The sequence below is a fragment of the Benincasa hispida genome, chromosome 3 (genome assembly GCF_027475165.1).
Source record: "Benincasa hispida cultivar pf3 chromosome 3, pf3_genome.v1.1, whole genome shotgun sequence".
Lineage (NCBI taxonomy): Eukaryota > Viridiplantae > Streptophyta > Magnoliopsida > Cucurbitales > Cucurbitaceae > Benincasa > Benincasa hispida.
In genome coordinates this window covers 2,691,569-2,763,657 of record NC_143480.1, presented here as the reverse complement: position 1 = coordinate 2,763,657, position 72,089 = coordinate 2,691,569, and the positions used below count along the sequence as shown (strand labels likewise).

General features: G+C 33.9%; 3 protein-coding genes, 3 non-coding genes and 1 pseudogene across 6 annotated transcripts; 2 read left to right on the top strand and 5 right to left on the bottom strand.

The window, feature by feature from the left end:
• Positions 1 to 8,020: 8,020 nt before the first annotated feature.
• Positions 8,021 to 9,010, bottom strand: LOC120070054 (putative germin-like protein 2-1). Its single transcript, XM_039021909.2, has 2 exons — positions 8,850 to 9,010; positions 8,021 to 8,734 (listed from the first exon to the last, which is right to left on the bottom strand). Exons 1-2 carry the CDS (start codon positions 8,959 to 8,961, stop codon positions 8,199 to 8,201), a joined length of 648 nt encoding a protein of 215 aa, XP_038877837.2. The 5' UTR covers positions 8,962 to 9,010; the 3' UTR covers positions 8,021 to 8,198.
• A 1,787-nt stretch (positions 9,011 to 10,797) lies between these two features.
• On the bottom strand, positions 10,798 to 10,870 carry TRNAV-UAC (transfer RNA valine (anticodon UAC)). Its single transcript has one exon. It is a non-coding gene; the product is annotated as a tRNA-Val (tRNA).
• Positions 10,871 to 11,060: 190 nt separating this feature from the next.
• Positions 11,061 to 17,761, bottom strand: LOC150036957 (putative germin-like protein 2-1; annotated as a pseudogene).
• A 7,477-nt stretch (positions 17,762 to 25,238) lies between these two features.
• On the top strand, positions 25,239 to 25,311 carry TRNAK-CUU (transfer RNA lysine (anticodon CUU)). The gene has a single exon. It is a non-coding gene; the product is annotated as a tRNA-Lys (tRNA).
• A 15,348-nt stretch (positions 25,312 to 40,659) lies between these two features.
• LOC120073071 (putative germin-like protein 2-1) lies at positions 40,660 to 41,664 on the bottom strand. Its single transcript, XM_090312121.1, has 2 exons — positions 41,504 to 41,664; positions 40,660 to 41,388 (listed from the first exon to the last, which is right to left on the bottom strand). Exons 1-2 carry the CDS (start codon positions 41,613 to 41,615, stop codon positions 40,853 to 40,855), a joined length of 648 nt encoding a protein of 215 aa, XP_090168247.1. The 5' UTR covers positions 41,616 to 41,664; the 3' UTR covers positions 40,660 to 40,852.
• A 3,340-nt stretch (positions 41,665 to 45,004) lies between these two features.
• Positions 45,005 to 45,077, top strand: TRNAK-CUU (transfer RNA lysine (anticodon CUU)). The gene has a single exon. It is a non-coding gene; the product is annotated as a tRNA-Lys (tRNA).
• Positions 45,078 to 45,426: 349 nt separating this feature from the next.
• Positions 45,427 to 46,679, bottom strand: LOC120074197 (putative germin-like protein 2-1). The gene is made up of 2 exons (XM_039027248.2): positions 46,523 to 46,679; positions 45,427 to 46,219 (listed from the first exon to the last, which is right to left on the bottom strand). Exons 1-2 carry the CDS (start codon positions 46,635 to 46,637, stop codon positions 45,684 to 45,686), a joined length of 651 nt encoding a protein of 216 aa, XP_038883176.2. The 5' UTR covers positions 46,638 to 46,679; the 3' UTR covers positions 45,427 to 45,683.
• Positions 46,680 to 72,089: the final 25,410 nt, after the last annotated feature.

Below are 72,089 nucleotides of genomic sequence, written 5' to 3'. Positions count from 1 at the left end.
TCTACCTTCTTGCGTTGAGCTGGCGTTGAACTTAAGCTTATTGGGAGTGTTGCAACGCTTGGTAGGGCAGCAATCTTCACTCCTTCATCATTTAATCAATTTAGCTCGTAACTTCGTCATTTTAGCGCCCTTTTGTCCTGAACGGTTGATCTGAATTCTTGTACACTCAATTCCTACAAAATGAACAATTTAACCATTTCTAGTGCTATCAATCTCACTAACTAGAGTTTTAGTTCAAGTAGGAGTTTGTTAGGTTTTATGCCTTAGAACTCGTAGATAGAAAATGTAAATAATTGACTATCATCAATATAGAGTTGTGGATGTTATTTCAATAAGTATTGATTATATTGTATTTGTGTTATCTTAATAACCCTAAATCCAATAAACTAACATCCTAGATTGCCTTATGAGTCTTGAAATGTATGTGGAGACATACAGGGATCAATGTCTAAGATACAGCCTAAAGGGTCTATAGTATAGGGCTGTACCTTATCTTGGTGACACCATGGATACGACCCATTTTTTATTTGATACAAATGCAATGATCAACCATATTCGTGTAGGTGAAATGTGAGTGGAGATATCCTATCCAAAGAGTTTACATAAAAGGACTGTGAAATAGTAACCATTAGATGTAACTCCGTTGACTAGTTAGGTTTCTAATCCAATAGGATGATCTAGACAACTTAGTCTTAATCCTGATTGTATTATGAGCTTCTGTTCACGAGGGATTGTTCTTTAATTTGTATGGATGAGGGTAGCCAATTTTTCGACATAATATGCCTACCATTTTGGAGACAAGATCGAGTGAGGAGCTAGGAACATAATAATACAAGATGAATTTGACTCATTCCTGACTTTAGGGTAAGTAGATGAATGTTCCCTCAAATGGTGCCTCCAAGACTTGAACAAAGGGCTATACCCTCTCACTGACCCTAAAGGGGTTTCTGTTTAATGGTTGAACCATAAATAAAGGTAACTTAAAGGTAAAACGGTAATTTGACCCAACTAGTATTACGAACACTCGTAAAGGACTAACTTACTGTTATTGGTCGATATTCGTGGACATAGAAATATATCTACAGTGAAAAGAGTGCAACTATGGATATTTAGTGAAGTATACTCACAGTTAACGAATATTGATTAATATGGTTAATCAGTTTAGCCAATTAATCTCATATCCTTGAAGCTTCTGATCAGTAGGTCCATGAGGTCCTCTTCCTAGATCGTAAGGGAATTGAGGTAATTATGTCTTGAATAAAGTTTGAAATATTCAAATTCACTTAGGGAAATAGTGTAATGTATAATGATATATTATTATATAAAGTTTATATTTGAATTAAACTTTATAGTATAAATTTAATTTTGGATATGATTCAAAATTAATTTATGGAAAAATTAAATATTTGAAGAAGTTCAAATATTTATTTAATATGAATTGGATTCATATTAAACTATAGGTTAAAACTAATGCATAGGTTATGAGAGAAATACAATCGAATATGATTCATATCTAGGTAAAATTAAATATATTGTAATTAATTAATTGGAAGATTAATTAATTTTTTATTTTATTTTATTTTAATAAATTGAATTAAAGCTATATGTTATATGAGAGATGTTCATTTAAATATGATTTAAATGGAATTATTAATTAAATTTGATTTAATTATTAATTTAATTAATTTTTAATTGTTTAATTAATTGATTAAATTAATTATTTAATTTAATTAGTTAAATTAAATGAACTTATTGGATAACTCACATGAGAAAACGTGTGATACTTCCCACGTTTAACTACCAGTCTCTCACACCTAAATAGATCTGGAGAATGAAGATTTTTTAGGTTACAAAAACGTTCTACTGAAAAAAAAAAAAAAAAAAAACTCTCTTTTTCTTTCCCCACTTTTGAGATCGATTCCCACAAACCAATAACCCCAAATTCTCAGAGAATAGAAAGGTTCCCAATTGGTAGTGTTTGAGCATTTAATCCCAAGGAGAATTGTAGTTTTTCCATTCGAGTCATCAATGAAAGTAAGTGATTCTCTTTTCTCTGTAGGATTAAATTCCTAATTTTTAAAGTATGTTTAACCTAATTTTATTGTATGTTGAAATTCTAGATCTCCCTTTTCTATTATGTAATTTTTGCCATTGTATTGGTATTTCGATTTCTCAACTGTTTCAAGTTAGGTCTTTATTATTCCGCTGCATTACGACTTTTATCCCTACAATCGGTATCAGAGCTAACTTGTATAATTAATTTAGAAATTTTAAAATTTGCACTAGTTTGATGGGTTGAATTGCATTCTGGAATGTAGTTTGCGAATGACTGTTTACGGTATTATTTGGCCTTAGATTTACATGTTTTGATTTGATCAATTTCTAAAGGCCCCTACGTTTTTGGGTATTTTTTCATGTAATCGAGTCTTCTGTAAGTCCGTGTCAAGAATTAAAGTTGTTTTCGATGAAGATCGAGACCAATTTTGGTCAAATCGGAAGAACAATTGAAAATCTACCCATATCCGTTTCTAAATGTCGCAGCGTAGCAACACTGCTCCTAAGCATCACAATGCTACGCAATTTGGTGAGTGTTAACGCAATGTGTCCAGTTTGGCTACAGTCCAAGATGGTCTGGTTCGGTTCGAGTGGTTCAAACTGGCTTGTCCGATTTTTTGCTAGGTTGGCTTGGTCCACAGTTTTGGGGTCTGGCTCGAAACGGTTCAGGTCTATTCAGATTGGTATGGTTCAGTTCTAGAGCGGCAGAAATTATTTGGATAAATTTTGCAAAATTAATGCAATTTATTGCTTTCTTTTATCCTAGGGGCCAAATTACTGGTTCATTTGCTGTTTAAATATTTTATGGATATCATTTAGATTAATCCCACCATAGGTTAAACATGTTCATGCATTCTAATATATTATAAGAGTTATAATGTATGGTATTAATGCATGATATATGATTTCATATGTTATGTTAACTATATGAAATTGAAAAAGCATGATGCATGACATTACTTAGGTAAATTTAAAGAGTTATATTTATTAATGTCTTATGAATGCTTGTTTGATTTTCTTGATTGATTGATATAAGTGTTATATTAATAAAGTTGAAAATCAATTTGCATTGAGCATGACACATCCATAGTATAATATAATTATTTTATTAAAGTCATGAAATGCATGTAATATGGTTTTCTAATTAACTAGAATTGATTGTTAATTAATTAAACCACAGAAAACATGATTATAGGGCTAATAATTAGTTTTATAATAGTATAAATTTAATTTTTTATTAACAGTCAACCTATAATAAAGAGTTGTATGCAAAATTAGGAACTTAGAAAATTGGAACTAATTTTAAAATGTTTATAATTAATTTAGATCTTAGATCACATTAATTCTAATAAGATTAGAATTAAGTCCTATTTTTTAAATTGATTTAAAATATGACTAAGTAGGACATACAGGACTTTAGGTTATAAAAGAACTCTATCGGTGAAGTTCTGTCTAGGCTGTGAGTATTTAAGGTAATGGTTTACGAACACCTCTTACTTGTGAACTAACCCAAAACTTAAGTTGAAAGTAACCTTAGTCTTATAAGCATGCATATCACTAGGTTAATTAAATGGTTTAACTCACTTAGAACTTCAAAGTAAAGACCTTTTTTTTTATAAGAGATAATAGGCATAGACTTAGATAGATTCATTAGCTGGAATTTATCTAAATGAAATAAAACCCTAAACCCGTAAAACATTTTAGTGGGAGGTAAAAAAAAATGGTATATATGATATATAAATTTATAGCTCTCATGTCCCTATGAGTTCAATGAGATCCATACTCGGCTTCATGTCGCCTGGGCACGGCTTCCCTTTGAAAAGTGTTTGCATGGGTCAATACCAAGGTGAATAGGAAAAGTGTTCATAGTAAGTGGGAGAAGAATGCTTGTCAATGTATCCTACGATTTTCTCCATTAGGTTGCACCGTGAGATTCCTATGATATGTCTGCGTGTCATCCCAGAGAGACCACCCTTTCGAAGGGCCTGATCATAGAATTCATGTAAACTCCAGTAATTGATAGGGTTTCTTAGGTTAATCTTCAACAATTGTCTTTCCTTACAGTAGCTTGTTGAAGCATATCTCCGGGATCTTAAACTGGTAGGGTCATACTTACGGGATGAATTAAGCTAGTTAATGAATCATTGGCCGAAAAATGGTAGCTAAGAAATATAGGAATAAGAGTTATTTTAGTATTGGTAATAGCTGAGATTGTTTTAATTCAGGGGAAAATAGTTGATACCCTTGGGTGGCTGTTGCTCTAAACCTCTGAAGTATCGTCATGAGAATAAAATTAATAGTATAATTAGGGTTCTTTGATTGTTTGTTTTTGCTGAATTAATTTGGTACTTGTATTTTGTGTAATGGGTTGAGGAAAATATAACTAATACAGTCAATTTTATGTTATTCTTTTCAACATGTCTTCCACAATTATATCCTTGCTAAAGAATGAAAAATTAATCGATGAAAACTATGCGACGTGCAGATTTAACTTGAATATGATTCTAGTTATAGATGATCTTCAATTCGTCTTAACGGAGGAGTGTCCTCCAATCCTTACTCAAATGCATTCCAAGCAATTAGGGATGCTCATGACTGTGGGACAAAGACCAATGACAAGGTTCGAGTCTATATCTTGGCAAGTCTATCTAACATTCTTACCAAGAAGAACGTGGCCAGATCACTACACGTCAGATAATGGAGTCCCTTCAGAAGATGTTTGGGCAACTGTCTATTCAGATCTGGTACAAGTCCCTCAAGTACGTTTATAATGTATGAATGAGGGAAGATCAATCAGTGAGAGAACATGTTCTTGACCTGATGGTTCATTTCAATGTCACTGAGATGAACGATGCAATTATTGACGAGCAAAGTCAGGTGTCCTTTATTATGGAATCTCTTCTGAAGAGTTTCCTCCAATTCCACAGCAATGCAGTTATGAATAAAAAAGAGTACACCATAACTATCCTCCTAAATGAGTTACAGACTTATCAGTCTATTATGAAAAGTAAGGGATCGGTAGAAGAAGAGGCAAATGTTACCCATTCCAAAAGTTTCAGAAGGGTTCATCCTCTAGAACTAAGTTTGTTCCCTCATCATCTGGTTAAGATCTAGAAGAAGAAAAGAGGAAAGGAGAAGGCTCCCACTGCTACGAAAGGTAAAGGCAAGGCTAAGGTGGCCGACAAGGGTAGGTGCTTCCACTATAATGTGGATGGTCACTGAAAACACAATTGCCTCAAGTACCTCGCTGAGAAGAAGAAAGAAAAATAAAGTAAATATGATTTACTAGTTCAAGAAATTTGTTTAGTCTACAATGATCATAATGTCTGCATACTTGATTCGAGAGTCGTTAATCATGTTTGTTCTTCTTTATAGGGAATTAGTTCCTTCCAACAACTCAAGGAGGGTGGAAGTGATATCTGGCGTTAGTTTGGACGTGAGTTTAGCTCAATGATATTAGTATGTACTCCCTCCTCATAATTCAAAAATATAATTCCCATCTCCGTAATTATTGTATTAAATATATATATATATATATATATATATATATATATATATATATATTTGAGTGATTTTGAAAATATCAAAGTCATTTTAACAATTACAAACATCACTTCAAGTCTAAGACATGCATATATACTATCAACTTTACCGCAAGTATTGGTAGTTAATATTTTGGAACTTCTAGAACTAACTTGGTAGTTTTATAATTCTTATTTAAAAATATATTATTTATTTGAAAAAAAAATCAGACCCAAGTAAATTTTATTTTAGAACATATTATGCAAAATATAAAAATTAAAAGATAAAAAGATTGATCGTAGGTTTTTATTTAAATATAACGCAGAGTGGAAAGGGTCGGGCCATAAATTGTATATTTTATTTTAGAACATATTATGTAAAATATAAAAATTAAAAGATAAAAAGATTGATCGTAGGTTTTTATTTAAATATAACGTAGAGTGGAAAGGGTCGGGCCATAAATTGTATAGAGGACCCCTCTACCGGAGCCCAAATGAGAAGTAACTCCAAAATCAAAAATGAATAGAATTTAGTCTTTTGTTGATGTCATCACCATCTAAAATTATTAGTTTAACCATTCTCCTTCTTCCTTCTTCTTTTTGCAGATTTTTTTTCTTTTTTCTTTTTTCTTTTTTCATTTTTTATGCATTTCTTTTTCTTCCTTTTTTCTTCTTTTTGCATTTCTTCTTCTTCTTCTTCCTTTTTTTTTTTACTGTGTTTTTGCTTCATCCTTTGTCTTCCAATTTTTGGCTGGTTCATCTTCATCATCGTCTTTTTCTGCATTCGTCTTCATCTTCGCTTTTTCGTGTGTTCGTCTTTGTCTTCATCTGCCTTTGTATTCTTCTTCCATTGCGATAAGGAGCAAGAGCACGATAGGGAGCGATAACGAGAATCAGCGAACGAGATCGAGAATTTGGGAGCATGATGGGAAGTGAGAGCGAAAATTAACAAGCGAGAGCAAGAATCAGGGAGCACGATGGAGAGCGAGAGTGAGAATGACTTCGAGTGGCAAGCCATTGTGCGCATCTGGGATCAAGTTGGTAATTTCACACACTGATGACGTAAACAGAAGGTCGTTTCTCATTTGTTGTTTAATCTTGGGTCATTTTTCATTGGACCCCTCAAATAATGTCATCTATCTGTTGGACTCGTAAATATAACGCAGGGTCGGGCTTGAATTTTTTTTTTATGAATTCTTTACACTAGTAGTTGAAATTATGAGATAATTAAAGGTTGGTTGCACAAATAAAAATCAAGCACAAAATTATAAAAGATGTAGCACAAGAATAAACATATTAGGGATATCACACAAAATTAACGTCATATATCACTGATAGCAGATATCAATGATAGCCATATTGGTATCTACCTAAGTCATATCACCAATATCATTAATATCATTCACTTAACTGATATATACCTAAGTTATATAATTGATATACGCATATCACTGATATAGCTTCTATCAGTGGCTATAACTAATAGCTTTTAGTAGTGGCTATCAATGATAGTTTTCGTCAAATCGAATCGGCTTTTATATCATTGAAATCATCAATATATGGATATCATGTAAGTTCTACCAAGGTATCACTAATTCACTTATATCGTGGTTATCGATGATAGTTTCTATTAGTGATAGATAACATGTTCTCAGAGATAACTTTTGTCATTCCTTTCTATCATCAGATAACATGCTATCTTTGATAGCTTCTATCACTGATAATTAACATGCTATTAGTGATAACTTTTAGGCATCTCACTTACACTTTAGTTCGAGATTCAATTTTATCAATTAAATTCACTAAGTTGACTATCAATGATAGACTTCTATAAATGACTATTAACTATAAAAGAAAATCATTAAAGATTAAGCTATAATGATAGATTTCCATAAGTGACTACTAATTCAATTGAAAAGTTCTCTTTTTAATCGTTGAAGTTTGAATTAATTTCAATTATCTTTAAGTGTCAATATTATTCACTTTTACTCCTTAAATTTATTAATATCTATTTTCAGTCCTTCACAAAACAGAAAACTGTTATAAACTTGACTCTAACAGGAATAGTTGAATAAGGGAGCTGAAGTGACAAAATTTATTTATTATTATGATAAATAAGAGTTTTATACATGAGGCTTGAAATTTATGTCCAAATTGTCTCTAGGTTTGGAAATTCAACTATCAAACATGAAACACGTGATTTTCTTATCACATGGTGTCCAAATAGTAATATTTTTCTTATTTAGTTTAAAAATTTTAATATTTTTTAAAGAAATATTAAAATCATACAATAGTTTATTTATATTTCATATTTTAGTTGCTCTTGAGATTTAGCTTAAGAATTTATATATTTCTTTTAAAAAGATTAAAGATGATAACTAAGAGATTGTAGGAAACTACCATAAACTTTAAAAATGAATTTATTGTTAACAAGAGTGGTCTAATTTATTGAATAGAGTGATCTAATTTATTGAATAGAGACACAATGAATACAACGATGAATTAAACTTTAAAAGTAACTTCAATGAAAATAAAATTACATGAGCAATATGAAAGAAAAATAGCATGTATGAAGAATAAAAACAAAACCCCAATATCTAACGTGTCCTAATAGGTATTTTTCTAAAACTTTGACTGAATGGTGGCTATTATAGCAGGATCAGTTTGAAAAGCCTTTGCAAGGATATTTGTTGGAATGTCGGGCTTTGAACCAAAAACAGCATTAGCAATAGTAATAACACCTGGATTTTGACTACTTAAAGCTGCAATGGCAACTGCAGGGCCATAGCCGATGTTTTGTTGAAAGTGAACTAGTCCAATGGGAAAGACGAAGACATCGCCCTTGTTCAATGTCTTGGTAATGAGACGGTTTTCTGGGTTGGAGGTGACAAAGCCCACCAAGAGTGTGCCTTCAAGGACAGTCAGGATTTCAGTGGCACGAGGGTGGGTGTGGGGAGCGTTGATTCCCCATGGGGCATAGTCAATGCGAACCATAGAGATGCCAAGTGTGTTGAGCCCTGGGATTTGGACAACGTTGGCAGGAGTTACTGCAGAGCCAACAGGGTTATTAGTGTCACCTGCCACATTCAACCCACTCATGAAGAAGTCTTTAGCTTCCACAACATTGGGATCCTTGCAAACCGCACCATTCACTTTCACTGGAGGTCATTACAAAATCATATGGCAAAATATTAGTAAAGTAATTAGAAACTAGTAGATTCAATGTTATTAGGACGACATAAAGCTAGGAATAATTTAAGAATATATACTAACCTGGATTGTTTGGATCTGCCACACAAAAATCTTGAAGTGGGCTAGGATCTGATGCCAATGCAATGGAACAAGTAATTGCAAGGAAGGTGAGAAAGAAAACTCGAGCGGCCATTGCTAATGATATTGTTAAGAAAGTTAAGGGTATAGATGCTTTGGTTTGGATTTATGAATGGATTAACGATTGGAAGCTCTATTTATAGATCAATTACCGAGATTTAATAATTAATGGCGGGCTTAAGTATTTTGGTAATAACTTAAAACAAACACACATTTTCCTTTTGAAATAGTAAAATAATAATAATAATAATAATAATGTTGGAGTTGATCAAACTTGTAAGGTAAGGGCAGGAAATTAATCAAATTAGAGAGATTTCACATTTGTAAGACTATGAATATATATATTGTTTTCTTTATAATTTAATTGTTTATTAATTTTGGTTTGGATGAAGACTGAGTTCAAGAGGGATCAGACTTAGTATTGTAGTGAGTAGAGAGGATATATCCACATCCACAGGGTTAAAAGTATATATGAATTATGGTCAAACACTTAAACCAAATAATTAAAATAAATGCCTAATTTATTTGACTTACTTTTATTGAATTATTTGAATGCTTCCATGATTTGGTGGTTGAAATTTTTTTGTTTCGATAAACTGATTTTAGATGAACATTTCAACTTTTTCATGTTGTTGGTTTGATAAGTTTATTATTATTTTTTATAAATATCGAAAGTGAAGTATGAAGATTTAAACTTCTAAATCGTAAGAATAAAAATATGTACTACACTATTATCATAAATTAATAACAATACCTTGAAATATATAATGTTAGTTTTTATGTAAGTTTTGGATCAAAATCTAGGCTTCAACAATATATTTTAATACGCGTGTGTGCTTCTTTTATATATATAAAAGATTTTGTACATGATTGTGAAAAAGAAACATAATTAAGGATAAAAGAGATCGTTCAACTTAAGCATAGCTCAATTAGTTAAAAAAAAAATATTATATCTTTTATCAAAAAGGTAAAATGTTTAAATTATAACTCCCAACTAAACGAAACTAAATAAATATATAAAAGAAATAATTTTTTAGGTCAATCAAGGCTAAATAGATTAGATATCACTAACATATAAAATATCTCAATCGTTTGATTTCACTTGACGTTAAACTCAAAAAAGGAAAAAAAATATTTATATATGGATAAATTCTAGGTATTTGAAATTCGATAAATTATTTGTATTAATTACTTAGGATTATTGAACTATGAGAGATAAATAGATAAAAGAGACCTATAGGTGAGTCAGTCCAAACATAGGTGAATAAATAAGATATATATTAACATATCAAATATCAATGGTTTGATCGACTCCTATAAATTTTGTTTAACTCAAAAATGAAAAACGATTGATGACAAATTCTAGGCATTGAAATTTGATAAATTCTTTGTACTATATATTTGTTTCCTTTTTAGTTCAACAACATTTGAAAATTTTGTACTTTTTATCCTTTCATTTTGGTAAGATTTTTATTTTATTTTTATAAAATACAACTATGATATGAATAGTACTCTCATTAATTAGTTATCACTTAAGTATCCTTTTTAAAATGACGTAGTGTCTATTGCCATTAAATTAATATTTATGAATGCAAAACTATAGTATGAACAAAGTGGGAACCATACTTGCATTGTAGTAGAATGTTTTCCTTAGTTCTAATTAATTAGAAATCATTTATTGACCCAAAAATTTAAATTGATGCATGATGGTTAATTTAATATTATATCATCTAATAATAACAAAATTCTTGGTTTAAAAGTTAATACAAACCTGGACTAATTAAACTCTATTTTTAACTTCTTTATTCATTAATATTAAAATGGAAAAAAATATCATTTAAAAGTTGCCTTTTTATAGAAGGAAAAAAGTATAAAAGAATTATAAATGAAATGTTGCTGCCCAGGATCGAACTGGGGACCTTTAGTGTGTAAGACTAACGTGATAACCACTACACCACAGCAACATTGATGTTTAATTTAGGCTTAATAACAATATACTCACTTAAAGTGACCACAAATATTTAAATCAATAATGTATTGATACTTTAGATCCATCATTGATTATGTGAACCAAAAGTTATTACATAGCATATAAATAATATAATTTTTAAAAATAAATAAATAAAATATGAGAAAAATTATACTGCACTAAAATTATACTGTAGTGGGATCAGTTTGGAAAGCCTTTGCAAGGATATCAATGGGGATGTCAGGCTTCGATCCAAAAACTGAATTAGTAATGGTAATAACATCTCGGTTTTGGCTACTCAATGCTACAATGGCAACAGCGTGACGATGACCACTATTTTGTTAGAATGGAATCAAACCCACGGGGAAAACAAAGACGTCACCCTTGTGCAATGTCTTGGTGATCAAACGGTTCTCAGGATTGGAAGTGACAAATCCAACCAAGAGCTTGCCTTCAAGGACCATCAAGATCTTGGTAGTACGTGGGTGGGTATGGGGAGCATTGATGCCCCATGGGGCAAAGTCATGCGAGACATAGAGATACCAAGGGTGTTGAGTCCTAGGATTTGGACCACGTTCACTGGAGTTACTTGAGAGTCAGTAGGGGTGTTGGTGTCCTTGGCCACATGCAACCCATTAAAGAAAAAGTCCTTAGCTTCCACCAAGTTGGGGTTCTTGCAAATTAGACCATTCACTTTCACTGTGAAAAGATAAAATCTTTAGTCCATATTAATATATCTGAGCATTGAAATTGTTAGTTATAATGATATATAATTATATTTTTTAGGTGATCCTATTTGATGATGATGCAAATAGTTATAACTGTTGGGGTTGATACCCTATATCTCGTAGGTTCTGTAGTTTGTACTTGTAATGTACAAAGGATTTTATTTATTTAATAAAATATGAAATATTTTATTTGACATTTAGTAGCATTAACCCACAAAACCAATAAAATAACATCCAAAGTTATCTTCTGTAGCTTAAATATGTATGTAGCAACATACAGATGGATCATGTTTAAGTAATAACCTAAATAGTCCTTAGCAGATGGATAAGGCTGGACCTTATCCTAGTAACACTACGAATACAACCCAGTTTGTAGATGTTACAATTTTTATAAAGTGCTACAAATGATTGGACCCTGATCATTCATGCAGAGACATGTGAGCGGGGGTATTCTACATAAAGAAGTTTGTATAAGACCGGACCACGAAATGACTAGTCTCGTTATATAGCGTCGTTCATAATAGAGACTTACGTTTCACTAGGATAACCTTAGGTGGCGTGACCTGAATCCTGAGTGAATTGTGAACTCTTGTCTATGAAAGAGATCCTTTGATTTGTATGGATGAGAGTGGCCAAATCGCTGATTCAATAAGCATATCATTTGGGGGATTCGTCTAACTAGAGAGCTGGAAACACAACTACACTAGATGAAATTCATCATTCCCTAACGTCGAAGTAAGTAGATAAATTTCTCCCTTAAGGACTGATTCCAGAGCTTGAACAATATGGTGTCACACCCTCTTTTGGCACGAGAGGGGTCTAGTCATGGTTCTTAAGGGGTGTTGGTGTCTTTGGCGATATGCAACCCACTAAAGAAAAAGTCCTTAGCTTCCACTAAGTTGGGGTTCTTGAAACTAGACCATTCACTTTCACTATGAAAAGATAAAATATTGAGTCCATATTAATATATTTGAGCATTGAAATTGTCAGTTATAACAATATATAATTAGATTTTTCAGGTGATCCTATTTGATAATGTTGCAAATATATAACTGTTGGGGCTAATGCCCTAAATCTCGGGTCCTGTAGTTTGTAATTGTAATATATAAACAATTTTATTTATTTAATAAAGTATAAAATATTTTATTCGACATTTAGTAGCATTAACCCATAAAACCAATAAAATAACATCCAAAGTTATCTTCTATAGCTTAAACATGTATGTAGAAACATACGAGTGGATCATGTCTAAGTGATAACCTAAATAGTTTGTAGTAGATGGATAAGGTTGGATACCTTATCCTGGTGACACTACAAATACCATCTGCTTTGTAGCTGTTACAATTGTGGTAAAGTGCTACAAATGATCTGACCTTGATCATTCATGTAGAGACATGTGAGTGAGGGTATTCTATACAAAGGAATTTGTATAAGATTGGACCACGAAATGACTAGTCTCGTTATATAGCGTCATTCATAATATAGACTTATGTTTCACCAGGATAACCTTAGGTGACGTGACTTGAATCATGAGTGAGTTGTGAACTTTTGCCTATGAAGGCAGTCCTTTGATTTGTATGGGTGAAAGTGGCCAGACTGCCAACTCAATAGGACTACCATTTTGAGGATTCGTCTGACTAGGGAGTTGGGAACACATCTATACAAGATGGAATTCACTCATTTTCTAACGTCGGGGTAAATAGATAAATTGCTCCCTTAAGGGCTAATTCTAAGGATTGAACAATATGATGCCACACCCTCTCTTGGCTCGAGAGGGGTTTAGTCATATTCGGACTATAACTTATTGTTCATTAGAGGGATTAATAGTACTTAAGGAATTACATGAAACTATAGAGGCAAAATGGAAATTTGGCCCAACAGTAACTACAGTGGTATTTGTACATGTTGGGGGTTGGCTTTCTTATTCACGTCTTCTTCTTCTTCCCAAGAGAAAATAGAACATTCTGTTAGTTTTACAAAAGATCATCCCAGAGAAGACATTTCCCTCTCAAATTCCACCTCCCTCTTCCAAAAGAAGCAGAGCCCACACCTCCTACCAATTATCTACCTAAAAGAGAATACAAAAGACTCCGCTTGGTGATGTCCATATTAAAGTGTTCGTGATCAGATCGAAGAGGATTTATATGAAGAAGTTGATCTTCAAGGGCAAGCAAATTTCTTCCTTAATCTCTTTTATTTTAGCATGTTGTAAATTTCCTACTTGATGCATAATTTTTGTACTGTAATTTATATTATGTAAAATGAAATTGGGATGATCCTGTATATGCATTCGAACTTCACTGATCCTTCAATAATGACATATATAGTAAGGTTTTTCTTCAGTCTTAAAAATAAAGGTTTACATTTTGAAAAGTTAAGAAATAGAATTAAGATCAAACTATATAGGTGGAAGTAATTGAAAGAACTCTAATGGGAGAGAACCTTGAGCGGAAGAAGATCGACCAAATTCCATTATTCATTGAATATAAAGTTTTACAGTAAACAAGCAACAAGATATGCATTTAATTCTAAATTACAGCATGCTTTAGTAAGGGTTTCAAGAAACCTCACCTTTGAAGACCTTTTCTTCAAGTTTTCTTTTGAATAAACCACGAACTCCGTGGAGACCTTCTTAAAGATAAACTTCGATCAAAACCGGACACTGCCACAAAAGTTACCTTGGTATTCTCAAAGTGAGAATCCATGAGTGATGAGCTCTGACTATTTTGGTTAGGAGGGAAAACTTAATGTGTAGGAGGAAAGATTAGGAACTCCCAAAACTCAAGACAAAACACACAGAACACTTCTGTATTTTTCTCTACTATCTCAATCGTCCAACCAACAGCAACTAAGAAGAAGAAAATATTTTTCTTTTTATTCTCCTTGCAATAAAATAACCACCATCCACTAATGTGGGTGGAGAGAAAAGATGGGGAAGGGAGTTGTAATTCCCTTCCTTATTATCAAAATAATAATATATATATTAAATTATATGTTATATCAAATATAACATATAACCTATAGTTTTAATATTGTATCACATACAATATAAACAATAGTTTCTTTTCTCTATTATATGACATTTAATATAAATCTTATTTATATTAAATTTAACAACTATGAATCCAATTCATAGAAACTATATTTGAATCTCATTCAAATATTTATTTCCTCCCATTAAGCTATAATATATCAAATACATTATGACAATTATATCTCATATAATTGAAACAATTTAATTATATCATATATAATTAAATCTCTCTCTTAATTTGAACAATTCAAATTAATCCAAAAACTGATTCTCAACTAAATCCTATTGAGCTACCAAGGAGACCTCATGGACCTCTAGCTTGAAGCTCTAACAGTACATGAATAATTAATTAAACTCTTTAATTACATTATTCACCATCCGTTAACTGTCGAACACTCTACTAAAGACCGACAGTTGTACTCTTCGCACTACAGATATATTTCTGTGTCCATTAGATATAACCAATCAACAGTACGATGACCCTTCACAAATTGCTCGTAAGTACAGCTAGGCCATATAACCTATTTGCCCCTGTAGTTACATCTAACTTTTTAAGTACCACTGATTCTTCTAATGAACAATAGATCATAGTCCAACTATGACTAAACCCCTATCGGGCCAGGAGAGGGTGTTGCACCACATTGTTCAAGACCCGGAATTAACCTTAATGGAGCAATTTATCTACTCACTCATGTCTCGGGGAAGGAGTGAATTCCATCTTGTGTAACTGTGTTCCCAACTCTCCGATCACATGAATCTCCAAAATGATAGACTTGTTGAGTTGGCTGACCACTCTCACCCATACAAATCAAAAGACCACCCTCATAGGTAGGAGTTCACAACTCACTCAAGATTCAAGTCATGTTACCTATGGTCATCCTGGTGAAATGTAAGTCTCTATTATGAATGGTGTTATATAATGAGACTAAACATTTCGTGGTCCGATCTTATACAAACTCCTTTATATAGAATATCCCCGCTCGCATGTCTATACATGAATGATCAGGATCAGATCATTTGTAGCACTTTACAACAATTGTAACGCATACAAAACGAGCCATACTCGTAGTGTCACCAGGATAAGGTACTCAGTCTTATCCATCTACTACAGACCATTTAGGTTATCACTGAAACATGATCCACCCGTATGTCTCTACATACATGTTTAAGTTACAAAGATAACCTTGGATGTTAGTTTATTGGTTTGTGGTTAATGCAACTAAAATATCATATATTTTATAAGCAATGAATAAAATATTATATATTTTATTAAATACATAATGAGTTTGTTCAACAACGTTTACAAACTATAGGGCCCTACGAGATTTAGGACATCCACCCTAACAATAGTGTTTATAAGTTTTTTTTATTATTAAGACTATCTGGATCAGTGACATAGCTTGGAGTAGACTAGGATCAGAGGCAAAAAGCCATAGAAAAGCAACAAAGGAGAAAGAGAACTGAAAAGAGAAGTTGAGAAGCCATATGAATGGAGGGTTTTGAAGTTGGGAGAGAGCAAAAGAGAAAATGAAGGGTTGAGATTGGGTTGTGTAAGAAAGAGTTACTTGAGGTGATATGAAATAATTTGAAGGTTGTGGGTTTTATAACGGGAATAATAATGGAGTATGAGGATTGTTTTTAAAGGAAAAAATACAGGGTTGTGTGTGAACTTAATTAATTGGAAGAATTAAGAGTTTACTTGAGGAGATGGAGGAGATGGGCTACCAATGACATACTAATACGTTATGGTTGGTCATTAATTAATTTAATCATGAAAGAGACTTGGTAAACTTCTATTATATTAGTTTACTTTCTCAAATCCTTGCCTATGTGAAAAAGGTTAAATATTATCTTAACTGGAAAATAAAAGGTAAGTTTATATTTCTATCTAAGTTGTTCTTTTTAGTTTGGACTGTTTTCAAATAAAAGAAAATGAAACTTATATATAAATATAGTAAAATGTTACTATCTATCAGTGATAGATCGCGGTAGATATTTATCAGTGTCAATGATAGAAGTCTATCACAGTTTATCACTAATAGATATTGACATTTTGCTATACTTGAAAATATTTTTAGCAGTTTTACCATTTTTGCTCAATTTTTTTAAAACCGAAGGGAAAAAAGTTAGTCAACTAGTTAAGAGATGGTCAAACACTTATATTTTAAAAAAAAAATATATAAAAAAAGCAACATATTATTGTGTGTATATATCTTAGAAAAACTAGATTTTTTTCCCAAGATAATGAATATTGGACTATTTTTCTTTTTTATTTTTTGAAAGTAAGAAGGATATATAATGGACACACTCTCTTATGCTTACTAAACCGAGCTTGGTCTCATTTAGCAACATTAAAATCGTCAAAATCACTTTTGTCATTTTTAATATTACTCAAAAACACACTCTTAATCATTAAAAATTATTTTAATTTTCAATCTTATACTTCTAAATATAATTTTTATATCATCAAAATTAGTTTTGAAAAGTTAAAAACATGTTTCACGATGATTTTGAAAATGAAAAAAGTGATCTTAGTAATTTTAAAACCACTCCCAAACATACCAGTCATAATTATAGGGAATCAGATGAGTGTTAGATTGCACGAGGAGTGGGGGTGGAATGGAAATGAATTTGGTATCACAAATTAGGTTCAAAATGCTCAATCCAAACCTGAGTTTTGGATTTCATTATATTACAAATCCATTCAATTACGGTTCCACGACCAACGAATTAATATTTAGTATTTAATGGCTAGTTTGGTAAAGATTTATATATATATATATATATATATATGTATATAGAACAAAAGTTTCAATAAAAAGAAAACTGTATTTCATTTTTTGAAATATGTGTTTAATAGTGATCTGACAAAAACACTCAATCAAAAGAGAAAAACAGGTTCTCTTCAAGATCCCTCCAAGATCCTCCTTCGTGAGGAACTTCTGAACAGGTTCTTGTCGTTGTTTCCTATCAGAAGATCTGATTTATCTATTCTCCTGCCTCCATCCGAAGACTCCAAGAGAAGAAAACCAATGGTAAATTCTGCAGATTTATCATCTGGCTTAGAACACCTTAGTCTATCTGGGGATGAAGACAAAACCTCGATCATTCTTGACTCCGGCATCGCGAATGAAGTAAATGGCCGTCTCAACCTTTATCTGATTGAAAAACCTCTATCCCCAAGATTAATACCTGGAAACGCAATAAGAAGCGCCCTCAATAATGCCTGGACTTGAACCAATCTCAGGAAATCAATTTTCAAGAGGAAACAATGCATCATATGCTTAATCAAACAAAAAATAAAGATTGGAATGAATTAGGTTCATCTATCCTACCTGAAAAACAAGCTCTTCCTTCAACAATTTAAGCATGAAATTCAAGGTATCTTCACTGAAGGAGTATGGTTCTGAAATCAAAATACTATTATGGAAACTTTTCTCTAATATTATCGTAAACTATTCTCCTCTTCCAACCCAAATGATGATCAATTAGACACTATCGTTAGGCATATCCAGCCTAAAGTTTCTAATGAAATGAACTCAAAACTCACTACTAAATTCACGGAAGAGGAAGTTGAAAATGCCATTAAGGATATGTTTCCTACAAAGTCTCCTGGACCTGATGGCTTCTCTGCTATTTTCTTTCATTCTTATTGGAACATTGTTGGCCCAAAAACCATGGATGGTTGTCTTGATATTCTCAATAATAATAAGATCATATAATCATGGAATTTAACAAACTTGGTCTTAATCTCTAAAATTCAGAATCTCCGTACTATTAATGATTTTAGGCCTATTAGCCTTTATAATGTCACTTATAAAATTGTCATAAAAACCATTGCTAATAGGCTTAAAGCTATCTTAAATTATGGGATTTCTATTTTCCAATCTGCATTTATACCTGGACGTTTAATAACTGACAATATTTTGATAGGTTATGAACGCATCCATTTCATTAAGAATAAAAATCCTGGCAAACAGGGAGTTGCTGCCCTAAAACTTGATTTTAACCAAGCATATGATAGAGTTTAATGGAATTTCTTAAAAGCTTTAATGATTCAACTAGACTTTTATTCTAACTTTGTCTCTCTAATATATAATTGTGTCTCTTCAGCCAAGTTCTCAATACTTTTTTAATGATGAAGCATCACGCTTTTTCACACCAAGTTTAATGGTGAAGCATTCACAAACATACAAACAAGTTATACATTTCAGAACAAATTATGGTATGCTTTCATAAATTAAATACAAAGGAACAAGAGACTTACCTTTGAAGAATTCTTCTTCTGTTTTTCTCTCGCTCTCGTGAAGAATTGGGACCAGCAACCTTTCGCTGTTGCTGCAATCGTCTACCCAAATCTCTCACTGACGCTTAGCACACGAACAGTCTTCTCCACGAACAAGCAGCCTCTCAGACACCACCACTTAGTGACCTTGGTGTTCTCGGGGTGAGAATCCAAGAGGTGTGGGCTCTGTTGGATTTGATAGAGGGAAGGAGGAGACAATGATCGTATTCAATGACCAAGCAAGTGGGAGAGGGAAAGTGTCTATCGTATAGACTTGTTCTTGATCGTTTAGTAAAGGTATACGATCGTTTAGGAAGTCAGGTGAGATCGTTTACACGATCGTTTAGTGAAGCTCGCTTAGGCACACGATCGTTTAGTAAAACCTTACATGATCATTTAGTCAACAGCACGTGTACACGATCGTTTAGACAAACATTTGAAGTTGTCGTGTAGTCTCTCGTGAGCTAAACGATAGGTTGTGTACTCAAATGAAGCGATGCAACGATTCTTTTCCAAAATGAAAACAATTTTCATTTTATCCTTCAGTTATGAAAACTAAATACAACCTCTCACTATCACGCACGATTAAGGAGAAACCACAACAATATTGTTTTCATTATAAATAAATATAATAACTAACTTATCATATTATATTTATAACCTATTAAAGACCGTTAACTGTCGAGCATTCCATTAAAGACCGACAGCAGCACTCTTCTCACACAGATATATATCTGTGTCCATCAGATATAATCAATCAACAGTACGATAATCCTTCACAGATGCTCGTAAGTACAGCTGGACCAATTTACCGTTTTGCCCCTATAGTTACATCTAACTCCTTAAGTACCACTGATTCCTCTAATGAACAATATCTCATAGTCCTACAATGAGTGGACACCTCTCATGCCATGAGAAAATATGTGGCGCCACATCATTCAAGCCCCAGAATCAACCCTTAAGGGAGCAATCTATCTACTTATCCCTACTTTGGGGATGGAGTGAATTCCATCTTGTGTAGCTGAGTTCCCAGCTCCCCAATCAGACGAATCCCCAAAGTCGTAGGTATGAGTCGGCGATCTGACCACTCGCACCCATGCAAATCAAAAGATTGCCCTCAAAGGCAGGAGTTCCCAACTCACTCATGATTAAGGTTATGTTACCTATGGTCATCCTAGTGAAGTGAAGTCTCTGTCATGAACAACGTTATATAACGAGACTATACACTTCGTGGTCTGGTGTTATACAAACTCTTTTGTATAGGATACCCCGCTTGCATGTCTCCACATGAATTATCAAGATCAGACTATTTGTAGCACGTCACAACAATTGTAACTATCTACAAAGCAGGCCGCATCCGTAGTGTTACCAGGATAAGGTTTCTTTCCTATATCCATATGCTACAAACCATTTTGGTTATCACTTAAGGCATGATCCACTTGTATGTCTCCATATACATGCTTAAGTTACAACGACAACCAGGGATTTTAGTTTATTGGTTTGTGGTAAAACAAATAAAACATCTCATGTTTCATAGACAACAGTGAAGAAAGTATCTCATATCATTACATCACAAGTGTTTGTTTAATATAGGTGTTTACAAACTACAAGACCCAACAAAAGTTTCTGGCATCAACCCCAACACCTTTCTCGATAATATTTTAGGTGTTCAAAATGTGGACAACCTAAGGCACTATCTTGGTCTTCCTTCCTCTCTATCCAAAAGTAAAAGTAAAGAAATCAAATTCATCATTGACAGAGCTTGGAAAATAATGCAAGGATGGAAAGCTTCATTTTTCTCAATAGCAGGGAAGGAAATCCTTATCAAGAGCATCGGTCAAGCAATCCCTACTTATTGTATGAGCCTTTTAAACTTCCCAAAAGGTTTTGTTCAGAAATAACCAGGAATTTCTCTCGTTTTTAGTGGGGTTCTACTTTTAACCAAAGGAAAATTCATTGGATTAAATGGATTAATTTGTGTTTACCTAAAGCTATTAGAAGGCCTCAATTTTCGACATCTAGAAGGCTTCAAACGAGCTTTAATTTCAAAGAAAGTACGGAGGCTCATAGATTAACCAAACTCTCTAGTCTTTAGATTCTTTAAAAGCATTTATTACAAAGACTGTTATATAACTAAAGCTATAGCTAGAAGGAAAGCATTTTATTTATGGTCCAACCTAATGTAGGGTTGTTTCTTCCTAAAATAAGGCTTACGATATAAAGTTGTAAAGGGTAACTCAATAAAAATGTTTTCAGAGCCCTAGCTACCTAAAGAGATCCTCTTCAAACCTACTTGTTCTAATATCAGATTTCAAGATTGGATGGTGACAAATTTTATTTCTGAAAATGGTGAATGGAACTATGATCTTCTTTTTAGCTACCTAACAACTATTGAAGATGCAAACATTATTAGAAATCTCCCAATAAACATAAAGCTTAATGATAGACGGATTTAGCACCAGGATAGACATGGATTCTACTTTGTGAAGTCTGGATAAAAGTGGAATCAAAGATCTCGACTATGTGAATGTTCTTTGACCAACAATAATATGTAAAATATCTGGAAAACTGTATGGAAGCTTAAGATTCCTATGAAAATAAAACATTTAATTTGGAGCATTCTTAAAAATATTATCTCATCTAGGCAAGCTCTATTAAATAAGGGTCTCAATATTATACTTGAATGCTCAATCTGCTCCCCTTCACTAGAGTCTAATGATCATATTCTTTCCAGCTATACTAGAGCAAAAGAAGTTTGACGTCATATCTTGAATATCAAATTAATCTTCGTAGATTTTAACAATAGCTTCATTGACGGATGGTGTGCCCTTAATGATGCCTGTTTGAAAGAAAATATTGAATTGATTGCCATTGGATGTTGGTCCCTTTGGAACGATCGAAATTCCATTATTAATGGTAAATCGGTTGCCCCTCCTAACATCAAAAGCAAATGGATCTTAGACTACTATGAAGAACAACAATTTTGCAAATAGAAGAAATAATTATAAAGAAATCCATAAAAAAAACCCACAACAAGTAGGTTGAGCTGGTCACCTCCCCCCAAGGTTTTTTTTCCTTGAACATAGATGATGGTTGGATTTTTTATTCCCCAGCTACAGGTCTCGCTTCAGATTTCGAGATTCGAATGGATCGATTATTGTTTTTTCAGCATTTCACCTAGACTCTAATCTTGAATCTTCAATCTCAAAAATCATTGTCATTCTCGAAGATGTGAAGTTAATCATTACACTGAATTTCTCCCATGGTATCGCCCATTTTTATCATCAACAAACAATCTCATTATTAAATGGAAACAACAACGCCTTAAAGCCTCTTGTAGTTTGCTTTGAATTTATTATTGCCCTAAAACTCATAGATAGTAAATGTTATCAATTGATCGTCATCAATAAAAAATAATCGATGTTAATTCGATAAATGTTATTGATTGTATTATATTCTATTTTGTCTTAATAACCCTATATCCAATAAACTAACATCCAAGGTTGTCTTATGAGTCTTGAACTGTATGTGGAGACATATAGGGATCAATGTTCAAGAAACATCCTAAAGAGGCTATAGTCTAGGGATAATGTTGGGTACCTTATTTTGGTGACACTATGGATACGACCCACTTTGTATTTGATACAAAGCGATAATCCAATGCGTTCGTATAGGTGACACACAAGTAGGGGTATCCTATGCAATGTGTTTGAATAAGATTGAACCGTGAAATAGTAAATAACCACTAGATGTAACGTCGTTAACTAGTTCGGTTCCTATTCAATTGTATGACCTAGGCAACTTAGTCTTAATCCTAAGTGTATTATGAACTCCTATTGAGATTGTCCTTTGATTTGTATGGGTGAGAGTGGACAGTTTGCCCACTCAATTTTGGGGATAAGACTGAGTGAGGAGTTGGGAACATAATAATAAAAGATGAAATTCACTCTTTCCCGACTTTATGGTAAGTACATGAGTGTTCCCTTAAGTAGTGCCTCTGAGACTTGAACAAAGGGCCCTACCCTCTCATAACTTGCTGTTATTGGTCTATATCCATGGATACAAAAATATATCTACAACGAGAAGAGTGCAGTTGTGGGTCTTTAGTGGAGTGTACCACAGTTAACGAATATTGATTAATTTGGTTAATGAGTTTAGCCAATTAATCTCATATCGTTGGAGCTTCTGATTTATAGGTCCACCAGGTCCCCTTGTTAGCTGACTAAAGGATATTAAAAATGAATTATTCGAATTGTTCAAATCAATTTGAGAAAATTGTATATTAATATGATTAATATATAATTGATTATAGATGTAATCTATAATTTAAATTAAGTTGGAGAGAAATATTTGAATGAGATTCAAATATTTAATTCAAGTGAATTAAATTCATAAAGAATTAATTAATTAAATTAATAGAGAGATGATGCGCATAAACATACGATGTTTATTTATATTAATTAAATATATATGTTATGTTGGATTTAATGTATAGATGGTTATTTAATTAATGTGCTAATTAATTAAATAAACATTACTCAATTAATTGAGCACAAGAGTAAATTGGGAAAGACTTGGAGAAGGGGTTAACCTTTCTCCATATAAATTCTTCCTTATAGCTCTTTTAGGGCAATAGTTTATTTTGGTGAACTTTACCTTAGCTACCAAAACACAAATCCTCTCTCTACTCTCTAAGAGAAATCTCTCTACCTTTTGCTCTTCCGATTAGTTGGATACCACCTATCCTTCTATTGGAATCCTTGAGAATAAAAAGGTTATTCTCGTGGTCGGGTTCAAGTTCGATTTAGAAGAAGTTCATGCCAAGATCAAGAGGATTTTTCGTGGAGCTCGAAATTTTTCAAAGGTAAGAATGGTTCTTTCTTATTTTCCCTTCTCCAAACCATGTTATTTCATATATTTTGTTTTTTTACACTGTTTTTGTTTATTCAAAAATTGATTTTCGAGATGCAAGACATTCACACGTTTTCGCTCGAGACTCGATCCCTACATGTATTACTTTCATTCATGTTCCTAGTAAATGTTATCTTATTGTTGATTCCATTGCTAAGTGTCCTAAAGAAAAGTCTGATGAGGAGTTTGGGTGGATTTCTTTCCCCCTCATCTCATTCATCTAGCTGAAGAATATGTACCTTCTTATTTTAGCCCATTGAGGCCTTAATAAAAGTCCTTTTTATTCGGAAAAAAAATTCTAATTTAAATAATTATTTTAAATGTGCTTGATACTATATTTATAAACCATAAAACTAGTGGTATGGTAATTATCCACTAAATATTAGATTAATTCTAAAATATTATTAATTTATTTCTGAATATTTTCTATGTTAATATATTTTGTAATAATGTATAGTTTATATAATATAAATACAGCATACATACTTTGATTCTAAAAAAATGAATCGAGTTCATTAATCACCCTAGCACCATCACTTTTTTATTTATTTATTTATTTAAATAATATTTGAAACAAAAAATAATATTTAAATAACATATTTCCCAACAAAATGTTTTATTAACAAAATCACAAAATAATAGATTCAATGCACAAAACTTATGCACATCAATTATTGTGAAATAAAATCAAACTTTTATCTTTTCTAAACACTAAATATATATTTTAAAAATTCGTTGCAAAGGAACGTAAAATTATATAACTTTCCTGTGTCAAAATTAAAGTTCTAATTTTCTCTAATATATTACTCATTATTTCTTAAGTATATAATTATATTCTATTTTATTTCTGAGATTGTGATACTAATGTGCTAAAAGTATGGAAAGCCAAATGTTAATAACCATATGCAAAAGATAAGAAACAACGTAAACATCAATAATATCAATACGTATATAATGAAATTAGATATCGATTTTTTATAAAGAAAATAGAGAAATTTTCACATATAAAAAATATGTCAAACTATTTACAGAAATTGCAAAAAAAAAATGAAGATTGATAGACATTGATAGACTTCTATCTCTATCGGTGATAGACTTCTATCAGCTTTTATCACTTATAGACATTGATATATTTCCATCAGCCTCTAAAAAAAAGATTAAAATTTTGTTATTTTGTGTAAATAGTTTCTTTTATTTATTTTATTTTTAAAAATCTACAATAAAACATGAATAAATTTATAGCACACATACATAGTAATAAACTAGTTATTTTAAGGGCTATACCAAACCTCAAATTAGGCCTAAATACTTATTTTGACATTTCAAAGTTAGTTTCTGAAACTATCCATGCAGAAGAGTCTATTACATTTTGTCAAATTAAATAATTTGATTTTTATGATAAGTTGCCCGTCTAGCTCAGTCGGTAGAGCGCAAGGCTCTTAACCTTGTGGTCGTGGGTTCGAACCCCACGGTGGGCGATTTATTATTCTTTAAATTCTAATTTTATTTTCGAATTAAAAAGCTGATGATGGAAGTGATAATTAATTATTCAATCAGTCACCTTCTATTTAGCTAGCGGATATTTTTAGAGTATTTTTGTATCAATATTCATTGCTTCAAAAAGTATTTTGATTTTCTCCACCACATATTGTTGAGAAAAGAAAAGTTAAGTTACCAATAAGAAATTCTCTCAGGAAGATAACAAATTTAGAATTGAAACTTTATTTTGTAACATTTTTATGGTTAAAAAAAAACTGGTTAAAATTTAATGAGATTTCTTATATGTGTAGATAGATAGACTTATTACGAATCAAATTTATTTATAACTAAAAAAACGAAATAAACATTAACATTTAATTTTGATGGAATTTTTATGATGGATTAAAGGTGTGCTTGGTTTAATTTTTGAAGTATATAATTTTGAAAAATAAGTCATTTTGGGAAAAAAAATAAAGTGTTTCACAACCATGCAAAATAGTTTGTATTTGGTCTAATTTTTTAAGTATTTAATTTTGAAAAATAAGTCATTTTGGAAAAAAAATAAAGTATTTCACAACGACGTAAAATAGCTTTTGAAACACTTTCAAAGTTTATTTTAAACAGTTTTTTATCAAAAGAGTTTAAATAAAAAAATAACTTTTTTAAAAAACATTTTTCACTAGTCAATCCAAATAAACCCTAAATTACCCCTATACAATTTAGAGTATATGAGCTAAAATCTTTAGCTATGGACTAAAATGTGTTTTATATATATAAACATTTTGTGAGTTCAACTTCAACCAAATTAAAATAGTATTTAAGGGGGTGTTTGGGGCAGGGAGTTAATTATTATAGTCCTAGGTTATTATAATTGGGTTATAATAGTTTGTATAATAGTATGTGTTTGAGATGAGAACTATTTGAGTTTGAAAAGGAAATAGTAAACAATGTTGCAAAGAATAAAATAAATAATGAATGTGAAATAGTAACTGTAGCAAATAGTAAATGTTGTAGCAAATAGAAATTTTGAAATAATGTTTATTGTAGCTAATTGAGGACTACAAAATAGTATTTACGGTAGCAAAAGGTGGTTATTACAGTCTTCAGATAGTGCTTGCCCCAAATGCCCCCTAAATATTTGTCAAAGTCATATTGACATTCGACATGACATTCTTCAAGATTTGGTCTCTAATTGTTGTACTAAAATCAAGTAAGATTTAAATATAAACTAAATATTTTGAATTATTTCGTAAGTGGTATAGCCTTACTAATATTGTTTTTTAGGCGGTTAGAATTATTAATCACTCTCATTGATCAGCTGAAAAAAAAAATAATAAAGCATAAAATAATCAATCGATTTTTACTAAATGTACAAAATATTCCTACCAAGTAAAACAACAATTTCAAACGAAATAATAATAGTACAATAAAAAAAATAAAAAATAAAAAAAACCTAACGACAATTGGCGAATCTGACATACAAGAGTCTGAGACAAGAAATGAAAAGTAGCCTCTACACTACTCTTCTCATGTCACGTACACTTATATTTTATTGCAAAGAAAACCTTAATAGACCATAATACATTCAACCCCTATTAAAGATAGCGCAGAAAGAAATAATAGAAAAAGAGCTCCAGTATAAAATCCCCATTAGTACGTAAACCGATTGTATACCACCACTGATAAACACCAGAATAAGCGATATTCACTGGGCCAAGAGCACACCTCGAGTAAAAGCTTCGACGGCTGGTTAACCAAAATGAGGATCTCAAATTGCATGACCAATCGGTCTTACATGTAAAAGGTCCTGTACCCATGCTTCAAAATTGGCTTGCCAAGCTACATGAAACAGATTTCCGGAAGTCCACAGAAAAATTATTGCTAATTGCCCAAAATGAGAAGCAAAAATATTCTGATAAAGACGTTCTTCAGTAATATCATCATGACTTTCGAAGTCATGCGCGGTAGCAATACCAAACCAAATACGACGAGTAGTGGGGTCCTGTATGAATATCTTAGAATTTAGACTGAATCTTGGTGATGGTGGCCTCATCAACTTGGAATGCTTTAGCCAAAATATTGGCCGGAATATCAGGGTTAGACCCAAACACCGCATTAGCAATGGTGCTGACGTCGAGGTTCTGGCTACTAAGTATAGCTAAAGCCACTGCGGGTCCGTACCCGATGTTCTATTGAAAGTGAATGGGTCAATCAGTGAGAGAACATGTTCTTGACCTGATGATTCACTTCAATGTCACTAAGATGAACGGTACGGTCATTGACAAGCAAAGTCAGGTGTCCTTTATTCTGGAATCTCTTTTAAAGAGCTTCCTCTAATTCCACAACAATGTAATTGTGAATAAAATAGAGTACACTATAACTTCCCTCATAAATGAGTTACAAACTTATTAGTCTTTTATAAAGGGTAAGGGATCGATAGAAGGAGAGACAAATGTTGCCCATTCCAAAAAGTTCCATAAGGATTCATCTTCTGGAACTTAGTATGTTCCCTCATTGTCTGGTTCTAAGAATATCCAGAAGAAGAAAAGAGGGAAAGGGAAGGCTCCCACTGCTACGAAAGGCAAGGGCAAGGGTTAGGTGGCCGACAAGTGCAAGTGATTCTATTGCAATGTGAATGGTCACTGGAAATGTAATGGCCCCAAGTACCTCGCTGAGAAGAAGAAAGAAAAAGAAGGTAAATATGATTTAATGGTTTTTTAAACTTGTTTAGTGGAAAATGATCATAATACCTGGATACATGATTTGAGAGCCACTAATCATGTTTATTCTTCTTTACAGGGAACTAATTCCTTCCAGCAGCTTGAGAAGGGTGAAATGAGTCTGACACCACCAACAAGGCGACCTTGGTATTTTCGGTATGAGAATCCAAAGGGTGGGCTCTGTTCGGACTTGGTGTGAGGCAGACGAACGGAGGAAACAACAATCCCGTACACGACTGGGCAAGTGGGAGAAATCGGAGACCTATCGTATAGGTCGATGCCCAATCGTTTAGATACAACTATGTGATCGTCTAGCAAAAGCTATGCGATCGTTTAACTCTATCGTCTAGCTTGGTTGATTCTACACGATCGTTTACCTTAGGCCAGCAATCGTCTAGTAAAGCTATGCAATCGTTTAGTAAACACTACACGATCGTTTAGCTTGCCCAACCGTCGTTTAGTAATCTGTATTTACTTGACGACTTCCGAGAGTTTTTTTCCGCCGGGGAGAAAACTCAAAATATTTTCAAACTTTTGTAAAACTTCTTCTTCAAAATAGGAAACCGATTTCCTTTTAAACTCATGGTTACCATGATCAATAACCACCCACTACTTTGGTTATTTAAAAGAAAAAGTATTAATTATCTAATAATTAATATTAGTATAAACATAAATGATAATCAACTTATCATACTATATTTATAACCTATAATTTTAATGTTTCATCACATGAAACATATAAACCATAGTTCTTTTCCTATTCCATGGTACTTAATGTAAATCTCACTTACATCAATTCTCCACTAAATGTATCTCATACATCATATCGATTATATCACATATAATCAAAATACCTCTTGTCAATTTGAATATTTCAAATCAACAACAAGAACTGATCCTTCAACATGAATCCAAGCTACCAAGGGGACCTCATGGATCTATAGATCTGAAGCTCCAATGGTACGTGAATAACTGACCAAACTCTTTAGTCATGGGATCCACCATCCGTTAACTGCTAGGCACTCCACTAAAGACCAACAGTTGAACTCTCCTCACTACAGATATATTTTGTGTCCATCTTAACCAATCAGTAGTGCGACAACCCTTCACAGATAACTCGTAAGTATAGTTGGGCCAATAACCGTTATGCCCCTGTAGTTACATCTATCTCTTTAAGTACCACTGATCCCTCTAATGAACATAAATGGACTGAGTCTTCTCTTCCAAAGAGAAGCTGTGGCAACTATGTTCAAGCCTTGGAATCAGCCCTTAAGGGAGCAATCTCTCTACTTATCCCTGCTTCAGGAAAGGAGTGAATTTCATATTGTGAATTGAGTTCCCAGCTCCCAGATCAGACAAGTCCCCAAAAAGGTAGGCATGTTGAGTTGGCAATCTGGCCACTCTTACCCATACTAATCAAAGGACCTCCCTCAAAGGTAAGAGTTCACAAAACACTCAGGATTGAGATCGTGTCACATATGGTCGTTTAGGTGAGATGAAAGTCTCTAGTATCAACGGCGTTATATACAGAGTCTAATCATCTCGTGGTCCAGGTATTATACAAACTCTTTGTATAAGACACCCCCGCTCCACGTCTCCACACCAATGGTCAGGAACAACCATTTGTAGTAGTTTACAATACTTGCAAACTTCTACAAAGCGGGTCGTATCTGTAGTGTCACTAGGATCAGGTATCCCACCTTAATCCTTATACTACAGACCGATTTAGGTTATCACTTAAGACATGATCCATTTGTATATCACATATACTTGCTTAAGTTCACATAAGATAACCAAGGAGCTTTATTTATTGGATATGAGTAAATGTCATAATTAAATAACACTTATTTTATTCATTGAACAATGTGTATCTTTACAAAACAACGAGACTCCGGGAGAATTAGGACACCAATCCCAACAAGCTTAATGTATGTTATGTTGTGCATTAGGCCAGACATTTGTTATGCAGTGAGAATAGTCAGTAGTTACTAGTCCAATCTTAGATTAGACCACTGGATTGCGATTAAGAACGTCCTCAAGCATCATAGGAGAACGAGGGACTATATGCTGGTGTACGAAGCTAAGGATTTGATCCTTATGGGATACACCGACTCTGATTTCCAAAGTGATTAGGATTCTAGGAAATCTACATCAGGATTAGTGTTCACCCTAAACGGAGGTGTTGTATGGCATAGTTGTTGGGAATGCCCTAAAACTTGCAATTCGCAAATATTGTTAACATATTCTATTTATCAATAAAAGTATTATTGAGTATTTTATTCAATAAATTGTTACTGATATTGCAATCTGTTATAAAAATCCAATAAATGAATCCATGGGTATAATATGAACACTTTAACTTTATGTGGCGATATAAAAGAGGATCAAGTTTTAGTATACAACCAAAATGGTCTATAAGTATATGGATGAGATTGGGTACCTCATCTTGGTGACACTATTGGATGCGGTCCATTTTCTATATTGATACAAATCATATGATCCCAAAAATTATTCATGTGGAGATATGTGAGTGAGGGCATCCTATGCAATGAGTTTGCATAAGACTAGACCTCAAAATAATCAATTTTCTTTATAACGATCGTTTACTGTTAAAAACTGACTATTTCAAATTCAATGACCTAGGGTAACTCTATTTTAATCCTGAGCGAATTATGAACTTCTGTTTATTCGGGATTATCCTTTCATCTGCATAGATGAGAGTAGTCCAACAACACTGCTCAATAAGCCTTCCATTTTAGGGATAAGACTAGATAGATAGTTGGGGACATAGTTCTACAAGATGGAATTCACACCGATCCGACTTAGGGTTAGCATATCGGTTGTTCTTTTAAGCGTTGAATCCTAGTCTTGAACAATGGATTAGTGAATTTGAAATGTTGAGATTCAAAATTAAGATTTTGAATTTGAATTGTTCAAATTTAATTAGGGTTTTGATTAATTTTATTTGATACAATTAAAATATTTGATTTTGTTGAAATTAAATGAAATTGAAGAGTTCAAAAATATTTAAATAATCATTTAAATATTTGATTAGGTGAAATATAATATTTAATATTTGATAAATTAAATTAATTAAATTAGTTTAATTAATTATTCAATTTTGAAAATGATTCAAAATTGGTAATTTGATTAATTAGAATTTTGGATTTTTTGAAAATTCAAAATTATAAAAATTAAATTAAAATTTGATTTTTGAAAAGATAGTTTTTAATTAGAATTAATTAATCAAACTATATTTATTAAAATTGAATTAAATAATTCAAAGTGGGAAAATCCAAAACTTGGATTTTCCCACTCAGAGTACACCTCATGCCACTTCAATTTCAATAGAAATTAAAGTGGCATCAGCCGTATTAATCCATTCTGCATGGTCTCCTGTATAAATTGAAGATTTAAACTTCAATTAATGATCCATGCAATCAAATCTCATGCTGAAACTGAAACCCTTCAGACCCTCTTCACTGTTATACAAATTCAACTCAAATTCAGAGATTCCACCTCTCAATCTAAGTTAAAGAATAGTAGAGAAGATCTTTGTGTGGTGGTCCTTAGTTGATTTGAAGTTCCAATTCGTGGAGAGAAGTTAGTATTGTTGAGATTCATCAAAGGTTGTACTTCTTGAAACTCTTTTCTCTGAAATTTTGTTTCAATACTTGTTTTAAACTCAAATTAAGTGTAATTAGAGTACTTATTAATTCTGATTTCTTCTGTTGTATGTTAGTTTACTCTATTAGTAGCATCAAGCAAAGATGCATTGCAGACTCCACTATGAATGTTGATTATGTAGTTGCTTATGAAGCAGCAAACGAAACAATTTCGCAAAGGAAGTTCCTAAGTGATTTGGAAGTCCCATAGACCAAACATGGACTTACCTATCACCTTATACTGTGACAACAGTGAGGTAGTAGCCAACTCTAAAGAGCCTCATAACCACAAACTAGGAAAAACATATTGAGATAAAGTATCATCTGATACGGGAGATTGTGTAACAAGGAGATGTGATCATCACAAAGATCTCTTCGGAGCACAACATCGTTATCCATTTACAAATGCTTACTCGGCGAAAGTGTTCGAGAGTCATCTAAAGAGTCTAAGTATACAAGACATGTACATTGTATAATCTAGGGCAAGTGAGATATGTGTAATGGATATATAGATGCCTTAGTTTATTGTATTTATTTATCATTCACATTGTTTTGGGTTATTGATATTATGTGCATCCCACTAACTAGAGTTTTAGTTCAAGTAGGAGTTTGTTGGATTTTATGTCCTAAACTCGTAGATAGAAAATGTAAATAATTGACTACATCAATATAGAGTTGTGGATGTTGTTTCAATAAGTGTCGATTGTATTACATAAGATCGGATCGCGAAATAGTAACCACTGATGTAACTCCGTTGACTAGTTATGTTTCTAATCCAATAGGATGACCTAGACAACAGTGTTTTAATTCGAAGTGTATTATGAATTTCTATTCACGAGGGATTGTCCTTTGATTTGTGTGGATGAGGATGGCCAATTCGTCCACTCGATATGCCTACCATTTTGGGGACAAGATCGAGTAAGGAGCTAGGAACATAATAATACAAGATTGATTTGACTCCTTCCCGACTTTGGAGTAAGTAGTGAGTGTTCTTTTAAATGGTACCTCTAGAACTTAAACAAAGGGCTATACCTTCTCACTGACCCTAGAGGGGTTTCTGTTTAATGGTTTGACCATAGATAGGTTGTTCATTAGAGGAGCACTAGTACTTAAGGATACAGAGGTAACTCAAGGGTAAAACGGTAATTTGACCCAACTGGTGTTATGAACACTAGTGAAGGACTAACTTGCTATTATTGGTTGATATCTGTGGACATAGAAATATATCTACAATGAAAAGGATGCAATTGTGGGTCTTTAGTAGAGTACATCAACAGTTAACGAATATTGATTAATATGATTAATGAGTTTAGCTAATTAATCTCATATCATTGGAACTTCTGATCTGTAAGTCCATGAGGTCCTTTTCCTAGCTCGTAAAGGGAATTGAGGTAATTATGTTTTGAATAAAGTTTGAAATGTTCAAATTCACTTAGGGAAACAATGTAATATATAATGATACATTATTATATAAAATTTATATTTCAATTAAAATTTATAGTATAAATTTAATTTTGGATATGATTTAAAATTAATTTATGAGAGAATTAAATATTTGAAGTAGTTCAAATATTAATTTAATATGAATTGGATTCATATTAAAACTATAGGTTAAAATTAATGCATATTAGATGTATATTAAAACTAGGTTATGAGAGAAATACAATTGAATATGATTCATATGTAGGTCAAATTAAATATATGATATTTAATTTTGTAATTAATTAATCGAGATTAATTATTTAATTTAATTTAATAAATTGAATTAAAACTACAGATTATCTGAGAGATGTTGATTTAAATATGGTTTAAACGGAACTACTAATTAAATTAGATTTAATTTTTAATTTAATTTAATTTATAATTATTTAATTAATTGAATAAATTAATTAATTAATTTAATTAGTTAAATTAAATGAATTTATTGGATAACTCCCATGAGAAAACATGGGATACTTCTCACGTTTAACTCTCAGTCTGTCCGGCCTAAATAGATCTAGAGAAGAAGATTTTAGGCTACAAAGCAAATATCCTAAAATTCTCAGAGAATAAGAAGGTTCCTAATTAGTAATGTTCATGCATTCAATCCCAAAGAAAATTGCATTTTCCATTCAAGTCATCAACGAAAGTAAGTGACTTTCTTTTCTCTATATGATTAAATTCCTAATTTTTTTAAAGTATGTTCAACCTAATTTTATAGTATGTTGAGATTCTAGATCTCCCATTTTCTATTCTATAAATTTTGCCATTGTATTGATATTTCAATTTTTCAATTGATTTCGAGTTAGGTATTGATTATTCCGCTGTATTACGGCTTTTATTCCTACAATTGGTATTAAGCCAACTTGTATAATTAATTTAGATATTTCGAAATTTGCACTGGTTTGGTGGTTTGAATTGCATTCTGGAATGTGGTTTGGAATAACTGTCTACGGTATTATTTTGCCTTAGAGTTACATATTTTGATTTGATCAATTTGTAAGGGCCCCTGTGTTTTGGGGCATTTTATCATGTAAATACAATCTTCTATAAGTCCGTGTCAAGAATTAAGATTGTTTACGATGAAGATCGAGACCAATTTTGGCCAATTGGAAGAACACTCACAAATCTACCTATATCTATTTCTAGATGTTGTAGCGTAGCAAGGCTGCTCCTCAGCATCACAACATTGACGCGATTTCATAAGCGTTAATGAAACGTGTCCGATTTAGCTATAGTCCAGGATGGTCTGGTTCAGTTCAAGTGGTTCAAGATGGTTTGGTTTGATTTTTTGCTAGATTGGCCTGGTTCATGGTTTTGGTGTCTGGCTCGAAACGGTTCAGGTCGATTCAAGTTGGCCTGGTCCAGTTCTAGAGCGGCAGAAGCCGTTTTTGGATAAATTTTCTAAAATTAATGCAATTTATTGCTTTATTTTATCTTAGGGGCCAAATTACTGGTTCATTTGTTGTTTAAGTACTTTATAGATATCATTTAGATAAATTCCACCATAACTTAAACATGTTCATGCATTTTAATATATTATACGAGTTCTAATGTATGGTATTAATGCATGATATATGATTTCATATGTTATGTTAAATATATGAAACTGGAAAAACATGATGCATGACATTACTTAGGTAAATATAAAGAGATATATTTATTAATGTCTTATAAATGCTTGTTTGATTTTCTTGATTGGTTCATATAAGTGTTACAATAATAAAGTTGAAAATAAATTTGCATTGAGCATGACACATCCATAGTATAATATAATTATTATATTAAAGTCATGAAATAGATGTAATATGATTTTCTAATTAATTAGAATTAGATTGTTAATTAATTAAACCATAGAAAGTATGACTGTAGGGTTAATAATTAATTTTATAATAGTTATAAATTAATTTTTTAGTAACCGTCAACCTATAATAAAGAGTTGTATGCAAACTTAGGTTCTTAGGAAACTGGAATTAATTTTAAAATGTTTAAAATTAATTTAGACCTTACATCACATTAATTCTAATAAGATTAGAATTGAGTCCTGTTTTTTTAATAGATTTAAAATATGACTAAGTAGGGCAAACATGACTTAAGGTCATAAAGGAACTCTATCGGTGAAGTTCTGTCTAGGTTGGGGGTATACAAGATGACGATTTACGGAACACCTCCTACTTGGGAACTAACCCAAAACTTGAGTTGAAATTAACCTTAGTATAAGCATGCAATATCACTAGGTTAATTAAATGGTTTAACTCACCTAGAACTTCAGAGTAAAGACTTTTTTTATAAGAGATAATAGGCATAGACTTAGATAGATTCATTAGCTGGAATTTATCTAAGTGAAATAAAACCCTAAACCGGCAAAACGTTTTAATAGGAGGTAAAAAAAAATGGTATATATGATATATAAACCGGCAAAACGTCTTAATTATGTTTCATACTCGACTTCGTGTCGCCTTGAATGCAGCTTCCCTTCGGAAAGTATTTGCATTGGTCAATACCAAGGTGAATAGGGAAAGTGTTCATAGTAAGTGGGAGAAGGACGCTTGTCAATGTATCCTACGATCTTCTCCATTAGATTGCACCGTCAGATTCCTATGATCCGCCTGCATGGTCCCAGAGAGACAACCCCTTCGGAGGGCCTGATCATATAATTCAAAAAAGTGCAAACTCCAGTCATGGATAGGGTTTCTTAGGTTAATCTTCAACAGTTGTCTTTCCTTACGGTAGCTTGTTAAAGCATGCCTTTAGGATTCAAAATTGGTAAGGTCATACTTATTAGATGAATTAAGCTAGTTATTGAATCCTTGACCGAAAAATAATAGCTAAAAATATAGAAATAAGAGTTATTATGGTATTAGTAATTATCTAAGATTGTTTCAATTTAGGGGAGGGTAGTTGATCACCCTTGGGTGGTTGTTGCTCTAAACCTCTGAAGTATCATTATGAAAACAAAAACAAAAGTTTAATTAGGGTTCTTTGATTGTTTGTTTTACTGAATTGATTGGGTGCTTGTATTTTGTATAATGAGTTAAGGCAAATATAACTAATATGGCCAATTGTATGTTATTCTTTTCAGCATGTCTTCCACAATTATATCCTTGCTAAAGAATGAAAAATTAATCGGTGAAAACTATGTAATATGGAGATCTAACTTGAATATGATTCTAGTTATAAATGATCTTTGATTCGTATTAATGGGGCAGTGTCCTCCAATCCCTACTCGAATGCATCCCAAGCAATCAGGGATACTCATGACCACTGGACAAAGACCAATGACAAGGTCTGAGTCTACATCTTGGTAAGTCTGTCTGATGTTTTTATCAAGAAGCACGAGACCATGATCACTGCACGTCAGATCATGGAGTCCCTTCATGAGATGTTTGGACAACCGTCTACTCAGATCTGATACAAGGTCCTAAAGTACGTTTATAACATGCAAATGAAGGATGGCCAATCAGTGAGAGAACATGTTCTTGATTTGATGGTTCACTTCAATTTCATCGAGATGAACAGTGCAGTCATTGACGAGCAAAGTCAGGTGTCCTTTATTCTGAAATCTCTTCTGAAAAGTTTCCTCCAATTCTAGAGTAATGTGATTATAAATAAAATAGAGCACACCATAACTACCATTCTAAATGAGTTACAGACTTATCAATCTATTATGAAAAGTAAGGGATCGGTAGAAGGAGAGGAAATGTTGTTCATTCCAAAAGGTTCCAAAAGGGTTCATCCTCTAGAACTAAGTTTGTTCACTCATCGTCTGGTTCTAAGAAGATCCAAAAGAAGAAAATGGGGAAGGAGAAGGCTCCCACGACTATGAAAGGAAAGAGCAAGGGTAAGGTGGCCAACAAGGGCATGTGCTTCCACTATAATGTAGATGGTGACTGGAAATGCAATTGTCTCAAGTACCTCATTGAAAAGAAGAAAAAAAAAAAGGTAAATATGATTCACTGGTTCTAGAAACTTGTTTAGTAGAAAATGATAATAATTTCTGGATACTTGATATGAGAGCCGCTGATCATGTTTATTCTTCTTACAGGGAATTAATTCCTTCTAGCAGCTCGAGGAGGATGGAAGTGATATCTGTTAATTCGGAAGTGAGTTTAGCTCAATGATATTAGTATGTACTCCCTTCTCATAATTGGAAAATTTAATTCTCATCTCCGTAATTATTGTATAAGAAAAAACATATTTTTGAGTGATTTTGAAAATGTCATAGTCATTTTAACAATTACAAACATCACTTCAAGTCTCAAACATACATATATACTATCAATTTTACCGTAAGTAATGGTAGTTAATATTTTAAAACTTCTAGAACTAACTTGAAACTTTTATAGTTCTTATTTAAAAATATATTATTTATTTGAAAAAGAAAATCAAACCTAAGTAAATTTTACTTTAGAACATATTATGCAAAATATAAAAATTAAAAGACAAAAAGATTGATCGTAGGTTTTTATTTAAATATAACACAGAACAGAAAGGGTCGGGCTATAAATTATATAGAGGACCCCTTTACAGGAGCCCAAATGAGAAGTAACTCCAAAATTAGAAGTGAATAGAATATGGCCTTTTGTTGATGTCATCACCCTCTGAAATTACAAGTTTAACCATTTTCCTTCTTCCTTCTTCCTTTTGTTGATTTTTTTTTCTTTTTTTTCTTTTTTCATTTTTTTATGCATTTCTTCTTCTTTCTTTCTTCTTTTTGCATTTCTTCTTCTTCTTCCTTTTCTTTCTATGTTTTTTTCTTCATCCTTCGACTTCCGATTTTTGGCTGGTTTGTTTTCATCATCGTCTTTTTCTGCGTTCGTCTTCATCTTCGCTTCTGCATGCACTCGTCTTCGTCTTCGTCTATATTTGCCTTCTTCTTCCATTGCGATGAGGAGCGAGAGCACAATAGGGAGCGAGAGCAAGAATCAACAAACGAGATTAAGAATTGGGGAGCGCGATGGGAAGTAGGAGTGAGAATTAGAGAGCGAGAGCGAGAGCGAGAATAGAGCAGCGTGATGGATAGTGAAAGTGAGAATTGAGAAACGCGATGGAGAGCGAGAGTGAGAATCGAGGAATGCGATAGGGAGCGAGAGCGAGAATGACTTCGAGTGGCAAGCCTTCGCACGCATCTAGGATGTCTAATACATGAATGATCAGGATCGGATCATTTGTACCACTTTATAACATTTGTAACACCTACAAAGCGGGTCATACTCATAATGTCACCAGGATAAGGTACCCAGCCTTATCCATATACTACAGACCATTTAGGTTATCACTTAAACATAATCCACCTGTATATCTCTATGTTGATATAATTCAGGGACTCGTTTTGTTTTATTTTATTATTAAGGACGGATGGGTTTGAACATGGAATCATGCGTTAGACATAACTGATGTGTTTGCTCCCATGCGTCTGAGATCATGCGTCGGAATGATGATGCGTTAATCTTAGCATGCAATGACCACGCATTCCTATCACAAGTTTTCTTACACTTACGCCAAGTATAACACAAATGCAAGTTTCTTGGGTAATCCGAGGTCGAACAGGGGGACTTGTCACTCAATAATATCTGTGAAGCGATGTGTTTGAGGCAATGAATAAGAATAAAAATAAAGCGAAGAAGGTTTAAATGTTTTACACACTACACCTACTCCTAACTAAACAGATTAAGCAATAGAAGACTTGCAATGAGAATAAGTACAGACATAACAATCAATAACGCATAGTAATATTTACTATCTTAAATCACCCGAGTAATCCCAACTCGTTGCACTAACGCATCACACCTCTAGGTGGTCAGCCGCATGACTATATCTCTATAGTGTATAGTTGCGTCGAGCATAAGATTGTGCCTATCTCTAGGAACAATACGAACCATGCTTAGTACGTTCCATCCCTTACCTTCTCAGGCAGTTAGACGCGGCTACTTAACTCATAGACAAGTAATCCAACATCTCATAGACAGGCGTTGCCACAGCCTTTCACCAAGCAAAGAGGATTAACTCACTATACTCGCACAACACACACCTCTCGGTGGGTTACTACATGTGTCCTATCTCTAGGCTACACAATTGATCATACGATTGACTTTGATAAATAAACGCTGAAGATAAATTATGATAGAGATGAAGATGATGAAGAAGACGGTGATGGAGGAAGTAAGATTTGCATTGATCACAAAATATCTTACTATCTCAAGCTAAAATGTAATACAACAAAGATCAGAAGGGAGATGAAGGACTCTGCGTCAAGGCTGCCAGTGGTGTCATGGATGAATGGTAGAGATGTCTCTCTCGAGCTCTATATTTGACGAATGCTCCGATTGTCACTCGGTCTGGGTTATGAAGATGAAGAATTCTCACTGGAAATCTCTCTCTAGCTCTCATCTGTGATCATAAACTTCTGCCTTGAGGCAGAAGCTCGGATGTCTTAGAATGAAGGTCTCAACGGCTATTTATAGAGTTTAGACATCAACAGCTGTAATGATGAAGGTATGGCTCACTGCTGCTTTTGTCGCGGTATAGGCATTGTCACCTTGCCTTATCTTGTTGATACTCCCAAGGTATACGTCTGAGCTTAATTTAGCTGAAGTTATCAATGCGTTCTACCCATCTGGCGATCTTCTATTATGGTTGTCACTCCGTGGCCGCAATCTCTATTTATTCACCGTGTTCTCCATGCGTTGGACGCATGCGTTTACCGCAACTTCCGTATGTTGGACGCATGGGGTTGCCGTTTGCGTTCGTCTTTTACGGTCTTCTGGCTTCAGCGCATGCGTTTGATTCCTGTGGTAGCTACAAAAATAAACACTTTGGCATAGAATAACACATAATATTGGGTCAGTGAGGTTTTAGGTGCTTATCGATGCAAAACTCGATTTTTCACAAATTCTAAGTATAATCACTGCGTTTTCTACCTGTTAGCCCTCATAATTCTAAATAAAAGGCCTATAATAACTGGCATTTCTGCAAATTATCACTCTAAAAACATGTTTAAGTTACAACGATAACCATGGATGTTAGTTTATTGGTTTGAGGTTAATGCAATTAAAATATCATATATTTCATAGACAAAGTGAATAAAATATTAAATATCATTGATCACATAAATATTTTTTCATACAAGGTTTACAAATAATATGACCCTGCAAAATTTATGGCATCAACCTCAACACAATTATGATAAATAATAGTTTTATACACAAGGCTTGAAATTTATGTCCAAATTGTCTCTAGGTTTGGAAATTCAACTATCAAATATGAAACACGTGATTTTCTTATCACATGGTGTCCAAATAGTAACATTTTTCTTATTTAGTTTAAGAATTTAAATATTTTTTGAAGAAATATTAAAATCATACAATAGTTTATTTATATTTCATATTTTAGTTGCTTTTGAGATTTAGCTTAAGAATATATATATTTCTTTTAAAAAGATTAAAGATGATAACTAAGAGATCCGAAGGAAACTGCCATAAACTTTAAAGAAGAAATTATTGTTAAGAAGAAGGGTCTAATTTAATAGATGGACACAGAATGAATACAACGATGAATTAAACTTCAAAAGAAATTCCAGTGAAAATAAAATTACACGAGGAATACGAAAGAAAAGTAGCATGTATAAAGAATTAAAACAAGACCTCAGTATCTAATGTGTCATAATAGGTATTTTTCTAAAACTTTGACTGAATGGTGGCTATTGTAGCAGGATCAGTTTGAAAAGCCTTTGCAAGGATATTGGTTGGAATGTCGGGCTTTGAACCAAAAACAGCATTAGCAATAGTAATAACACCTGGATTTTGACTACTTAAAGCTGCAATGGCAACTGCAGGGCCATAGCCGATGTTTTGTTGAAAGTGAACTAGTCCAATGGGAAAGACGAAGACATCGCCCTTGTTCAATGTCTTGGTAATGAGACGGTTTTCTGGGTTGGAGGTGACAAAGCCCACCAAGAGTGTGCCTTCAAGGACAGTCAGAATTTCAGTGGCACGAGGGTGGGTGTGGGGAGCGTTGATTCCCCATGGGGCATAGTCAATGCGAACCATAGAGATGCCAAGTGTGTTGAGCCCTGGGATTTGGACAACGTTGGCAGGAGTTACTGCAGAGCCAACAGGGTTATTAGTGTCACCTGCCACATTCAACCCACTCATGAAGAAGTCTTTAGCTTCCACAACATTGGGATCCTTGCAAACCGCACCATTCACTTTCACTGGAGGTCATTACAAAATCATATGGCAAAATATTAGTAAAGTAATTAGAAACTAGTAGATTCAATGTTATTAGGACGACATAAAGCTAGGAATAATTTAAGAATATATACTAACCTGGATTGTTTGGATCTGCCACACAAAAATCTTGAAGTGGGCTAGGATCTGATGCCAATGCAATGGAACAAGTAATTGCAAGGAAGGTGAGAAAGAAAACTCGAGCGGCCATTGCTAATGATATTGTTAAGAAAGTTAAGGGTATAGATGCTTTGGTTTGGATTTATGAATGGATTAACGATTGGAAGCTCTATTTATAGATCAATTACCGAGATTTAATAATTAATGGCGGGCTTAAGTATTTTGGTAGTAACTTAAAACAAACACACATTTTCCTTTTGAAATAGTAAAATAATAATAATAATAATAATGTTGGAGTTGATCAAACTTGTAAGGTAAGGGCAGGAAATTAATCAAATTAGAGAGATTTCACATTTGTAAGACTATGAATATATATATTGTTTTCTTTATAATTTAATTGTTTATTAATTTTGGTTTGGATGAAGACTGAGTTCAAGAGGGATCAGACTTAGTATTGTAGTGAGTAGAGAGGATATATCCACATCCACAGGGTTAAAAGTATATATGAATTATGGTCAAACACTTAAACCAAATAATTAAAATAAATGCCTAATTTATTTGACTTACTTTTATTGAATTATTTGAATGCTTCCATGATTTGGTGGTTGAAATTTTTTTGTTTCGATAAACTGATTTTAGATGAACATTTCAACTTTTTCATGTCGTTGGTTTGATAAGTTTATTATTATTTTTTATAAATATCGAAAGTGAAGTATGAAGATTTAAACTTCTAAATCGTAAGAATAAAAATATGTACTACACTATTATCATAAATTAATAACAATACCTTGAAATATATAATGTTAGTTTTTATGTAAGTTTTGGATCAAAATTTAGGCTTCAACAATATATTTTAATACGTGTGTGTGCTTCTTTTATATATATAAAAGATTTTGTACAGGATTGTGAAAAAGAAACATAATTAAGGATAAAAGAGATCGTTCAACTTAAGCATAGCTCAATTAGTTAAAAAAAATATTATATCTTTTATAAAAAAGGTAAAATGTTGAACGAATAATAATAGAAGACAATTTTGATCACTTTTCTACACAAATTCTTACCCTGCGAATGAACGAATGAATAGATTATTCTTTTACTTCATTCCAAGATATTGCAACATTGGTCAGTTTGATAAGTTTATTTTTTTTTTTTTTTAGAAAAAATATCTTTCAGATCTCTAAAACTAGTTTAGTTTCTATTTAGTCTTTAGATTTCAAAAAATTACAAATTTAGTTAAAAAATTTTGTTTCATTTTAATATTTAAGTTCAAAATATTACAATTTTACTTTTGACATTAAAGTTTTATTTTAATTTGGTCCCTATGTTTTGAAATTTATATTTTTAACCTCGATTATTCACTAAATACTCCTTTTCTATTTTTAACATTGATTTATGTTGATAAATTACAAATCATTAATTAAAAGCATTATAATTAATTAAGTTTGACTATATTTATCACTTTTAAAATTAAATTAAAATTTTCACTTCATATTATTTTAAATTAATCAATAGAAATTAACGTCAATGATTGAAAGTGAGTATTTAATGAAAACTTGAGGTTAAAAATGTAAAATCTTGAAACCTAGGGATCAAATTGAAACAAAACTCAAATCTCAATGGTAAAATTATAACATTTTGAAATGTAGGGACTAAACTGAAACAAAATTCAAAACTTAAAGACTAAATGTATAGCTTTTGAAAATTTAGGGACTAAATAGAAACTACATCTAAGACCTAGGGACCAAAATTGTATTTTTTTTTTCTTATCTTTTTATAAGTATCATAAGTAGATTATGAAGGTTTAAACTTTCGATCTTAAGGATAAAGGTATATGCTTATTACTATTGTCGTTGTTGAGTTGTGCACTTACTTTGACATTTGTTCGATAAGTTAATAATAATACCTAGAAATATGTATTAATATATAATGTTAGTCTTTATGTAAGTTTTGGATACAAAATTTAGGCTTCAACAATATTTTCAATAATCAGGTCTGCTTTTTTTTTGTATATATAATTGTGAAAACAAAACATAATTAAGGATAAAAGAGTTTGGTCAGAAACATAGCTCAACTAGTTAAAATTATATATATTTTTAACCAAAAGGTTAAAAGTCTCGTTTGGGAACAATTTGGTTTTTGTAAATTAAGTCTATTTCCTCTCAATTTCTTAACATGATTTGCATCTTTCCGAAGTACAATAGTTGAATTCTTAGCTAAATTCCAAAAACAACTTTTCTAAAATCTACTTTTTTTAGTTATTTTCAAAATTTGTTATGTTTTTTAAACACTTGGTAAAAAGTATATAACAAAAGAAAGAAAATTTAGAAGTAAAAGTAGTATTTATAGACTTAATCTTTAAAAAGAAAAAAATCAAATGATTACTAAATAAGACCTAAATATTAAAATTCTAACTTTCTCAATTCAACGAAATAAATAAATAAAAAGATCATTTGAAAAAAAGTCTAGATATTTGAAATTCAATAAATTCTTTGTATTAATAACTTAGGATTATTGAATCATAAAAGACAAATATATAAAAGAGGCCTATAGGTGAGTCAATCCAAATATAATTGAATAATATAAGATATATATTAGTATATCAAATATTGATGGTTGGATTACTTCTACAAATTTTGTTAAACTCAACAAAGGAAAAATGACCGCAAATTCTAGGCATTTGAAATTTGATAAAATCTTTGTATTGTATATTTGTTTCTTTTTTATATTTGGAAAAATTTTAAAACTTTTGTGCATCTTATCCTTTCACTTTGGTAAGAATTTTTTTTTTATATGGATACTATTTTCATTATTTAGTTGTCTCTTGAAATTTTTTTTAAAAATTATGAGAGTTTATTATCATTAAATTAATATTTATGAATGCAAAATTATAATGTGAACAAATTGAGAACGATACTCTCATTGTATTGCAGTACACAATTCTTCTTAATTAGTTTTCACTTACTTTGCTAAATTTAGTATTATATCATCTAACAACAATGAATGTGTCACAATTTTTTGTTTAAAAGTTAATATAAGTCTTGAATAATTAAACTTTGTTTATGTTGACTCCTTTAATTTGTTTTATTCTATTTAGAGATAAATTTTTTTGTTAAATTTTTCTAGGGCAAATTTTCTTAAACTAATTTCAAATTTCTTGTAATTAAACTCTATTTCTGACTTTATTCATTAATATTATAAAGAAAATGTTGTTTAAAAGTTGGCTTTTAAAAAAAAAAATAAATAGAAGAAAGAAAAAAAATACACATGTAATGTTGATTGCCCAGGACCGAACTGGGGAATTTTAGTGTGAGACTGTATATATTCTATATACTACTAGGTATTATTTTTAAAGGCTACACCAACCTCAAATAATTATTTTGATATTTCAAAGTTAGTTTAAGCCATGCAGAAGATTGTATTAGCTGATAGATTGTGAGCGTAATTTTACAAATAATTACTATTTGACTTTTCAGGTCAACAGCCCGTCTAGCTCAGTCGGTAGAGCGCAAGGCTCTTAACCTTGTGGTCGTGGGTTCGAACCCCACGGTGGGCGTTTTTTTTTCTTTTTATTTTCTCCATCACATATTGTTGAGAAAATAAAAGTTTACCAATAAGAAATTCTTTTCAGGAAGATAACAAATTTAGAATTATTGTGAATTCAAGTTCAACCAAATTAAAGTAATATTTAAATATTTGTCAAAGCCATATTGGTAATTTTTGGCATGGTCTTTCTTTTCAAGATTCGATATTTAATTGTTGTATTAAAAACAAGTAAGCTTTAAATATAAATTAAATATTTTGAATTATTTCATAAGTGATATGGCTTTACTTATTTTGTATTTTTAGGCGGTTAGAATTATTAATCACCCTCATTGATCAGCTGAAATAATAACAATAAAGTATAAAATAATCAATCAATTTTTATTCAACGTACAAAATATTCAGACCAAGCAAAACAACAATTCCAATCAAAATAATAATATTAATAATAAAGAACAACTTAAGACAATAGACAAATTTGACCGACAAGAATCGAAACAAGAAAAGAAATGAAAAACAACCTCTACACCACTCTTCACACGCCACGTACACTCATATTTTATTGCAAAGAAAACCCTAATTGGTCGTAACACATTAAACAAGACTATATATGAAAACCTTAGAACTTAGCCTGAATCTTCGTGATTGTGGCCTCATCAACTTGGAAAGCTTTGGCCAAAATGTTGGCCGGAATATCAGGGTTAGACCCAAACACTGCATTTGCAATGGTGATGACACCGGGGTTCTGGCTACTGAGTGCGGCTAGAGCCACTGCAGGTCCGTATCCGATGTTCTGTTGAAAATGAATGAGTCCAACGGGAAACACAAACACATCTCCCTTGTATAGCACCTTGGTAAAGAGACGATTCTCGGTGTTGGAGGTGACAAAGCCGACTAGAAGAGTGCCTTCAAGGACTGTCAAGATCTCGGTGGCACGCGGGTGCGTATGGGGAGGGTTGATGCCCCATGGAGCATAGTCCACACGAGCTAAAGAGATGCCTAGAGTGTTGAGCCCAGGGATTTGCATCACATTCACTGCAGTTACTTTAGATCCATTTGGGTTCGATGTGTTGCCTGCTTTGTCGAGCCCACTAAAGAAGAAATCATCCATACTCACAACCTTGGGGTCTTTGCACACCACACCGTTCACTTTCACTGCAAAATCATAACAAATAAACAACTTATACATCAAACCCCATTATTAACCTACACATTTTACGATAGATTAAGAATATGTAAATATATATTATTCATTGTAAGGTGATTTGCTAGAAACTCCATCCAATAACAATTTCGTTTCATGTTTTTTGTTTTCTAAAATTTATGTATATTTTTTCAATTTTTCTTCTAATGAAACATTTGTATTGTTAATCAAATTCCAAAACCAACAAATATATATATGTTTTTGAAAATATAGTAGGGAAAGCATAACAAAACAAATAAACTAAATATTTATACCTGCACTATTGAGATCAGCAACACAAAAATCTTGAAGAGGGCTTGGATCAGATGCAATAACAAGAGAAGAAGTGGCAACAAAAAGTGCTAAAATGAGAAGTTGAGAAGAAGCCATATTCTTAGAGATGATTAATTAGCTAATACAATTTTTGGAGGTGAAGAGCTTGAGGAAGCCATGAAGCTGATTTTATAGGGATAATGAGATCAGGCTTAAATTAATTAATTAATTAATTAAATGTTTAATTAATTAACGTGGGAGAGAGGTTAATATGATACTGAAATAGTTTTGTTGAGTTGGTACAAAGAATATTATTGTATAATTATTTCTAATGTTTTGATTTTATATATTAGTGTTATGGTTTAAGGATAAGGCACCGGCTAAACAAAATGCATGGAAAGCTCCAAACTTAGCTCAACTTTTAATTTAAATGGTCAGTTGGTTGCTTGGTCAATTCACTTCTCTGGTTTGTAGTAAACAACTTATTATAATAATCTAATATAACATTAGTTAGACTAATTCAATACTTTGAACAAAAATGAAGAGACGCTTTCGTTTAATACGCATATTTCCTTTTTTTACTGATCAAATTATATAACAATTGCGGGTATAAGTTCAAAAACAAAAATATATTTCAATTAAAAGGAAGATTAATAATTTAAGTTCAATTAACATAAAATATGTGTTTGAAAAATAATATGTCAAAAAAGGGATTAAATAGAAAATTTTGTATTAGAAATTCATTTTTATTCTTCGACCAAACACAGACGAATACAATATGCTACGAAACAAATTCAGCCAAGTTTTGTATATGTGAAATGACATCATGGTAGACACGCAAAATGTAACATTTGGCACATCCATTATGCTTATTATTCGATCTTAAAGAAACAGCCAACATCATTTTATTATATCATTGTAATGATGGCAACAGAAATAATAGCTGAAATTTTAAATCTTTTATGATTTGTGTTTGGTACGTAATTCACATTCTGTTTTATGTTTTCATATTTATTAAATCCAGTGAATATATATTAGTTACTCGTCTGAATTTTATTTTCGAATCATAATCTAGATAATATAATTCTAAAAACAACTTTCTTTTTTTATGTTTTTAGTATATCCAAATTTTAAAGTATAAAATTATATTAAAAATGATAAAAAAAAAATAATAATAGATATATATTTCATGTTATAAACTCAATTATTTTTGTTAACTTTAAAATATGTAATATATTACCTGATATTATAAAATAATAATTACACAAAAAATTTAACAGAAAAAAAGTTAGAAATTAATTAGTAATGGTTTGTATTTAGTGAGTAGCTAAATATATTTTCAAACATATTTTTAAAAGTTGTTTAAATTGAAATTTAATTTCTTAATCTGGTATAAAACACACATCTGAAAATGAAATACAGCTTTGTTTTCTTTGAATCTCTTATTTTCAAAATTTTGTTTCCAAATTGCCTACCAAGCAGGTCTTTAAAAACTCTCTTTCTATCAAAATTACATGCAACTAACTATCGTATTAATTGATTGAGAAAGAATGGAAACGAATTTTTTTTTTTAACCCACGAAAATGTTCTTTTTTTTTTTTAATAATATGTGGATTAAAAAAATTTAACCTCAAATCTCAAAGTTAATAATACATATTCATGCGAGTTGAACTATATGTTGACACCAAAATTTTATTTTAATATCAATTAATTAGATTAGCTAGTAATGAAACTCAAACAGGGTAGCCTATATTTAATCTTCAAATAATATACTATTAAATAACACATTTATCTATATATTTGTGGACGACCAAATTAATTAAAAATTAATCTTTAATTCTTTATTTGGTTGGATGTTTTTGTGTCCTTACTGTCGTTTTGAGAGTGATTACATTGCTTGATTTTCAGCTGTAATTTGAACTGATTTGGCTGTTTGTTTTAAAAAACAAAAATCGAAACTATTTTTGGTTTTCTGTTTTTTGAAAATTAAAAATAAAAAACATGTTTGCTAAAATTAAAATAAAATTAAGTTATTTTTACCATAATTTTCTATCTAATATGCATAGTTATAAAATTAATTTTTTTTTATTTTTTTTAAAAATCCACATTGATAAACCATTATCAATATAAACGCAGGGATTAATAACAAATGAAATGAAGAAAGATAAACAAAAATAAATATATTGTCAAAATATAAGAAAACAATAATAATAGTTGTAATTTATTAATATCCTTTGTGAAAAAAGCATATCTTTCCATTAATATTGAGTCATTTAAAAAAAAAAAAAATCTTATAAAAAGTTCGAATTTTGAATTTTTTAAAAATCAAGGTATACTTATTAAAATGAAAAATGAGAACTAAATAAATATATCAATGATTGGGAATTATTCCCACAACCTTGGGATGCGAGTAACCATCCTTGCTACCAGACTACAAACGAAAAACGATTTTCAAAAACGGTTTGTTTCTGTTTTTCATTTTCCTTTTAACAATTCAAAAGAAGAGTGACGACGAGAAGATTAATGGTAACCACCGAGGAGAAAATAATGGAGAGATAAAGAAAAGAAGAGTGAGAACTGAAAAGCTGAATACTGAACAGCAAAATAATAATAATAATAATAATAATGTCATGTCAATAAAAAATTATAAAATTTGTCTAGTTATTTAAAATTGGTCATCTTATTTTTGTTAAACTAAGTATTTACTTTAACTCAATAATCATTTAGAACTATTTTTCAAAACTTCGAGATTAAAAGGCATATTTTGAAAGTTCATAAATTAACTAGACATTTAGCTCAATCCTTATGAATTAAGAGGTATTTTGTCATATATTATTCTTTTCTTCAAAAAAATGATACTAGGTGAGAGTGAGAGAATAGTGGCTTATAGTAATTATTATCATCTTTCTTGATTTGTGATATGATATACAATGAGCATTCTTGATGGTGCAATTGTTCATTTCCATTCAAAATATCCATATAATTTCTATGGAGAAGTTGAACGTTTTGATTGAACTCTATGAATTGAGGTTTGTTGCACATAAGATTTGAGAATCAATTCTAGTGGAATATAATTGTAAACATTTATAAAGAAGATACTTATGCTAGAATAGACATTTATTATGTAAATATAGGATGTGTGTAACTGTGGTTTGTTTATTAGTTCCTTATTTTACGTAATATTTTTAAATCCTTTTGTATAAATATGAGATTAATACTAATGGAAAAGACATGAATTGTCTTACATCGTATCATACTAGGTTACCTTATTTTCTAGTTATTTTTCACTTTTTTTTCAGCCACGCCTCCCTGGTCTTCATGCTGACAGCTTGCCGGCGTCGATTTCTCCTGGTCTTGCATCCGAGCAACTGTCACGCCACCAGTTTCGCACATTCACTGTTGTTGCCCTGTCTTCTCTTGCGTTTGAGTCGAACGGTTGCATCCGAGCCGCTTGCCTCTAGATTCTTGGATCCAAAAAATCGGACCTGCTTGGTTCTGATCTTGCGTCCGAGCCGCCGCCAACTTCGATCCAGTCTTCCTCTACCGATCCTCCACCACGGGCCACAAATTCGATCCAACTCCATCTGATTTCCTCTGATATGGTCCAGCAACCCACTCGAGCTGCCACCAACAATCCATCACCAATCGTCTTTGTTCTGGTTCGATGCTTCACTTCGTCAACGATCTCGTGGTCGTGTGTGTAGTTCCTGATTACTCTGGCATTAGGATTTGTGGTCTGCCAAGTTGTGGGTTTTCTGTTGTTTATTGTGTTTATTTCTACTCGACATCTTATGTCTACTCTGCAGTGTTTTGTCCTAGTCTATAAACAGCCGCAATGACCGACTCCAAGCATCTGTTTCATCCTACTCTTGCAGTATCCAATATCAAAAACCATATTTCCATTATTCTGGAAATGGAGAATGTTCAGTATGCGACTTAGGCAAAGTTGTTTAAGATTCATGCGCACTTTCATTGGGTCCTTCATCACATTATTTCTCTAGCCAGAGACAAAGAGAATGTGCCCCAAATTGACAAGGAGAAGGGGCTTTGGTTGACTTTGGATGCTATCGTCCTTCAATGGATTTATGCAATGATCTCCTATGACTTGTTGCACACTGTTCTGGAACCTGATGCTACGGCAATGGAGGCTTAGAATAGGTTGCATGATATATTCTAAGATACCAAAAACTCTTGGGTGGTCACTCTTGAACAAGAGTTTTCTCATACCAACATGGAGGATTTTTCGAACGCCTCATTTATTGCCAGCGCCTCAAGAGTTTATCCGATCAGCTTAAGAATGTTGGCGCTCCAATAACGAATGATCGGCTTGTGTTGTAAATCATTGCCAATCTACTGAGGCCTACGATAGAGTTGCTATTCTTATTCGCCAAAGTGCTTCTCTCCCTTAGTTTTATCAAGCTCGGTCCATGCTCATTCTTGAGGAAGCAGGTTTTGCAAAGAAAGCAGTCGTTGGCACTGTTTCTCATGCTACCATGGTTATTCGAGAGTCCGAGGAGATTCCATCTCTTTCTGCCTCATGTCCTTCCAATCATGGGCAGAATACTGGGAAGAAAGGTGGACATAATCGCAATTGGGGGGAGAGAGGGACGATCTCGTGGTAATGGTCGGAACAATGGCAAAGGCAGTACTAGTGGCAATTGTAATAATCAAGTTGGAACAGACAGCCTTTAGGGACTCGTCCCCATTCTCAATGGATACCACCCTTAGAAACATGGTCGTGGCAACAGTGGGCCATCCCTCCATGTCCATACTCGTCCTCACAATGGGCTCAGTCTGTTCTGCCGCATTCACAGCCTCTACGGGTGTGTTGAGGTCTCGTCCACAATAGGCCTATACTGCTACTACTCCTCCTACATCCACTGATATTGAGCAAGTGATGCGCACTCTTGGCCTTAAACCTCCAGATGCGAACTGGTACATGGACACAGAAGACACCTCTCATATGACTTCCGCACTAGGTACTCTCACATCTTATTTTAATTTGAGCAATAATCGTAATATAATTGTTGGTAGTTGCTATTCCATTCTGGTTTATGGTTATGGGCAAACACATCTTCCCTCCCCTCTCCCTTCTTTGGCCTTGAAAAATGTTCTCCATGCCCCTTAACTTATTAAGAACTTAGTGTTAGTTCGTAAGTTTACTACTGATAACTAGGTCACGATTGAATTTGATCCTTTTGGGTTCTCCGTGAAGGATTTCGGACGGGAATTTGTCTAGTGAGGTGTAAGAGTCGCTGGACACTTTATCCGGTCACCACCACCGTCCATCCACCCCTTACATCATCTAGCTTTACAGCATTGGTATCCTCATTGTGTCATGAATGCTTGGGTCACTCTAGTGCTCCTGTTTTTTATTATCTTAGGAAAAATAAATTTATTGAGTGTTCTCATTCATCGTCTGTTTGTTCTTCTTGTCCTCTTAAAAAACATATTAAATTGCCATTTGAGTTTTCTACATCATGTATTGTTATGCTTTTTAACATTATTCATAGTGATTTATGGTCATCTCCTATGTTGAGTTCCTCTGGGCATCGTTATTATATGATTTTGCTGGATGATTACACTAAGTTTCTATGGACGTTTTCATTCTCTAAAAAATCTCAAGCTTTCTCCATTTTTTTGGAATTTCGGGCTCTTATCTGTACTAAATTTGAAAGGGAAATTAAAACATTTCAGTATGATAATGGATGGGAGTTTGATAATCACATGTTTTGGGATTTTTGCAAGGTTAATGGGTTGTATTTCCATCTCTCATGTCCTCACACCTCTCCTCAAAATGGCAAGGTTGAGCGTAAAATTCGTACTGTTAACAATATTGTCCGTACTTTATCAACTCATGTTTCTTTACCTCCTATATTTTGGCATTATGCCATGCAGATAGCCACGTATCTTTACAATATCCTTCCTAGAAAAATCTTAACCGACCAATCCCCTCTTCAAATTCTTTTTCGAAAAGACCCTTTTTATTTTCCCCTTGGGTTTTTGGGTATTTGTGCTTTCTTCTTTATTCGGCTCCTACCATAAACAGACTTCAGGCTCGTTTTACGCCTTGTGTGTTTTTGGAGTATTGATTGTTGGGATTGATGCCCAAAAGTCTCGTGTCCTGTAGTTTGTAAACAGTATATACGAACACATGTGATTGTTAATATATGATATTTACTTCACCTCTTGTTGTTTTGCTCATTTACTTGTTTTATTTGATTTACTACAAATCAATAAACATAAAATCTCTGGTTATCTGTATGTGACTCAAGCATGTATGTGGTGACATACAAGTGGATCATGTCTTGAGTTATAACCAAAATGGTTTGTTCTATATGGATATAAGAGGAAAACCTTATCCTGGTAATGCTACGGATGCGGCCCGCTTTATAGAATGGTCACAAATATTGTGACTTGCCACAGATGGTCTAATTCTGATCATTCGTGTTGGGGACATGCGAGTAGGGGCGTCCTATACAAAAAGTTTGTATAAGACTTGATCACGAAGTGTTAATGTCTCGTTATATAACACCATTCATGACAGAGACTTCACTTCACTAGGATGACCATAGGTAATATGACCTCAATCCTGAATGAGTTGGGAACTCCTGTCATTGAGGGCGGTTCTTTGATTTGTATGGGCGCGAGTGGCAAAGTCGCCGATTCAAACCTACCATTTTCGGGATACGTCTGATTTGGGAGCTGGAAACTAAACTACACAAGATGGAATTCACTCCTTCCCCGAGGCAGGGGTAAGTAGATAGATGGCTCCCTTAAGGGTTGATTTTTGGGCTTGAACGATGTGGCGCCACACACCTTCTCTTAGCCAGAGAGGTGTTCACACATAGTTGGATTATGTTGTATTGTTCATTAAAGGAATCAGTGGTACTTAAAGAGTGAGATGTAACTATATGGGCAAAATGGTAAATTGACCCAACTGTATTTACGAGCATCTGTGAAGGGTCATCGTACTCATGATTGGTTATATCCAATGGACACAAAAATATATCTGTGGTAATAAGAGTTCAGCTATTGGACTTTAGTGGAATCACTAACAGTTAACGGATAGTGAATCTCGTGGCTAAAGAGTTTAGTCAGCCTATTCACGTACCGTTGGAGTTTCGAGCCACAAGTTCATTAGGTCACCTGGGTAGCTGGGATAAAGTCGAGAATCAGTGTTTGTGTTAATTTGAAATGTTCAAATTGATAAAAGGAAGTTCAATTATATATGATATAATTGGCTAAATGTATGAGATACATTATTTTGGAGAAAATTAGATATAAATATGATTTATATCAAATAGAGGAAAAATGTTATAGTAGATATATGATATCAAATTATAGAATATAAATATAATATGATTATATTTATTAATTAAATTAATTGATTAATTATTTAATAATTAACCAATTAATTCACGTTTGAACATGGGAACATGGGGCCGCGAAGGTTAAGGTAACCGGCGGGTTAAAGTTTGAAAATCGTTTTCATTTTGAAGAATGAATTCAGTCGGGCTTTTGATATCCCACGCCCAAAAGAAATCGTGAAAAAGCGATCGCGAGAGCCTATATGATAGAATCTCATTCGTCTAAACGATCGTCTAGTTCACACGTTCTCTAAACGATTGTATACCACTTTCCTAAACGATCGTCCAGTTTTTCCTAAACGTGTAGTTCTACTATACGATAAGCATCTCCGCTATACGATAACAAAGTTCTTCTCACGCGTGCTTATCGTCTACACGAAGTCTTTTCCTCCGTCCTCTACCAAACTCACCAGAGCCCACTCTTTGAGTTTTTGACTCGAGGATACCCGAGTTTCCCTTGTGGTGGTGTTGTCCCCACGGCCTTGTTCGTGTACATTCAGATCGTGCAGTAACAGTCGACAGACTCGCTGGGTGCTAGTAGATCGGTGGGAGTTTTCCGCTGCTTTGGGTTCACATATACGAAGACCATCTTCCTCTAGTATGAACCCCTTTTCTCTATATTTTATTGTATTCTGAGCATGTCATTAATGAGTTACATATGCATAACTGTTAGTATGGAATGTATATCGTTTATGTTCCGGTTATTGTGAAAGAGCGATCTAAGCCTGCTCATGGAACTCTCGGTATGAGATCCTTCAATTGGTATCAGAGCCAGGTTTCTGATACTCCGATTTGATTTGTTGCAACGAAATAACGTTTACATTCATGGTGAGTGTATTTCTACATTGTTTTTAAGTGTTAATACTGTTATGGATGTGCCGGATTAATGAATGTTTTCAGGATGAATTGTCTCGCTTTGTTTAAATTCCTTTTACATTTGCGGTTGTATGTAAAAGCCCCTGTGTTTTTGGGCATATATAATCGTAATCGAGTCTATATTCAAAGTTTTTGAAGTCTTGAGTCATTCGTCGAAGTTCTGGGCAAAGGTTTTGAAGAAGAAGATGATCTAGGGTTGATCGCATCGTGCAAAAAGGTTCGCTGTCCATCGCATCATGAAAATAAAGAACTAAGCGATTGTGGTTGAACGCATAGGTTAAACGATGGGGTATGCAATCAAGCGTTGGTCATATCGGGAAAACGATCGGGCACGCGATCGCTAAGTATCATTTAATGCACGTGCTAGCTTCATCGCTTAGTAACTGACTAAACAATCGCTTAGCATCACAAGGTAAATCGTTTACCAAGTTGCACGCATCGGTTAAACGATCATACTCTTGGGTATCGTTTAAAGCGCGCTAGATGATCATTTAGGTCAACAAGCTTCATCGCTTAGTAACTGACTAAACGATCACTTAGTAATTCAAGGTAAATTGTTTACCTATCGTCGTGCTACAAGATCATATAGACGATCAGGCTTCGCAGCCTCGTCATCGTCTATACGATCATTTGCTAATGTTCTTATCATCTACTGAACGATCGTCTACCTGCTAAAGATTGCTACATGATGTAGACCTCCTAGTGGTTCAAGACCCAGTTCACCTGTGAACCGGTTTGCTTGATGAAAAATGTAATAGATAGGTTTTTTTCATTCCGGTTCTTATTGGGTTTAAAGGCTCATCCCGGTCTGTTAATCTATTTGTTTAATACATGTGATGTATGTCTTATATGTCATATGATATACACATATAGTAAATCCCATCTTAGGTTATGCATTGATCATGCATCATCTCTTTATTGTAATTGTTATAATTTAGAGAAACATGATTTTATTATGTAAGAGCATGCTCATACATCATTAATATAAGAGTTATATTTATGCATGCATATAAAGTATTGACATGCATCATCTTTATATTATAATTGTTATAGTATAAGGGTGACTGATAGCATGTTTGCTTGGTTATTACGTGTTATATAAAAGTTATATAGTAATGACCGGACATTGCATGAAGCAAGACACATAGGTTACTTTATAATTGTTATAAATGCCTCGTTATGCGCAATGTTTTTTTTTTAGTTGTTTCTATTTAAGAGTTAAAGAGAAATTAGAACTAAAAGAAATAAGAAAGACATGCATGTTCACTTAGGTTTAATTCATTTTTTAAAATGTTTAAAACTTGGATCATATAGACCTAAGATCACGGTTCTAATTTGATTAGCAACCCTAAGACTTTAATCTTTCAATCAATTTAATAGGATTAAATTGGCTAATGAAAGGTTAAATTGTAGCAAATCTATCTATAAGGGACCTTTTGTCTAAGGCGGGTTCTGTCTAGGCTGGGGTATTTAAGTTGACGGAAACGTAACACCCCTACCTGGAAACTTACCTAGAAAGGTGAATTAGATAGATTTGATGCATGGCTACAAGTTAAGGGTGGTCCATTAAAGTGTTTAAATGTGACTACTTTAACTTGTTTATATTTCATAAACAAACGTTGTTTATGAGCAGACTTTAAAAAGACCATTTAGACTAAAATCAATAGCCGGATTGTCTAGGTTAACGAATCCCTAGGTAGAACAATCAGTGGGAGGTACTTGAGGCATAAGATACTTTACTTAAATCTTTCACTTTTCTCTTTAAGTCCACACCGCGAGATCTATCCTCGGCCTCGCGGCACTTTTGGTGTGTCCCCCCAACGAATGGTATTTGGGTAGGTCAATATCAAGGTGGATGGAGAGAATGTTCATAATATGTGGGAGCGGGAAGTGCGACAACATATCCCTCGGTCTCCCTCATTAGGTTGAATAAAGTTACTGTGCATCGCCTCGAGGCACCCTGGGAGTGTCCCCCTAAAGGATGGCAGTTTTGTGTGTTTCTTTATTTGATCTTCTGTAAGAGGATAATGTAACTTAGTCTCTTGTCCTAATCTATCTTTTTCCTACAGTAAGCGCATTAGGGCGGGACTCTGGCATCGAAAACGAGGGGTTACACTTACATGGAATAGTTAAATGTTAACGATTCTGGACCGAAAAATGGTGGCTATTAGGTTTAGTTCCAAGAGTTGGTTCTGCCTAATGGTTGAGAATGTCTCATCCCAGTAAAGGGGTAACTGATCACCCCACCAGTGGCATTTGTCCTGACTCACTGGGGCATCATTGCAAAATAGAAGTCTATAACTTAGGGTACTTGAAACTGTTTTACAAAACTAATTGGTTTTAAAAGTGGTTTAGCAAAAAACTAATCAAGATTTGTTCATATTTTCAGCAACTTTTTCAAATGGCTACAGCCACCTTATCTTTGTTAAGTGCTGAAAAATTAACTGGCAACAATTTTTCAACATGGAAACACATGATCACGACGATCCTAATCATCGAGGATCTCATGTTTGCTCTCACGGAGGCTTGTCCTCCTATTCCAACTCCAAATGCCGCTCGAAATGTTCGGGAGGCATACGAGCGATGGATAAGGGCGAATGAGAAGGCCCGAGCCTATATCTTGGCAAGTCTTTCTGAAGTCTTTGCCAAGAAGCATGAGCCTATGGTCTCAGCCCATGAGATCATGGAGTCCCTACGGGAGATGTTTGGACAACCGTCTGAACAGCTTATGCATGAGGCTCTTAAATACATATTCAACTCCAAAATGTAAGAAGGCACCTCTGTTCGTGAACATGTGCTAAACATGATGGTCCACTTCAATATGGCGAAGTTGAATGGGTCTACCATTGATGAGGGCGGCCAGGTAAGCATAATCCTACATTCTTTGTCGGAGAGCTTCCTGCACTTTGTTAGTAATGTGATTCTTAACAAAGTGAAGTATAACCTTACAACTCTCCTCAACGAGTTGCAGATATACCAATCTTTACTGAAAAGTAAGGAGAGACAAAAGGGTGAGGCAAATGTTGCTTCATCCTCAAGGACGTTCCATAGAGGTTCGAACTCAGGAACGAAGTCTGCACCTTCTACTTCTAACTCTGCAAAGGGGGAGAAGAAGAAGGGTGGTAAGGGAAAAGGGAAGGCACCTATTAACCCACCGCATGTCGCCCTAAGGAGGCGTCCACCAGTTTCTAAGGGAATTCATTGCAATCAAGATGGACATTGGAAGAGGAACTGTCCTCAGTATCTAAAGGAGAAGAAAGCAGCCAAGGCTAAGGCTAAGGCGGATAAAGGTAAATATGATTTACTTGTGCTCGAAACTTGTTTAGTGGAGAATGATGATTCGGCCTAGATAATTGATTCAGGCGCCACTAACCATGTTTGTTCTTCTTTTTAGGGAATTAGATCTTGGTGACAGCTGAAGACTAGTGAGATGACGATGCGAATAGGCACCAGGCATGTCGTCTCAGTTGTGGCAGTAGGAGGGCTCCAGTTGACTTTACAGAATAGGTTTCTAAATTTAAATGATGTATATATTGTTCCTGAACTAAAAAGAAATCTTATTTTTGTAAAGTGCTTATTGCAATATAGATACACTGTTTCTTTCAATTTGAGTAAAGCGTTTATTCATAAAGATGGTGTTTTTATTTGCACAGCAAATCTGGAATCGAATTTATATGTGCCAAGACCGTTAGCCATCCCTTCATAATACTGAAATGTTCAGAACTTCCGTAACTCAATCAAAACGTCAACGAATTTCTCCAAAAAAAAAAATGCCCAACTTTGGCATCTATGTTTATGGCATATCAATCTCAATAGGATTGAGAGATTGGTGAAGAATGGACTTCTAAGTGAGTTAGAAGAAAATTCTTTACCTGTGTGTGAATCTTGCCTTGAGGGTAAGATGACTAAACGACCTTTTACTAGAAAAGGTTTTAGAGCCAAAGAGCCTTTTGAGTTAGTACATTCTGACCTTTGTGGTCCTATGAATGTGCGAGCTTGGGGTGGCTATGAGTATTTTATCAGTTTTACTGATGATTACTCCAGGTACGGGTATGTTTATCTTTCACAATGGATGTCTGAATCCTTTGAAAAGTTCAAAGAGTTCAAAGCTAAAGTTGAAAATGCATTGGATAGACAGATTAAAACACTTCGATTAGATTGAAGTGGAGAGTTTTTGGACTCTGCATTCCAAGACTATTTGATAGAACATGAAATCGTTTCCTAACTCTCAGTGTCGGGTACACCTCAGCAGAATGGTGCAGCATAGAGGAGAAATAGGACCTTGTTAGATATGGTTCGTTCGATGATGAGTTACACTTCCTTACCGGACTCGTTTTGGAGTTTCGCAATGGAGACTGTGGTGTACATACTCAACTGTGTTCCCTCCAAGAGTATTGCAAGAACACCTCTGGAGTGGGTGTAAATCTAGTTTACGTCATTTTCGCATTTGGGGTTGCCCTGCACATGTGCTTGAGGCTAATCCCAAGAAGTTGGAACCACGGTCGAGGTTATGTCTCATTGTAGGCTACCCCAAAGGTACACGAGGGGGTTATTTTTATGATCCGGCGGAAAATGGGGTGTTTGTTTCAATAAATGTTACTTTCCTGGAGGAAGATCATATAAAGAAGCACAGTCTACGAAGCAAAGTCGTGTTACGTGAGCTTTTCAATGAAACTACTGAAACTTCAACAAGAGTTGTTAAAGAGCCTGCTACATCAATAAGAGTTGTTGATGAGAGTTTATCCAGTAGGTCAGTTCCACCTCAAGAGTTAAGGGAACCTCGACGTAGTGGGAGGGTTGTGAACCCACCCGTTCGCTATCTGGTTTCACGGAAATCCTTGTTATGGTAGCAGATGGCGACATTGAGGATCCATTGTTTTATAAGAAGGCAATGAAGGATGTTGACCGAGATGAATGGGTCAAGGCCATGAATCTCGAGATGGAGTTGATGTACTTCAACTCAGTATGGGATCTTGTAGATCAGCCTAATGAGGTTCGCCCTATAGGTTGTAAATGGATCTACAAGCGCAAACGGGGTGCTGATGGGAAGGTACAGACCTTCAAGGCTCGATTTGTAGCAAAGGGTTATACCCAGGTAGAGGGAGTCAACTATGAGGAAACTTTCTCGCCTGTTGCCATGTTAAATTCGATTCGCATCCTCCTGTCCATTGCAACTTATTATAATTATGAGATCTAGCAAATGGACGTCAAGACAGCCTTTCTGAATGACAATCTTGAGGAGACAATTTATTTGGTGCAGCCCAAGGGATTCATAGCCCAAGGTCAAGAGCAAAAGATTTGCAAACTAAATCGGTTCATTTATGGACTGAAACAGGCGTCTCGATCTTGGAACATACGATTTGATGCTGCGATCAAGTCGTATGGCTTTGACCAAAACGTTGATGAATCTTGTGTCTACAAAAAGATCATTAACGCTTCAATAGTCTTCTTAATGTTGTATGTAGACGATATCCTACTCATTGGGAATGATGTAGGTCTACTGACTGCAGTTAAAAACTAACTAGTGACCCAATTCCAAATGAAAGATTTGGGAGAGGCTCAATTTATTCTAGGAATCCAGATCTTTCGGGATCGTAAGAACAAAGTGCTAGCACTCTCTCAGACATCGTATATTGACAAGATGTTGCTCAAATACTCGATGCAGGACTCCAAGAGGGGCCTACTACCGTTCAAGCATGGAGTCATTTTGTCTAAGGAAATGTGTCCTAAGACGCCTCAAGAGGTTGAGGAAATGAGATAGGTCCCATATGCGTCTGTCATTGGCAGTTTGATGTATGCGATGCTCTGTACTTGTCCAGACATCTGCTACGCTGTGGGCATAGTCAATAGTTATCAGTCCAACCAAGGCTAGGGTCACTGGGCCGCAGTGAAGAACATCCTCAAGTATCATCAGAGAACGAGGGACTACATGCCTATGTATGGTTCGAGGGATTTGATCCTTATAGAATACACGGATTCTAACTTTCAGACTGATAAGAACTCTCACAAGTCCACATCAGGGTCAATCTTCACTCTTAACGGAGGAGCTGTAGTGTGGCGAAACACTAAGCAGAAGTGCATCACCGACTCCACTATAGAGGCAGAGTACGTAGCGGCTTATGAAGCTGCTAAGGAAGTCATCTGGCTCAGGAAGTTCTTGACAGACCTAGAAGTTGTTCCAGATATGTCTAGGCCTATTACCCTTTATTGTGATAATAGTGGGACAGTGGCGAACTTCAAGGAGCCAAGGAATCACCAGCGTGGTAAACACATAGAGCGGAAGTATCATCTGATCCGCGATATAGTGCATCGAGGGGACATGATCGTCATGCAAATCGCTTCAAAGCACAATGTTGTTGACCGGTTTACGAAGGCTCTCACGGCTACAGTGTTTGAGGGTCACCTACGGAGCATGGGTCTACGGGATCGCCTGCGGCTGAACTAGGGCAAGTGGGAGATTTTATTGTACTGGGCTTTTATGTGTCCTAGTTTATTGTTTTGTACTAAGTTTTTGTACACCCCACTTCGCTTTAGAACAAGTGGGAGATTGTTAGGATTAATGCCCTAAAGTCTCGTGTTCTGTAGTTTGTAAATAGTATATACGAACACCTGTGAATGTTAATATATGATATTTACTTCACCTGTTGTTGTTTTGCTCATTTACTTATTTTATTTGCTTTACCACAAACCAATAAACATAAAATCTCTGGTTATCTGTACGTGACTCAAGCATGTATGTGGTGACATACAAGTAGATCATGTCTTGAATGATAACCAACATGGTATGTAGTATATGGATATATGAGGGAAACCTTATCCTAGTAATGCTACGGACGTGGCCCGCTTTGTGGAATGGTCACAAGTGTTGTGACTTGCCACAGATGGTCTAATCCTGATCATTCGTGTTGGGGACATGCGAGCGGGGGCATCCTCTACAAAGAGTTTGTATAAGATCTAACCACGAAGTGTTAATGTCTCGTTATATAATACTGTTCATGACAGAGACTTCACTTCACTAGGATGACCATAGGTAACATGACCTCAATCCTGAGTGAGTTGGGAACTCCTGCCATTGAGGGCGGTCCTTTGATTTGTATGGGCACGAGTGGCCAAGTCGCCGATTCAAACCTACCATTTTCGGGATACGTCTGATTTGGGAGCTGGAAACTAAACTACACAAGATGGAATTCACTCCTTCCCCAAGGCAGGAGTAAGTAGATAGATGGCTCGTATATTGCGTCCCACATAAATTTAGTCACCAAGTCTTTAACGGCTAATTTTTTGTCACCAATTTTTTGGCTCCATTGCCTGGGAGTTGGAAACTAATTATTTGTTGAGTTTTATGTCTCTACAGGAAACCTTTTTATCTTGGGATTATTGTAACTTGTGCGACCAAGTTACAATCAATATTGAAGTGTAAGCGATGCGTCAAAAGCCAGTATTGACCCCAAAATAGACGGGCAATCAATCGCATGAGCTGAAGGTAATTCTAAGCACATGGTGGCCAACATGCGCCCAACAATTTCCGGAAGTTCCAATAGTCAGGGCAAGCTCTTGACCTAAGCAGTTGAGAGTAATCTTCTACATGGGAGACTTCTTGTGGTGACAACACTCCAATTTCTCCAGGGATGTTTTCTACTCTATCTTTACCTTGCTTTCTTAGTTTAATTTATTTTTGTTTTTATTGTTATTTTGGATATGCGGTTGCTTCATTGGTTATGGTGTGTTTTCTCCTTGTAGGTGCGAAAAATAATTCTCCTTGGTGCGCAGTACAATGGAAGCATTCCCTTCATCCTTCAATGCATGGCTTCGATCGCGTGGATTCCAACGCATGATTGCATGCGTTATTCCGCCTAAGGTCCTTTCTTGTTATCCTTTATGCAATATCCTTTTGAAATTCTCCTTGTCTGATTGTGTTCCTTTGCGTTGCATCTATGATGGTACGTATAATTCACCGCATCCGCTAACTAAGCATCGCAAGGCGCTACCTACTTTTAATAGCTTCTTCAGTTTTGAAAGTCTTAAGTTTATTTTGTGCAACCCTTCGCTCAAACATTGGTTACCATATTCCTGTTAAGTTTGTTTTTAGTTTTGCGGTGAGAACGCTGCCAACCTCTAAGTTTGGCGGTGGCAGCGATCTCGGAGAATTACCTTCATTACATTGCGGTCATTTCTAAAATAAAAAATAATAATAAAAAAAAAGAATTTGAGAATAACAACTCCACTATCAATGCAATGGGGAAACTCAAGTCGATAAGAGTTAAGTTGTGAAAGGCACTTACCCGTAGTTGGCTATCCGCATGACACACGTGGGGGCAAGCCAAAACGAAGGTAAGTCGCCAAGATCAACGCATAAGTGCAACTCCTCTGTCCGGCGCAAGCCAAATCAAGCAAGACAAGAGTTGAATTGAATATGGAATGCAACCGAAGTTGGATGCCCGCATGACACACGTGGGGGTAAGCCAAAACGAAGAGCGTAACCAGGTTCAACGCCGCATTCGAATAAGTCATCGCAAAATTTTGAAGTGTTTTGAACGAACGCATTCTCAAAAGCTAAACGCAAAGTTGCGGTGAATGAATAAAAGTTTTTAAGCAAAGGCTTGCCGGATTTAAACTTAGAAAAGATCTTTTTGAAGAAGCAGCTGAAGTGGAGGAGAGCATTGCGACGATTATTAGAGGTATGAGTAAATTATACTCTGAGAGGCTAGTCACCACAAAGGAAAGCCAAAAGGTGAGTTAAAATTTTCTTGAATATAACGCATGCTTGAAGACAAGCATGATTCTAAGTTTGGGGGTGTGAAGACATGCAGAAATGCACATCATTTTAGGCCTTTTATTTAGAATTATGAGGGCTGTTAAGCAGAATATGCGACAATTATGTTAGGAATTCATGAGAAAATGAGTTTGCGTCATCCAGCATTAAGAATCCCGGCTAATCCACTATTATGTGTTATTATGCGTTGAATTGTCTATCTTTGTAGCTAACGCAGGAATCGGATGCAGACACGGAAGCCAGGCTATCGCATAGATGACCGCATGCGGAGAAATTCTCCATCGCAAATGCGAACGCATAAGTTCAATGCGTAGGTGTTACGGTAATCAACCGCATGCGTCCATCGCATAGGAGTTGCGATCGTCAAGCGATTGTGGTCATCGTGTAGAAGTTGTGGTAACTAGGCGATTACGGTCATTTCAAGATTGCGACTACACGATGATAACCATAATAGCAGGATCACCGCAAGGTTGGTGGAATGGAAGCATCAACGCATATCTCGAGAAAATCAAAAGATGATGTGGCATTTCACCTACCACACCGTTAGCAGCCGAGATTCAGAAAAGGAGCAATGCGTCGCTAATGTCAAAATCAGAGCAGATCCATTAATGCTGTCGGCGATCAAGCTCTATAAATAGAAGCTACTGAACAAAATTTCAAATGATCCAGGGTTTTCACCCAAGGTTTCCTACCTTCGGGTGGATCCTTGTGATCCAAACTAACACGTTAGAAGAAAGCTTGAGAGTTCTTCATCATCTTCATCCATTCCGAGTGATGACCGGAGCCTTCGCCAAAGCTAGATCTCGAGAGAGTCAGCTCCACCCCCATCCATGGCACCACCGGCAGCCTTGACACACATCTGCTGGAAGCAAGACAGTGCTTCCAAGTGGTCCTTTCATTTTCTCTTCTTTTCTTATATTGTATTGTATTACATTTTGGATTAAGAAATTAATACATTGTATGTTCAATGCATTTCTATATTTCCTTCGATTCCATCTCCATCTTTCGTTACTTAGCATCCTTAACTTTCATTGCATCACTTAGTGAGATTGCTAGAGTATCGCATACTTAGTCATGCGGATTAGAGATATGAAGCATGTAGTAAACCACCGGAAGATGTGCATTGTGCGAGTGTGTGAGAAATCCTAATTTGCTTAGTGTGAAGTTGTAGCAACACCTGTCTATAGAAGGATGCAACGCTTGTCTATGAGTAAAGTCACCAACAACTAACTGCCTGGGAAGGTAAGTGGTTGGTCGCATTAAGCAATGTAAGGAAGTATTCACTAGAGATAGAAATAATCTTACGTCAGCCAAGTTTATGCGGTTATCTTGTCTTATGAGTGCATCATTCATCATTTAGGCATACTTGGAAGAATAGTCTAAAAACCAAATCTAAGACTCGAGAGTGCGGATTGGAACGCATAAGCAAGAATGGGGAATTTAGGAATAAGCTCCGTTTGTTATTACACAGCGTATGCACACTATGGAGAGGATATTGCATGCGTCCAAGAAGTAGGATATGGTGGCAGTATGCGGTCATCCCAAAATTTTGCATACACATCGCATACGTACTAGATTTAGGCACAAGTGTGTGTATCATGATCGCATAGCTTGTGTTGGCTGAGGTTGCCCTTGCGGTCACTCTTAAGGGTTGCGATGAAGACATCCTCACATTTTATCTATTTTCCATCCATTTACTTCACGTCAACAGTTGTCGTGTCTCTACCTCTCATTCATACTTCTTATTGCGTTGTCTGTTAGTTAGGAGTAGGAGTAATGTTAGCTTAAACCCTCCATCATTCTTTTATTCAACCACCGCAAACATATTACCGTATAGCATTTAGTTACAAATCCCTGAGTTCGAACTCGGATCACCCAAGAAACTTGCGTTCGCATTATACTTGGCACGAGCATAAGAAAACTTGTGACAGGAACGCATGGTCATCACATACATTCGTTAATGCATACTTTCATTCCAACGCATGACCACTGACGCATGATAATCAACGATAGCTTAAGATATGCATCGCATATTGTGTCCCACGTAATTTTAGTCATCAAGTCTTTGACGGCTAAATTTTCGTCACCAAGTACCCATCTTATCACCGTGGTTACAAATGTCATGATTTAGCCATATACAAAGTCATTATCAATAGACATGTGATTTTTCATGAGACTCAATTTCTGTTTGCTACATTTTCGGCCAATCTTTCCCACGATATGAGTTCTTGGATGATGACCCCTCTCCCTATGTGGTTCATCATTTTCTGAATTCACCCAGTCCAAGCACATCCAACCCCCATAATTCTCCTGTCATGGTGCCCTCCACCTCTGCCAGCCTTAATACTTTGGTTTCTCCTTTTCACTCCCAGGTCCTTTCTCATGTACCTCATCCATGCCATTCTCATCGTCCTATTACACATAGCCAATATGGCATCTTTAAACCCACAATTCCTTTTAGTCTCCACACTTTTGTTTCTAAGTCTCCTTTTTTGTGTAGCCCAATGTTGGCCCTCCGTGATCTAAATTGGAAAAAGCTATAGATGATGAATACGATGCTCTTATTAAAAATAAGACATGGGAGTTGATTCTTAGGCATGCTCATGCTAATATTATTAGGTCTATATGGGTTTTTGCTCATAAAGAATATTCTGATGGTTCGTTTGAGCGACATAAAGCTTGTCTTGTAGAGAATGGAAAATCTTAGCAGGTGGGCATAAATTGTGTAGAGACCTTTAGCCCAGTTGTCAAGTTTTCTACTATTTGTACGGTTATGAGCTTGGCACTTTCAAAAGTATGGTATATTCACCAACGCGATGTAAAGCATGCTTTCTTTCATGGAGATCTCAAGGAAACTGTATATTGTTGGGGTTGATGCCCTAAACTCTCATAGGGTCCTGTAGTTTAACCTGTATGAATAAACGCTTGTGATGTAATAATATGAGATATTTTCTTCATTGTTATCTATGAAATATGGGATATTTTATTTGCATTTGCCACAAACCAATAAACTAATATCACTGGTTGTCGTTGTAGCTTAAGCATGTATGTGAAGACATACAAGTGGATCATGCCTTAAGTGATAACCTAAATGGTCTGTAGTATATAGATAAAGGAGGAAAACCTTATCCTGGTGACACTACAGATACGACCTGCTTTGTAGATGTTACAAGTGTTGTAAAATGATACAGATCGTTTGATCCTGATCATTCATGTGGAGACATGCGAGTGGGAGTGTCCTATACAAAAGGGTTTGTATAAGATCAGACCACGAACTATTTAGCCTCGTTATATATAACGTCGTTCATGACAAAGACTTTTATTTCACTAGGATGACCATAGGTACCATGACCTTAATCCTGAGTTAGTTGGGAACTCCTGCCTATGATGGCGGTTCTTTGATTTGCATGAGTGTGAGTGGCCAGATTACCGACTCAAACCTACCACTTTAGGGATTTGTCTGATTAAGGAGTTGGGAACTCAGCTATACAAGATGAAATTCACTCCTTCCCTGAAGCAGAGATAAGTTGATAGATTGCTCCCTTAAGGGCTGATTTCGAGGCTTGAACAATGTGACACCACATACCTTCTCATGGCTCGAGAGGTGTCCACTCATAATAGAACTATGATGTATTGTTCATAGAGGAATCAATGGTACTTAAGAAGTTAGATGTAACTATAGGGGCAAAACGGTAAATTGGTTCAACTGTACATATGAGCGATTTGTAAAGGGTTTTCATACTGTTGACTGATTATATCTGATGAACACAGAAATATATATGTGGTGAGAAGAATGAAGTTGTCGGTCTTTAATAGAGTGCTCGACAGTTAACGCATAGTGGATCTCGTGATTAAAGAGTTTAGTCAGCTATTCACGTACCATTGGAGCTTCAAGCTACAGGTCCATAAGGTTCCCTTGGTAGCACAATGGATTCAAGTTGAGAATCAGTTTTTTGGTCAGTTTGAAGTGTTCAAATTGACGAGAGGGAATTTGATTATATATGATATAATTAAATTTGTTCAATTATATGTGATATAGTTGATATGATGTATAAGATATATTAATTGAAGAAATTTGATATAAATATGATTTATATTGAATAAATGAGAAATGAACTATGATTTAAATGTTACATATGATGTGATATTAAAACTATAAATTATAAATATAATATGATAAATTAGTTATTATATTTATTTATAATTAATACAATTATATGATAATTGTGGGTAGTTTTCTCCTTTAACTGTCCATGTAAATGGGAGGTTATGATCAGTTTTTATAACTAAAGGATAAAATGAAAAATGTTTTCATTTTGTGAATAATCGCTTCATTAAGAAAATTGCTAATCGTTTTGCTTTAAGCGAGAGACTACACGATAGTCCTCAGCGAGATATTTAACGATAGCGAGAGATTTCTAAACGATTGTGTAAATGATAGAGAGAGACTTCTAAACGATCGTGTGACAGTGAGAGATTTACTAAACGATTGTGTAAACGATCAAGTGAGATTTACTAAATGATCGTGTAAACAAACAAGTGAGATTTACTAAGCGATCATGTAGACGATTCTCACGAGAGCGAGATTTACTGAACGATCAAGTATTCTGTGTCTATGTGATAAACCTTCTCCCACTTACTTAACCATTTAGTTTAGCCGCTAGCCTCCTCCATCCCTCTACCAAATCCAACAGAGCCCACACCTCTTGGATTCTCACTTTGAGAGTGGTTGTGTCGAAAGGTTCTTGTTCGAGAAGCAGTTTGTTCGTGATCTAAGCAACAGCAAGAGATTGGCTAGACGATCTGAGCGACAGCGAGAGGTTGTTGTTCCAATGATCACGAGAGCGAGATATTCACTTACAAAGGTTTCTTCAAAGGTATATATCTCGTTCCTTTTGTTTTTAACAAAGAAAGCATGTTGTAATTGTTCTAAAGTGCATAACTATTTTGTATGTTTGTGAATGCTTTGAATTCTGTCACAATGGGCTTGGAAAGATCTTGCTTCTACTCATGGTTCTCTTGTTTAGAGTTCCTTCATATATATGCATCAGCCCATGGGTTTCTATCACACCTCATTCCAAATTTCTCCTCTAATCTAGAACAAAGCATGAAGACGTTAAACATCACTTCTCTCTGTGAGATCTAACGTCCAAACTCTTAACCTATCATGTACTCAAGATCAAACCCAGACTTTCAAATCAATTGTCAAAAACAGTTTACATTCATTTACAAAGTTTTTAAGAAGTCAATTTAGTTTAAACCACAGCACTGTTTAAAAAGATTTACAGACCAACAGTAAAGTTTTTAACAAAACTACACATGACATGAAACTCATAAGTTTAACTCTCTTATGGCATCTACTGTCCATCTACACCTACTTTTTTTGACAACTCAACATATAGCTCATTAACAAAAAAATCTATTACTTCCAATTTTTCAACACTACATAAAATAATTCCATAACATAACCACCAAAAACATTACATTCTAAGTAATATTTGTAGATAACAAATTCATTCCTCTTCTTTATGCCAACGCCTAACACCTTCTAATTCTACCCTCCACTCAACATTACTAATTTCTGTTTACATGCCAAATCCATACAGAAATTTTAAATCTTAAACAATATGAAGTGATAAATACAGTGGCAAACTCTGGCTTTAGTAGGTATTAGGAACTTTATCACTGCCTGAAGGGGAAAACATAAAACATTGAAAGCATAAACTAAAGCCCAGTGAATGATAATTTAATGTGAACATACATATTCTCATTTGGAAAACATTAATGAAACCATTAAAAAATATAAAACGCCAATAATTCTTCAAGTCAAGAATCATTCAGCAAGGCCATAACATAAAAAACTCATTCATGAAAACATTATAAACTTCATAGTGGCATGATCTATACATCTTAACATTATAACCAGTTAACCAACCCACGTCACTTACCAATAGTCACATCCAATCTATTTTCATATGTATTAACCTCCATTAAGTCATACGCGCACATAGAGTTTGTTATGATTTCCAAATTAAGTCATATTTCAGCCCTAGAACCCAATATTTCAAACTTACTTCGAGTTAAACCATATTTCAACCTCGGGGTTCAACCTATATATCTTACTCTGAGTTAAGCCATATTTCAACATCAGAGTCCAACCTACATGCCTTACTTCGAGTTAAGCCATATTTCAACCTCAAAGCAAGGTGGGGATATTTGAGTTAAGCCATATTTTAGCTCCAGAGTCTAATAGAAGTCTGGCTCCGAGTTAAGCCATATTTCAGTCCTGGAGCCTTGTCTCTCCCTCTCCCTCTCCGAGTTAAGCCTTATTGCAACCTCGGAGGTTTCCTGTCAATCTTAAGAGGTGTTACAGAAACGTAATCAAACAATATAAGCAAACACCCTCAATTACAATATTACGTTGTTTAAAACCACATTTCCAACAACCATCAGAAACACCCTCCATTAGCATTTGCACATCTCACTGTATATCTTAATCTAGTTTATCATGAATACAATAACCTTAAAGGCCATAAAGTCATGCTTGGATATAATCATGATTCAACACAGTTTCAATTCATAGAAAATTTATGGAAATCAATTATCATTGATGAGCATATAAAAAACATGGCTTAATAGAACAGATCATGTCAAGGTATTTTCCAAATCATAGCATATAGATCGTATATAGATTTTATATAGAAAATTTGAAAATAAACTACTCATCGAACTCTTGGAGTGTAAGGTCGAATCATAAACCACTCTGATTTCGGTTGTCCTAGAATATTAATTTAGTCACTAAATAGGTAATTGATTGTTTGATTGCCTATTTAAGTCTATTTCTCCCTTCTAATTAAACGTTCTACTTTTACTTTATTTGACATAACTATGATTTTTAGTTAAAATCATTTGTATTTATTACTTGAGAAGTAAAATCTAACTCCCCAAAATTCTTCAATTATTCTCATTTCATGTTTCGTATTTACGGAATAACTCTCTCATCATTAAATTTTACTCGGACTCACTCCAACTATCCATTCTTTAGATGTGGCTTCTCTTCCATGGCTGAGAGTTAATTTTTTTTTTCTTTTTTGGTTTCCTTTTTACCGTCTCTTTTCACCTTCTTCCTCTCTGTATGACCATGTTCTTCATCTTTTCCAAACACTCGCTCTCATCTTTTTCTCCTAATTTAATTAAATTTACATTTTTTATTAATCTAAACCACAAAATAACTATAACACAACCAAAACTCGAGTATTTTGAAGAAAAAATAAGCATCCTAACACCGCATCTTCTTCATGTTATTAGCCTTTTAATTAAATGTTATATATGTGTGTTATTAGAAATAATAAGGTATATAGCAGTAATTACACTATCATTTGGAAAAATAGTAAAAGGTGGGATCCTTTTGAATTATAGCAAAATGCATAAATGTCACATGAGTCCAATTTTCTGAAATCCTAAAATGCCCTCATTATCCCTTTTAATTGTAGTGTAATTAATTTGGCATCTTTATTGATGAGACTGTAATTAATTACTCAACTATATATCCCAACTTTCAATATCAATTAAAATCATCCTTTCAAGTAGATAATTTGTCATAAATCTCGCGATTTAATAGTTGTTTTGAATTTTTTTAATCAGACTTAATAGTTGTTTTGAATTTTAAAATCTTGTACATCAATTAATTTTCAAATTTTGTTTTGAAATTTAAAATATCATATTATATTAATTATCCTAACTGAGATTTGTTATTTTTTATTATTATAGTCCTAAGTTATTATAGTTGGGTTATAATAATTTTTATTTGTAGTATAGATTATTTTAATTTGAGTAATAATAGTATGTGTTTGAGATGTAAGCTATTTTAGTTTGAGAAGTAAATAGTAAATATTTTAGCAAAAAATTAAAAAAAGAAATATGAATGTAAAATAGTAAAATCGGTAGCAAATAAGAGTTTTGAAATAGTATTGACTGTAGCTAATTGAGAAATATAAAATAATATATACTATAGCAAGAGGTGATTATTATAGTCTAAAGATAAAACTTGCCTCAAACATACCTTAAGAGGGTGTTTGGGGCAAAGAGTTAGTTGTTATAGTCCTAGGTTATTGCAATTGAATTATAATAGTTTGTGTTTTGGTATAGATTATTTTAGTTTAGGTTATAATAATATGTGTTTGAGGTATAAACTATTTTAGTTCGGGAAGAAAAATAATAAACATCGTAGTAATAAATAAATAAATAAAAAGATGAATATAAAATAATAAAATTTGTAGGAAATAGTAAATACGGTAGCAAATGAGAGTTTTGAAATAGTGTTGGTTGTAACTAATTGGGGAAGACAAAATAGTATTTATTGTAGCAAGAGATAATTATTATGATCTAGGATAATCTTCGCCCAAATACACCATATCTGTTTATCCAATAGTTTTCCAACAATTTCATTGGTATTTATCAAAACTTTTAAAATTAGAGAGAGAAAAGCCAATTCTTTTAACCTTGATAATTATAGAAGTTTCCATTTTTGCCCTTTAATCATCCAATTCA

What these genes read in the sequence shown, in the direction of transcription:
- LOC120073071 (XM_090312121.1), bottom strand. Translation starts at nt 41,615, where the DNA reads ATGGCCGCTCGAGTTTTCTTTCTCACCTTCCTTGCAATTACTTGTTCC. An exon ending in GGCAGATCCAAACAATCCAG is followed by an intron (nt 41,389 to 41,503) that starts GTTAGTATATAT and finishes AATGACCTCCAG; the next exon opens with TGAAAGTGAATGGTGCGGTT.
- LOC120074197 (XM_039027248.2), bottom strand. Translation starts at nt 46,637, where the DNA reads ATGGCTTCTTCTCAACTTCTCATTTTAGCACTTTTTGTTGCCACTTCT. An exon ending in TGCTGATCTCAATAGTGCAG is followed by an intron (nt 46,220 to 46,522) that starts GTATAAATATTT and finishes ATGATTTTGCAG; the next exon opens with TGAAAGTGAACGGTGTGGTG.
- LOC120070054 (XM_039021909.2), bottom strand. Translation starts at nt 8,961, where the DNA reads ATGGCCGCTCGAGTTTTCTTTCTCACCTTCCTTGCAATTACTTGTTCC. An exon ending in GGCAGATCCAAACAATCCAG is followed by an intron (nt 8,735 to 8,849) that starts GTTAGTATATAT and finishes AATGACCTCCAG; the next exon opens with TGAAAGTGAATGGTGCGGTT.